The sequence below is a fragment of the Polyodon spathula genome, chromosome 3 (assembly GCF_017654505.1).
Source record: "Polyodon spathula isolate WHYD16114869_AA chromosome 3, ASM1765450v1, whole genome shotgun sequence".
Classification (NCBI taxonomy): Eukaryota; Metazoa; Chordata; class Actinopteri; order Acipenseriformes; family Polyodontidae; genus Polyodon; species Polyodon spathula.
This window is the reverse complement of record NC_054536.1, coordinates 77159254-77231342: the sequence shown is the minus strand read 5'-3', so window position 1 is coordinate 77231342 and position 72089 is coordinate 77159254.

The following is a 72089-nucleotide window of genomic DNA, read 5'->3' as shown; positions in this document are numbered from 1 at the left end:
ATTAAGATAAATGTTTGCCAGTTTAGTTTTGGACATGTGGATGTGATGAAGGATTTTGAATTGAATCAGAGCGTGATGTGCGCAAATAGAAAAGGAGTGCACTCTTAAAATAATAGAGTCTCAAATGTCGTCTGTAAAATTAAATTAGAGGTCCTGCTCTTAAGCTAAGCAGCAATATATTCTGATCATTTTCTGTTTTGTTTTTGTAGACTATGCTGAACTGGTCAACAGGATTTTAATTAAAGCACTGGTTTCAGTGGCTGTTATTTAAATGTCTTTTTTTCCCCCTTTCTTTTATTGCACTTGCCAACCTGACATTGGCGTCTCTTGCGATTCTCAACGGGGATGCCAGCTTCAGCTGTGGGAACACGCTTGGCAGTATCCCTCTGTTCCAAATTCTTCTTGTGAAGTTACTGTGCTAACTGTAAAACATATTCTCTCCTGGTAAATTCTTCTCTGTGCATTCTTAGTAAAGAACCCAGGAGTTGATGGCTTCTAGGTCCAATACGTTGTAAAACACCTGTAGAATAGTAAAACTCCATGGTCCTGGTATTTATTTTCACTAGTCCCAATGCTAATCAACTGGCCAAAGCAGCGCAGCTGGCAAGCAGGCACCAGCCTTCAAAATGCTGATTGAAAACAATAGACTGTCAATCATTCACTCAGGCAGAGTAGAAACTAATCTAATTACAAATAAACACATTGCGGACTGGTAAGTAAAAATAATAAAGTAGAATACCTTTCTGTATAATCAAAATACAATTGTTTTCTGTGTGGCCGTCAATGTGACTATAATGTGATATATCTCCTTTATTTCTGCACTCTCGTGTTTCATGCTTTGTGAGAATATTTAATACATACGGACAGAAAGGTACATGAATGCGCAGCCCCGTATGTGTTACACAACTGGAGAAAATTACATTTTAAAACTAAAAACCGCCAAAATAACCGTCGCGGGGCTTCTAGTGTTAAAAGCTGCATGGCTTCTGACGACCTCTGAGCTAAGGTCTGGAAAAATAAAGACCTTTTGCTCCTGAAAGGCGAGGGTTCCCCGCTCCCTCGCCAATTGGAGGACAAGCTCCTTGCTTTGATAACGATGGAAATGGACGATCACGGGTCTGGGCCTTAGGAGAGGAGCCAGCTTCGGTGCTAGAGAGCGATGGGCCTGATCCAGTTCCATTTCCCAGTGCCTCACCCCCAAGTAGCTCCGTAAAGAAATCAGACATAAACTTAGTAGGCTGTGAGCACTCAGCCTCCTATGGCAGACTGATGATTCAGAGATTCTGATGCCTACTACGATTTTCCAGATCTGACAAATCCCTGCCCCTGAGACTGGAGAGGCTGGGACAGCAACGACTGTACTTGAGGCTGGAGGTGAGGACAGAAAAAGGCTGCCCCTGAGACTGGAGAGGTGGGGACAGCAACAACTGTACCTGAGGCTGGAGGTGGGGACAAATTTGAAGATTAGTGCTGAGGGCAGTTATTCTTCATGTTGTATGGATTTGTCCCTCTAGAAAGATCCTATAAGAATAATGCAGGTTTTTAGGCAATCTCATGCCTTGTGTGCATTGCGTATCATTACATTGAAACCATTGCTCATCTTTTCACACCCATGCAACAGTGACCATGGCTGATGGTTTTCCCTTTGTGGAACACAACTGCCAGAGTTTAAATGTTTTCTTATCAATTCCTCCTATCAACTCTGTCATGCTTGAAATTGGCAAGTGCTGTACTAATTGCAAATACATATCATTTTAATAAACTAATAAACAATATGAGAGGTAATTAATTCTGTGTTTGACTTTTAAAATGGTGTTATATAAATCTGGTGATATGTAGAATGTGCTATAATCCAACAAATATAATACAGATATTAATATACAAATAATATATAAATATAATAAATAATATACACAAATAACATAGAAGAGCAATATCATATCATTTTAATAAACAAAATTAAATCAGTGTTTGAATGGTACATAAATCTAGTGATCCGGAGCAGTACGTTTATTTTCTAACTCAGCACAAGTGACACTCCAAATAAGTAATATTTGGTAGGAAGAAATGTATAAAATGCAACGATTTGATAACGATTTCTGGTAAGTTTTCAAGTAGCCTAAAATGGTGTCTCAGGAAGAAGCCAACTACGAGACAGGTCTATACCCTTCCCCCACCGCTCCTGCTCCCACTACTACTGAACCTATCTGTCTCATCTGTCCTGCTATGGCTGTCTCTCACATCCCTGTTATTCTGACCACTCACTCCTGTCAAGGAAATTCATGGTTAAATTCATTTTAATATAAGCATTTTCCAGATATTTCAGACTCTTGTATCTGTGTCATGCTGTGGGGAATGGGTTGTTACTTCAAAGCTGATTAGATAAGGCACAGAGCACAAACTGTTAACTCTTTGAAGCTCGCCTTCCAAAATGCTATCTGATTGATTGTCTCCTGAGGTGTCATAAAACTTGCCAAGTGACAATGCAATTGTACCATTATTGTGTTAAAAGTTAGCTAAAATGCTTTAAGAATCATTTTTAATTGCCTAACTTGTGGACACAAGCTTAATAGTTATTTTACTAACTTTCTCAATAAACCTGGAGTGTTTATTGTGTTTTAAATGATTATTATAAACTAATAACAGAATGAAACAGAAATGTGTATGCTTCTCCAATGAATGCAACTAAAGTTTTATTGAATAGGAGGTATAAATGATAAATGTAAAATTCTTTGATAACAAAATAGGTGGATACATTCCATTTCTAACACACCCTTTTGTGTGACACGCAACTGTCTATCAAATACTATGAACCAATGGAAGGACCGCAAAGACGTGTTTACAGTATAAGGGAACACCTATGCATTGTGTGATTTAAAGTCAAAACAATGATTTTCACTTTCTTGGCTGGTCTCTCTACTCTCTGGGCTCTCTCTAGATTCTCGCTGAATTCGCTCTTTCTTCAAAATGTCTCATCGCTCTCAACTCATCAAACTCCGAAGTTCTTCAACGAAGACGCAATGATGGAATCTTCAAAGCTGTCCCAGAGAAAATAGGCTCTCTCCGGAACAACAAAAGCTTTTGCCTACAGCCTTCACAGAGATACTGCACTGGTGCATAACTAACTTCTACAGAGAGGGCGACCGTGTTAAGAAGACTTTGTTTTAAACATCGCACCAACAAAATAAGTATCAAACTTATATTGTGTGTTTACAAGTAACTGAACTGAAACCATGACATCAATATCGTCACGTGCGTACTCAGCCATGTGGAAGTAGGCGCATAGTATATGTAATGTGTGACTGAACCGAACAATGCGTGATGAACTATTAAGACTGCTTCACTAATGCAGAACTCTATGACCAGAGAGCACATCAATGATTTATTATGAACATTTAAAAATGAATTACTTTTCCTTGAATGTTTTAATTTGTTTCTTCTTTATACAAATGTTTTTAACTATGAAGCCTAGCCTTTATATTTCTTCCTTTGAGAATATGAATAAATGTAATAATAATTGGGATTGTTAGGTTTATTTGTCTTACAACAGATACACATTTATGATTGATTTGAAATACTTAAACATACATAATATTAATTGTTAATCTCTTTTCATCATGAATCTAGGGATAATTAATCCAGAATTGCTAGTTCTTATTGAGGTATTGTGTTTATTATGGTTAATACTTACATTATGAGCTATAATGGGTATTTTCTTTAATGGTAATTGGCGAGGACACAGTTATACAACATAACTCCAGATATACAATGTAAATATGCATGACACTCCTGCCCTCTGTCCTCACTCTGATGCTGCTCCCCTAGCCTCTCTAACCTCATCCCTCTGTTTCTCTCCCCTCCCACTTTCTCCCCCCTGCACTCTCTCTGGTGCCCTCTAGAACTGTCACTCTTCTGCTAACAAAGCTGATTTCATCTCTTCCTTTGCCTCCCACCTCTCTCTCTCTCGATTAATTTGCTCTCACTGAAACCTGTTTCTCTCCTGATAACACTGTAACTCCTGCTGCCCTGTCTTCTCTACGTCCTGTCCCATACTCCACTTCTTACTGTACGGGGAGGTGGGACTGGTCTTCTCTCCCTCCTTACTCTTTTCTATCCCCTCTGACCTCTCCTCACTCTATATTAACACCTTTGAAATTCACGCTGTCCAACTAACCTCTCCCTGTCAACTCCTGCTAATTGTACTCTACCACCCCCCTGTACCTCTCACTCACTTTCTCGATGAACTGGACTATCTCCTCTCCTCCCTCCCCTCTGTCTACCCCAATTGTCCTGCTGGGTGATCTCAATATCCATCTCTCCAACCCCACCCACTCTCCTTCACTCCTTCAACTTCTCTCTCTCTCCATTCCATCCTACCCACAAAGTTGGCCATCAACTGGACCTCAGCTTTTCCAGGGCCTGCCGCCCCTCCACCCTCTCTATCACCCCTGTAGACCTCTCTGATCACTGTTTCATCTCTTTGTATCTGTCTCTCCCCTCTATCCCTACTCCACCTACCCTCACTGTCACCTCCTGCTGTAACCTTCGCTTGGAAGAGGGGAAAGCCCAGTGTCCGAGATTCCTGGAGCTGGGACCCATCTCAAAGGTTAGCTCTTGGATATCTCTTCCCTCCTCACTCTGAGGGAAGGAGCTACCATCCCAGGAGACCACGATTGAGAATTGCTATATTTCGATAAACTCAACTTTATACAATATATTTTTAACCTGTCATGTATAGTGAGATTACTGTGTGATTAGTCTCAACATTTCGAATAATTTCAGTTCAGATATGATATGACACCCTGCATAGATCATGTTCAATATTCCATATCTTTTTATCTTTAGAGGTTGTTATATATTAGCAAAATTCCTGCAGGCTGTTGTGATGACAGTCCCAGGCAAAGTGGTATTTTTGGAACTATTTACTATTAAAGTATCTCCCTGAAATCAGCTAACGCTCTGGTGGTCGATTCACCAAGTTTTGCAATCCATTTTGGTGGAACACAATGAACTCCACCAGTGATAAAGTGAACAAAAAGTACAGTAAAGTGAACAAGAGTACAATTTTTTTTTTACCAATTATTATTATCTGGTTTAAGCCAGTGGTGGCCAATATGTTAAGGTTGCAATGACAAAAACATAATAAAATGGAAACTTACACGCATTTATTTTCTGAGGAAATGGAAGTCTTGAAAGCTGGTGTATATTTTGTGAACTGTTTGTCCAATAAAAATCATTCATAAAAGTAGCATTAAACATCTGAATTAATTTAGACCAATGCGTCCTCTTTTTGCATTCTTCAAAATTTGAATATGGAGGTATAACAAAAGCACAAATGCAAAATTAACAGTGAAAGGACATCAGGGATGTCTTTTGGTATTTCTGAAAGGAGAATCCTGCCATTAATCAAGTACATAGGGCCTCATTTACAAAAGGGCGCTAAACTTTATGGTGCATGATAATTGCAATTACTGGGCATGTTAATGATTTCCGCATTTACTTATGCAATTGTATTTATTATTAGCCAAAATAGTTGGCATATTATGGCTAATTTTATTGTGTCATACTATGGTAATCAGAATGAATATGTGATTTGTATGGTAATGCATGATTATGTATTTAAATAAAGCACCTTGCTCTGAATAAATAATGAGATAAGCTTCATTCATTTAGTCTCACTACTTTACGTGCACGCTGACTCCAAATTTAGTGCCCTTTCGTAAATGAAGCCCATAATCTGCTGTTAACAGGATGCATTAGTCTGACGGATGTCTTCTTCTTCTTCTTCTTCTTCTTCTTCTTCTTCTTCTTCTTCTTCTTCTTCTTCTTCTTCTTCCTCCAATAAAACAGCCATACTTAGGTTTGTATATTCAGTTTTGCATACATTGTACAGTGGGTTACTATTGAATCTCACTGAATAATCTTGAATTTATTTATTTTTTTTAAACTTGTCTGGTAAAATATTTCATAGTTTGTGCATTATACTGAATTTCCTGACGAGGGCTGAATCTATGATGAACAAATGTGTGGCTCACTAGAATCAATCAGAAAGGTTTGCAGTGAATTGATCAATACAATTACACCATTATTTTATCAAAATCTGGTTCATTATTATATATCTATCTTCAAATGTAACCTGTACTACAATACTAATATCCCCAGTGGATTACAACATCGAAAGTGTGATAAAATCCAGAGATTATCTTCTGCAGTCAGATAAATTACACCCTGGTCTCAAAAGTCCGGTGCTCCTGATTTACATTAGTAAACAGCTATGTTTAGGGGTATGTGTCTCTCTTTTGACCGTCATCATTTAGTACTCTGAACAGCTGTAACATCCTGATACATGAACATTAGTTTTCCCTGCTTCAGTAAGACGAGAGGATAATGACTATTCCAGTCATCCTGCGTATTAACTGCTTTTAGTTGATTTACATTTGATTTCAGAAACAGATGGCAGCATTAACAGGTTATACAAGCATGTCAATACATTCATGTTGGTTGCAGTACACTGAGAGCAGTGAAAAGGACAATATAGCTACTTACTAGCTAAGATCATTGCCATTTTAATGGTTAAGTTGAATTAACCTTTTAAGTTCGAAGAATTTAACAATGTATATATTCTGCTAGTCAGTGTAACTAAGAGTTGACAACCAAAACAACTGAACTTCAAAACAATGCTTATAGTTCTGACATTTATTGCCTTTGAATGGTATCTAACTTTAAAGAATCACACAATCCCGTTGATTGTGTTAGGATTGCAAATGTTTGTCCACAACTTAAAGAGTAAATAGCAGGGTTCTGAAAGATATAGTGTTACACATCCCTACATGTTGCTACAACTGTTTAAATGACATACCTGTAGTTTTCTTTTCATTGTTAACATCCTGACAACTTTTTACAATTATAACTTTAAAGTTTGTTCCAAAGCTCTTTTCAAAATGTCAGAGCGCTTGTTATGTTTTTATTTTTGTTTATTTGTTTGTTTGTTTGTTTTTTGACTGGTCTTCCTGCAGTGATTTAGAGGACAGATCTCAAACACCAGTGCACTAGAGCTGCCATTTTTATAAGAGCTTTGAGACAGACTTTAAAGTTATAAGTGTAAAAAGTTGTCAGGAGGTTAACGATGAAAAGAAACATTTCAGGTACATTATTTAAACAGTTGTAGCAGCACATGGGAACGTATTAACGCTATGTTTTTCAGAAACCCGCTACTTACTATTTAAAAAGTCTAAAATATTAGTTTTAGGATAGAAACTTTGTTTCTTGCCAAAGCATATGCCCTGTGCTTCAGGTTTAATTGTTTTTAAATCTAGCTAGGAATGAACAGACTACCAGCACTGCAGTCCTCCAGGAAAAAAGACCACAGACACATAGAACACATGCTTATTTCTGAGAAGAATAATCAAAACAGAAACAAGCTACAATGGCTTTTGGGAGTAGAGTTCTTCTTAAAGGAAAAACAGTTCTTGTTTTTTTTTTTTTTTTTTTTTTATAGAATCACAATGTAAAAAAAAAAAAATTTGAAAAAAATTCTAAATTGATGTCTGTTAAGCTTCTTTCTCTTCAACAATCACAGCTGTTCCAGTGATTCATGTGCAGTCAATATCTCTGCTGTCCTTAACGTGACCTCTTGAATTAGGAAGGCTTAAAGCTGAGGTGTCGGGTGGAAATGTGTTTTTCACATAGAAAAATACAGAAATACCTTTAGAGTTTTATTTCTTTTTAAGTCATTTAAACATTAAGTTTTCTGTCCTTGAATACCTGGCTCAGCTCTTTAAAACACCTTAGTGGAGTGCAGTGGATCTATTCAAGTTGTAAATAGTATTTATTATTTGAATGCACAATTGAACAGCCTTTTGAAAACAAATTGACTTACAGAATACCAGGTTTGAAAGGGTGAAGGCATACATCCATAAATGTGTGATCCAATATTAATGTTTAAACTAAACCATGCAAAACAGTAAATATTTAGTGTAGATTTAGATCGCTCTTTTCGGCGTTAAACGGTGTCGCTAGGCACATAAGTTATTTTCTGCCCCTCAGCTGAACTGTGCTGTAGGCACAGAAGGAACAGGTATGTTCATCATTAATCCTGGCCACAGCTGTAAAAACTATCAATATCATAAAATGAAAAACTAGATCACCATTACTTACATTTACTGTATAGTATGTACAGCTATGGCCAAGTATGGCCAAGTGGTGTGCACTTCAATATGTTAACATAACACTACTCAGCAAGTTTAATTTGACTTTATGAAGCAAAACTAGTTAATTCTATAGGGTGGCCATAGCTGTACATGTAAGTGTGACATATTGTATGTAAAGACAGATGGACAAGAATCTCTATATATCCCCAGATTGTAAGAATATTGTAACCAAAGTTCATAACAGCGGTCTCTAGATATATGGAAAAATATACAAACATGAAGAAAGACGGTCCAACATCTGGCGTTACACTAGGTTAAAGAAAATTCAAAGTTTGTTTGCCTTCCGGGAAGTCTGTTACTGCCTTTCTTCTTTGGTCATTTCATACAAGCACTGTCTTCTGGGTAAAAATATGTTACTGGATGAAAACATATTAGTCAATATGGGAAGCAGATGATCAGAAAGAAGCCAGTGAAGGAGTGGGGACAATTTCACCCTCCAGGTAAAATTACCCAAGAGGTAGAAGACAGTCTAAAAGCATAGCTTACAATGATTCCTTTAACCAGGTATCATGTTTTGTTACAAAAATATAAGTTTTCTAAATAGTGTGTTTATTTCAAAACTGAACATATATCTAATTGAAATGTGAATTTAAAAAAAAAAAAAAAAAAAGTAAAGTAGGCTTGAAGTAGGATTTCTTTGCATGCAAAGATACTTTCATGTGGGACATTGTTAAAGCTATCAAGCTGAAAAGATGTATGTTTTGTATGTTTAAGCAAAGTTCCTGCTCCTTTAGACAGAGCATGTACAATGGGAAAAATCTGTTTTACCACAAGGTTGTTCCCTAAGCCGAAGTGTTCTCTTAGGAGGTGTTCCTATACGTGGAGCCTAGTGTATTTTGTATCTTACAAGATGTGCTCATATGTGTCGGGTCTATCTCATTGGAATCCACTTGCCCATACCAGCTACCTTTGCCAGTGAATGCTTTTAGTTCATTTAATGCTACTGTTCAGTGTACAAGGCTTTACTTGGTCCACTGTTTTGCTAGTGGTTCACATTAATTCACATAGTTCTTTAGATTCAAAGACTTTCTTTATAGGGCAAAGCCAAATGGGTGCTGTAACTAATTTCCAGTTCTATTATTGTACGACCACCATTAGTAGAATGTTTCACCGGGTACATTTCCATCCCACGAGGAGTATTTACATACAGAGGACACCTCTACATCAAAATAGACCACTAACCCCCCCTGAACAAACATTCCCTTTGAGATTGGGCTTAATACATGTCATTGTTTTAAAGTGTAGGATTAAAATGTATACATTTCAATATCATATGAGAGGAGAATGCATGAATACCAACATCATATGAGAGTAAAATGTATAAATGTCAAAATCACATAAGAGTAAATACTACTAAAGGTGAACTTGGCTTTGGAATGACTGGAGATGTAAAGCATGTGCAAACATGCATGCTAGACAAACCTTGTAAAAGAGGTTGGTTGATGGTCGGTTGCACTTGAATGGAGCAACAGCTAAAGGGCTACATTCATTTAATAGTAACAAAAACGGACTGTATTCACGTATGTCCTAGCCATTCAAAAACCTGGCATGGAGGTGACAGACACAGAAGCTCCAATAACTCCAGGAATCATAGTGAACCATCGGTGAATCAATGAGGGTACCTCTCCAGGGGTTCAGGGTTTCCAATCAATTATCTGTTAATGCTACTGTGACATATTGTACCTAAACAGTACTGTTCAATGTAGAATGTGGGTATTTGGAACTAATAAACGGTAAACCTTGTTTAAATCTGAAACATAGCCTGGTCTCATCCATACAGTGCAACAAAGTAGTTAATGCCGTGTTTATCTTAATTCATAAACCTTATTACAGTTATCTTCCATACCAATTATCTTCTCCTCAGCTTGAATGTCATCACATCACTGGGGCATGCTGAGTAACATTTATAAAAAAGAACCCGTAACAAGTATGACGATTTTTGCCAAGTATCTGAAATACACAAGTAAAAAGTGCATCATTCATTCACATTTTTAACTACACTTCCAGTTTAAGCATCAGAGGGCCGTTCCTCTCCCATCCTTGAGGGAGGGTTAGTCCATAGTCCGGCGCCTTCCTGGCAGGACTGAGACCTGGTGACAGGGAACCCAGGCGTAGTGGATGGGGCATCAGGAGCACAGGCAGTCGAGCAGTCAGCTGCAGCCCCAGGCAGAGGTACGAGTCCAGGCGATTGTGGGGCGACATCTGGGAAACCAGGGGAAGCGGAGCGGGAGACCAGGCGACCTCCTGTGCCTCGTGTTGCCGCAACCAGGGAGTCAGGCCCAGCGACCAGAGGTCCAGACATGCAGCCTGGGTGTCTGGGAGCCCAGGTTTTGGGAACCAATCCCTAGGCGCCGGGCTATGGCACAGGAGTGGTGGTCGAGGCTGTGGTGGAGGTGGTCTCCTCACCTCCCCCCCTTCTTCATAGCCGATAGCTCCCTTTGTGCAGCTCCGGCCACAGTATTCCCTGCTGCCATGAAGCCAAGCAAAGCGAAGCCTGCAGTGACCCCAGGCAACGGCGGCAGCAGACCCTCGGGAGGCAAACTCAGGAGGGGAGCCTCTGGCCATGAAGACGGTAGCAGGAGCTCCACTTCTCCTTCGTACCCTGTAACCGGTGGCTCCCCAGGCGCTGCGGAGCAGAAGGCAACCCCAGGAGATGCAGAGCAGCAGGCATCCCCAGGCAAAGCAGGACCTTCAGCAACCCTAGGAGACAAAAAGGACACACCAGCAGCCCCAGGCGATGCGGAGCAGCAGACAACCCCAGGCGATGCGGAGCAGCAGACAACCCCAGGCGATGCGGAGCAGCAGGCAACCCCAGGCGATGCGGAGCAACAGGCAACCCCAGGCGATGCGGAGCAGCAGGCAACACCAGGCGATCCAAATGTGGCATCCCTGAGCGGAGTGAGCATGGCACCCCTGGGCGGTGCAAAGCAGGCATCCTTGGACAGTGCAAGCGTGGCCAACAGCGCAGGAACCTCTGGCCAGGGTGGCAGAGGCCAGACTTCCTCCTCACTGTCGGCCAGTGGAGGCAGTTCCAGCTGCGGTGGTGTATGCGGGTATAAAAACCTGTTTTCCTCTAGCAGCAGGGCTGGGGCTGAGGTTGCTGCAGGCTCTTCCAAAAGCAGGGGTAGGGCAGGTGGCACTGCCGGCTCCTCCGACAGCAGGGCCCGTGGTCGGCATCTCCGCAGGGTTCCCTTCAGCAGTAATTAAAGGGGCTGCTGTGCAGCACCAGCTTCATGGCCTTGTCCCCCCCAAAAAAAATCTGGGGGTTGGGCCTCCCGTTCCTCCCTCTCCAGCTCACAGGACTGTAGCTCCTCTCCTCCCCTCCCGGCTATTTGGACGACAGTGACGGCTCCTCCCCTTCTGGCTCTTGGGACGGCAGTGACGGCTCCTCCCCTTCCGGCTCTTGGGACGGCAGTGATGGCTCCTCCCCTTCCGGCTCTTGGGACGGCAGTGACGGCTCCTCCCCTCCCGGCTCTTGGGACGGCAGTGACGGCTCCTCCCCTCCCGGCTCTTGGGACGGCAGTGACGGCTCCTCCCCTTCCGGCTCTTGGGACGGCAGTGACGGCTCCTCCCCTTCCGGCTCTTGGGACGGCAGCGACGGCTCCTCCCCCTCGTATTGCGTGGGGCAGATGGCCACCGTGTGCCCATATTCCCCACAACCGGGGCACAACTCTTCCGCGTGGCTCTATAATTTTTTTTTTTTTTTTTTAAGCTGCAGTCTCTAGGGGGCACTGTCCCACTTCTAACACCACATGTGACAGGATAGCTGGGTGGACAGAGACTCGGAGACAGTAAAACTGCAGTTAAAGCTCTGCTGCACTGTTTAATAAACAAAAGTAAATCAAAAAGTTGAACCAAACACTGCTCACAGAGCAAAATAAAAGGTTTAACAAAAACAAGTCACGAACACAGTAATCAGAAACAAAAATAACCAGCTCAAGGGCCAAAACAAAAGTTTTAAACAGAACTGTTCAGGCTGGGCAGCGCCTTCACCGAGTCTTCTCCAAAACACAGAGTAACAAAACTTTTTCACTCCCAAATTCCCTCCCCCAAACAAAGGATTTTCTCCTTTTTTATAGCATGTGGCTGGAACCTAATTATCAATTATTCAATTAGCTCCAGCCACATTCGCACATGTATTTTGGCAGGGATAGGAAATTAACCCCATCCCTGCCAACCACCACCAAATCACCACACAACAATATTATAATTTACAGACAGGGCCCTGCCCTGCCACAGGGACAAACAGGGACGTGAAAATACCCATCCTTTTAGTCCACGGGAGTAAACCAGTCACCTGGTCAGACAGACTGCAGAATGTGACAGTGTGTGACCATCCAGAACCTCCTTTCCCTCAAGAACCCGTTGAGATGTCTCAGTTCCAGGATGGTGCGTAGGCCGCCATCCTTCTTCGGCACCACAAAATACCTGGAATAGAACACATCCTCTTGGGAGGTGGGTTGTACGAGGGAGATGGCTTGTTTGAGAAGTAATGCAGCTACTTCTTGCTTGAGGGCTGAAACCTGGAGAGGGTCACAGATGTAGGGGTGATCCCTCAAAAGGGAGAAGGACCCATGCGGAACTGAAGCATGTAACCGGTGTGTACGGTAGCGAGCATCCAAGTGTTCGAGGTTCAATTGGGCCACTAGTTGCAGCTAGTTTTTTATGAAAAGGTGGGTCTGAGCTCTGTTGTGTTGGGGCCCCATGTCTGGCATTCCTGCATCCTTGCGGGTAGGCCAAGCTGTTAGCTGTCATGGAAGCCTGAAGGTGATGCCTCAGGTCGTCATGCGGGGCAGTGGGGATTGGGACTGTCCGATGCTGACGAAGCATCAAGGGCACCTAACACCTGAGTACTGAAGTGCAAGGGTGTCGAAGCATAGAGGCACAGAGCTTCTAAGCATCGAGGGTGCCGAAGCACCAAGGGTGCAAGCTCTGAGGGTACTGGGAACAGGCACCTAGCCTTAACCGCGTGCAGTCACACAACCCGGAGTGGCATGTACCATACCCCGGGGTGGATACACAGGCTCGAATGGCTGCAATTAGGCAACGGGAGAGCAATATGAAGAAGCGCACGGTGCTGCTCAAGGGTAGCGCGCAGGATACACAGGAGTGGAGCATATGCTCAAAGAGCTATGGTAGGCATGTACTGAACTGCTAAGAGAGGGTACTCCAGTTTCCAAGCTGTTGGGGGTAGAACAGTCACCACGCCAGGCGGGTGGACTGTGAAAAGAGTTTTTTTTTTTTAGGCCAAGCACACTGAGTGGGCAGGCCGAGACGACCAGCAAGTTCGACTCAACAGCGGGATGCAGCAGAGTCGGGCCCCGGTGGAGGAAATCACACATCTTTTTAAAATTTTTTTTTACTACAGATAGCAAGAGAAATACACACACAACAGCAGATGCAGCAGGGTTAGAAAGCAGTCTACGATGCAAAGCGGTGCAGACTGGTAAAAAGAGAGAAGATTTAACAAAGTTTAGTTGCACAATAATTATAGCTCAGATCACAGAAGTTGAGTTGCTGATTTCACAGAAGTGGCAAGCCGACTTCTAGCAATATTTTCTTAAAAATAAAGCAGGGGAACTCCAGTAAACTCGAGTGAGAGCTCTTTTATACAGACTCAATCACAGCAATTGTTCAGGTTAGCTTACCGCTGTGAGAAGCAAAAGAGTAAGTGAGCTCTGACATTATATGCTCAGTGAATACCTGACCTGTGGCAGACATATCCCAAAAGTATTGTTGGTGGTCGTCTTTGAGTTGAAAGGGAACCACATGCTCCACTTTCTGAAATACCGAAACAAAATATGGCATGTCTGAGTAATATGGGCTTTTTAGGCCAAGGACCACAATTTGCTGAACTTGTGAGGGAAAGGTGGCTGCACTTTTATTTGGAGCTATATTTCTAATGCTAAATAATCACATCACAACATTTCACTCTCTGGCAACGCTATAAACCAAGTCTGTTTTCGACAATACTAGAGTGCTGCATGGATATGCAACGCTGCACTGTTGTCATGCTGGAATTAATCTGACAGATTCAAAACAAAGTAGACAAGGGTGCTTTTGTGAACAAAAACAAAGCATACCAGGGATATAATGAATTGTGAACCGTAAGTAAAATAAATATCTGCAATATGTGGAAAAATTAGTAGTGGTTTTAAAGTACAATATTAAATACAGTGCACCCTTGATAAATCACTTATTTGGTTAATTCATTCATTTGCTTAATTCACTGTTGGGCCATATTGACAGTCAACTGTAAACGTCCTATATTTTTTAGGCCTTCAACAGAACAATATTGAACTTTATTAAGTTGATATAATCAGTAAATTGTGTGGATTATAAATAAATTCCTAAATATATTTACAAAATGTATCGATACAAGATACAGCTTTACCGTTGGACGATTAACTTTTGAACATCATGAGTATCTTTTGGCAAACTGAGTTAATTAACACAAGTTGAACACGTTGATATTTGTAGAATAACTGAAAACCTTTCAAACATGTGGTGACATTCATTCCCATTCATGGCCACAGGCAGTACCATCACATATGTGCTACAAGTCATGTTCAGAGCTGTGACAATGCTAGTAACGCATTTGGTTAATATGAATTGTTAAGGTAAGGATTACAAATCTAAATCCTCATGCTGATTATGTTCCGTGCTTTGCATATTCTATGAATTTGGTCGGTCCCTGTGCTGCACAATACTAATTGACAATGGTTATAATGTTGGCTTTATTCAAAGTCTATACAACTTGTTTTCTAAATTAACTCATAGTTCAGAACTGCCTTGACAAATGTGGAATACGTTTTACTCTGAAAAAAAACTTGATGGTAGGCAAGAGCTAATGCAGTGAGTTGGCTACAAAACCATTCAAGATGGTCTGTCTGAATTAAACATTGCTAATCAACGGCCAAAGGCTGTTCTACATGAAGATTTCCAAATAAAACCTCAGATGTTCAAATTGGAAACTGCTGTTATTAGTTTTGAGTGGGATGTCTCCAAAACTCTGTGTTACCAGTAAAGCACTGCAGCAGATTTACACAGATATTGATTTAGTTTAACAAGTTAGAAATGACTTTGAGTAGTACTAAGCTGATGCAAAGACACTTGCAGATATTGATGTGTATATCATAAAAAGAGCGTTCAATGACGCAGCAACTCCAGAGGTCAAACTTTCAGAACAGTAAATATGTATTGTTCAAACTGTGCTATAAGTGACTGCACTTCTGAGCAGACAATACAAATTACAGCATTTTTGTTTGTCTAATCTTATTTCATGCAGTACACAAGGCTGCAACAAATATAGAAAGCACTATCCCCAAATAATATTTTCATTTTTTTCCTGCCCCTTTTTAACAAGACTGATTCTTATTCTGATTTTGACTTGTGTCATTTTATGCTGCGCCACTGAAGCCAGTTTAAGTTCAACATGTTATAAGGAATTCCCAATCTTTTCTGTCTCCAAGCTTAAACTATAACTATTTTGTAAATGATAGTAATACTAGTATTTGTTATAAACTATTAACACAGTACATGTTATACACTACAGTGGCCTAAATGTTTTGCTTAATGGAATATAACGTTATTTTTTATGTTGTAAACTCATCATTTGAAGTGAATAATCATTACAAAGAACGGTAGAAACATCAAAGCAACACAAATACTAAATATTTCAATTTGACTGTTATGATATGTAATCATCATTAAATAAATCAAATTTGTATTGTCAGTAGTAGACACACTCCATGTCACTGTAGCAATCTCTGTACTAGTACACTAAAATAACAGCCCAGCTATTTGAAAGCTATTTTTTGCGATTTCTTTGTCTGACAGCTAGAGAATTGAGCAATTACAAAACAGCTTCAATGCACGGTGACCACCAACGTGAAGCAGTATCCAAAATGAGGGAGTAAAAGAAATAATACTTGCCATTGAAAAATACCCACATTTTATGACGAAGATCATTGCAATTATAAAGACAGAGAGATGAAGGTTAATATGTGGGAGTCCATGTCGAAGGCACTGGATAAGCCTGGTATGCGTGCCATATATGTTGAAATACCGTCAAAGACGACATCATTTCCACATCATGTTGACGAGTCTGTACCAGTCTTGATCATAGATTTGTCAATAGCAATTTTTTTTTTTTATATAGTTTTATAGATCTGTCAATTTTCCTATCTGTATCATCTCATCTGAGTCGTTTCAGGAGTGTATGGTCATGTCGCTGTGAAAGTATCTGGTCACCAGATGAAAAATCGCATCATGTCTGGTGTGCAGAAGCCTTTACTCATACTGAAGTAAATTGTTCACTTCAAGTATTTTTATTTATTTAATTGTTTTACTGTAAAATAACAATAAAACATATAGTCAAACATATAAGGTTGAATGAAACTTAAATCAACTGGGAAAATACTTATTGCAGTTTAAGTGCCTTAGTTAATACATACTCAAATTACCATTAGAAGTATGTATTTAAAGAAGTACTCGTGATTCCAAGGTTGTGTTATAGTTGAGTTACCCAAGAATAAGTTACTAACAGTCTCAATTTAGTTTTATTTTAAATATTATCATCTATTATTTTTGGAGGATGACGCGTGCGTTTCCAACACCTCCTCTCTCCTCCTGCAGCACCGCCCTTAGAAAAGTTTACCACAGTAAAAGCACAACAAAGTGCAATAAAGCATAGCCAGAGAATGGTAAAGCACAAGTATACATTGTGAAGAAGTGAGGCTTGGTAAAGCACATTAATAAGCATGGAAAACCAGGGTAAACTGTGGTAATTACATAGTATAACTATAGGAAAACCATGGTAAAGCTGAAAAAATACTGTGGTGAACTCCTATAAGGTGGTCTCTTTCTTTTGTTCAGAATCATTGTAGCCACTTTTGTGTTACGTTACCTAAATATCTACAGCCAAAAAAAGTTGCATCCTCTAAAAATCTGGCACAAGCAAGTCAGGCAGGCGATCACATCTCCAGAATAAATATTAAGTTTCAAAGATTTTAACATTCAAGTAAAATACTGTGTTTGTATAGGAAATATCTACATGCAAAAAGCTTAATACAGCGTAACACTTTGCTAAGATTAAAAATACAAACAATTATACTTTGATGAACAATTATAACAAGATAAGACTTTGACTAAACTGCTGATATTGTGTGCTTTTGAAACTGGATGACCGAAGAGGAAGGAGGATCAGAGAGGCTACCAAGAGGCCAATGGCAACTTTGCAAGAGCTACAGGCTTTTATGGCCAAGACTGGTCAAAGTGTGCATGTGACAACAATATCCCAAGCACTCCACAAATCTGGCCTGTATGGTAGGGTAGCAAGAAGGAAGACATTACTCAAGAAAGCCCACCTTGAATCCCATTTGAAGTATGCTAAAAAAAACACTCAGGAGCTTCTGTAGCCATGTGGCAAAAAGTTTTGTGGTCTGACGAAACTAAAATTGAACTTTTTGGCCTAAATGCAAAGTGTTTCGTTTGGCGCAAACCCAACACAGCGCATCACCCAAAGAACACCGTCCCTACTGTGAAGCATGGTAGTGGCAGTCTTACATCTGGTTAATCATTGTCACTTTCTCCAGTGTAATTGTGGCAGGCTGAATTCCTTTGGGTAACTGCTGATATCTACAATAACCTGAGTGAATATAAAAATAGATCACAGGAGATACCTTCTCACATGACAAACAGTTGATTCTACAAAAGGCTGATTTGAATTACGATAGACACCGTAGATTATAAGAAACAATGTGTGTAAGTGCTGCAGACTGATCTAATCACAACTCAATACATCACCGGCACGGTCCTGACTTTTTTTCTATTGTTTTCTATGTAGCAGTCACTTTGTCTGGTCTGGTAGTTCTAGGTATGAGGGTATTATATCACCCTTATTATTGCAACCCCGCTTGTCATACTTGGTCAGGATAATTAATACACATATTTAGGAAAAGTCATAAATGCACAGCCCTGTATCTGCCAGACAGGCAGAGTAAATTCCATTTAAAAACACAAACGGTCAAATTGACTGCCTTGGTAGTTCTAAGCAGTATAAGTATATATTGTTTTCCAATATTACCATTCATGTATAGAAAAGCCAAAAATGTAGTTAATTTAGCTTTTACATCTCAAAAAATGTAACTTAATATTAGCTAAATAGTATGACCTGGAAGGATTTCTTTAAATTGCAGATCCATATTATTGCATAAATCCAAACAGCACAGTGACACATGTTAATTTAACAACAACAAAATATATTTTACTGCATTTTTTTTTTAATTTCTAAATGACAAAGTTTAATACTTGCATTCAAGTGAAACTGAGGTCACTGAGTAAACTATTCATCCTCTGAGCACAAATCCATTATATCATTTTCAAATGTCTGCAAGCTCTTATTTAACTCTTTGTGGTTCATTTATTGAGCGCCTGTCAGATGTGTCAGGTCTAATTTATTTTCACACACACTGTTTATTTTACATGCACTGTTTAAAAGTTATTTTTTTTCATAGTAAAACAGGTTTAAAAGGCACTGCATATCAACAGGACACTCAGTACTGCATCTCCAGCCCTGCCCCACTCCTTGTTCGCTGTATTTATCACATATTTCTTCATGGTAATGCATATGATAAATTGTCTCCTGATCACTCAATTTATCACCAAACTCCTCAATAATGCAATCCAAGTTATTATTTTATTACTATAACATCTCAAAAAGCTTGGCAAATGTCGGCGATTTTCTTTGAGTGCTGGATGCGGAAGCAGCTGTCTTGTTTGTTTATGTCTGCTATGTCTGTAGTGAAGGGACTATGCGTATTGCTCAGATCCGCCTCAGCTTTTTACGGAGAAAAAACCACTAGGGATCTGTGAATGACGCCTTTTTGATGATGTCAGACAGGCTCCGACATAGGACTGGAAAGGAAAAATTTTAATGTCGGATCTGGTCCAACAAAGGGTTAAACTATTTACTTATCTGAGGTGCACAACACTTTTGGCTGTTTGCCACGTCGACTTACAAAAGTATGGTGAGTCTATTAACCCTTAGCGGTCCATTTACTCAGCGCTTGTCATGCGCGTCAGGTCCAATTTATTTTTACACGCACTGTTTATTTGACATGTGCTGTTTAAAACTATTTTTTTCAGAGTAAAACAGGTTGAAAAGGCTCTGAATTGAAAAAAGACACTCAGTACTGCATCTCCAGCAAGTCCCACTCCTTGTTCACATACCTCTTTATAGACGTGCATACTGATAAATCCTCTTCTGATCACAAGTTTTATCACCAAACACCTCGATAATTCATTCCAAGTTATTATTTTATTACTATAACATCTCAAAAAGCTCTGCAAATGTCCATGATATTCTTTGAGTGCTGGATGCAGAAGCAGCTGTCTCCTTTGTTTATGTCTGTTATCTCTGTGGTGCATGGGGCTATCAGATACGCCCTTTTTTCAGGCTTCATTCGGCTCCCATCGGTCTCACTCGGCCATTGAAAGGTTTTCTTGACTTTTTCCGGAGAAAAACAACTAGAGACCTGTGCTTACATCATTATGTCGGACCTGGTCTGACATAGGATCGCAAAGGGTTAAAATTCCTTCAGGCTCCCTGATACCATTATTTTATTTATTAATGGAAAGAAGGGAAAAAAAAGAAACCTTGTTTATATGAACTACTGCACAACGCAAGCGACACAAACTATATATCTTCCTTCTGTAGATAGCCCTTTTTAATTCCTTCGCTGTCCTTCGCTGCATTACACTTAAGCAAAAGACAAACAAACAAAAAACATCCATAAATAACATTTACAAAAAAAATTCTCCAAAGTGGTTAACGTTCTTGTCTACTATTCAAATGACAACAAAGTTTTAATCAGCCTATCAGTGCGCCTGTACTGCTTTTCTGTGACCTGGTATTCGATGATTACAATGTAGCACTGACTTTGTCCCACCCCCTACTGGTATTTGTTGAATTTTCAGTGATAGTAATAGTTCCCTTTTTGAAAAAAATTATGTTTGTAGATGTGATAATTGCAGTGAAAGGTAATTGCAAAGGAATGGTTTCATTTTTTTTTTTTTTTTTTAGTCGAGGAAAAAAAGGTGGATTAAAACCTAAAAACCCTGGGTTTGAAAAAATAATAGCAAACTTTTACCTCAACTATTTTTGATTATCGTTATCTTGGAAAAAGCTTTAATCCAATAGAACTTATTTCACGAAATAGGATTTTTATAAATGTGTACCTAAAAATATTTACATCGGGTGGGGAGAGGGAGGGGAGGGGGAAGGGAGATAGGGAGGGAGAGGAGAACCCCCTCCCCCTTTCCATCTCCCTCCCTGCCCCCTACAGATAACTGGGGACACAGGTATATAGTAAAGCAGTGATAGTGCCGCAAATAACATGATTGGTTGTCACTAGGTTACTGAAATGCCCCAGAATGTACTGTATACAAACAGCTTTAAAAATATGTGATACAATTAAAAAGCTGTATTACTTTAATCTATTTGTTAATTCAGTAATTATTCATAGAACATAATGTGTCATCTATGCACAATTAAATCAGTAAAGCAACTGTCAGCATGTCAACTCTTGCAAAGAGTTATAATTGACAATTCCAGTACAAACATCTGCTTCTACAATCTTTATGAGTCTGACACTTGTTCAGTCTTTCACAGATCACTATATTCATCTTGGAAACAAACACATAATCATCAACTTATTTTACTGATGATTGAGTGACTGAGAACACCGCATTCAAATATCACCCAATGAGCGCAAAGCAGTTAAAGAAAAAAGGGTGTTTTGGAGAACACTTTGCAATCTAACTTTGTAAGTTAACAACTTTAATAATTATTGATTAGGTTATTCTACTAATTAAAAATATACAAATAACGAGATTCAATGAGATTTTGTTTTTAATTGTCAACAGTCAAGTAAATGTCAACCTTTTAATAACATGTTAATTGAATAATGGCTAAGTCAAAAACAAAAATAAAAAACAAAAATAATACAAGAACCTTGGAGATGTTTACCAAAAGTAGGTGTTTCAGTTTGTCCTACAATATTGCTCTCTGAGTGCTACTTCTAGCAGAGTGATCAAACTTCTTTTTAGATTTAAACAGAACAAAATAAAAATGAATTGTATTAATCAGTTTTAATCTGACAATAATATCTGAAACCAAAACTGTTTTTCAAAAATCAGCTCATTATTTAACTTTAAAGCCTTCCACAGCCCCTTTCACAGTTGCATGCTCTCTATCTGGATCAAAACCTACATGGGTCAGGACAGTTGATGTGCCATCAGGACCTTTAGGGTATTCTCTGCTGACCAGACAGTGCCAAGTAAACCATTAGTATTTTTTTTTTTTTTTTAAATGCTTTTATTAACAAAGTATTATTATATATATATATATATATATATATATATATATATATATATATATATAATATATATATACAGCGTACAGTGTGCTTCAGGAGTGAGCAGAGGCGGGTCATATCGGCTCCCGTGACTTTGTAAATGTTCATGTTTTTGAGCTGACTTCGTTAGATCTCCCAGGGAATTCTCCGTTTCAGTTGAAAGTCTTGAGTAAGTTAAACCAATAGGCGAGTCGAAGAATGTCCTTTTATTTAGGCAGGTGACCAATCAGGACTGAGCAGAGGCGGGCAATAAATCTTGCTGGGGATTCTCTGCCTCTCTTGAAGGCCCTGCATTAGCAGAAGATGGGAACATCAAAACTCTGACAGCTGCTGTCCGAAAACAGGAATATTCTATGGTAACTATTTCACACGATATTGAAAATAGGCCTACAAATACCTTTACAACATAATTCAAATTATTATTAATTATTTATTTTACTTTAAAAAATAAAATGTCATCTGGCAACAGAGACATGGGCACAATGAAGGCACACATTCCTCAAATAGAGGTAATTATGTGGAATTACTTTCTTTGATTTCTGACTATGACAGCGTGTTAAGTAATCACTTGTCAGCAGCCACAGTATTCATGGGTACGTCTAACAAGATACAGAACTATATTATCTAGGCTGTGTTTCAAGTTGTGCAAGATGAAATATAAGCAGAAGTAAAGGAAGCCAAGTATGTAGCTGTAATGGTTGATGAAACAACTGACATTGGAAACACTGCTCAGCTGTATTGTGTTCTCAAGTGTGTGACTACCCTTGGTCCAAAAGAACGTTTTCTGAATTTGTGAATGTGATGGAAAATAAATGTGCATCTGATATCTCAGATTTAGTGCTCTGTTTACTGGAGGAATTTGGATGTTCCAACAAGTTATTTGCACTGTGCTACGATGGGGCTTCAGTTATTGCATCTGAGCTTAATGGTTTGCAAGCACGTGTGAAATGATATTGTTTTGCAATCTTGGAGGATTGACAACATTTTTTTTTAAGATCCTCAAAGCACACACAATTACTTGATGAAATCTGCCAAAGACGACTGCCACGGGTGGTACCTACCCGCTGGAATTTCTCTTCTCGGCTAGTGTGTATAGTATATGAAAAAAAGCACGAGCTGAACGAGCTTTTTGAGCACATTTTGGAGAATCAGCATTTAGAGAATCAGCCAGTGGGTTTATTTCACACCTGCACAATTTTGAGTTCTGTTTTCTGCTGGAAGCATTTAATGCAGTTTTTACATTCTCTGATGTGCTTTTCTAAATACTGCAAAAAAAAATGCTTCGATGTAATTTTCTGTCTGAACAGATTATCAGAATTTTGCCAGAAAATTGCTTCAGAGAAGGAGAATTTTGATCGTGTATATGAGTGTACGGGCCCTCCTCTAAAAGACCACGGCTAGATGGAGGTGAACATTTGAAATCTTGTTACAAGAGGCTGTACTTTGAAATCATGGACAATATTCAATATCAGTTAGCTGTCTGTTTCAAAGATTACCAGAGGTTACCCTTTCTCTCATTGCTCGACCCACAAAGGTTTTGTGCTTACAAGAAGAATTTCCCTGAAACAGCCCTTTTAAATGTACAGCAAACATTTGGGGAGCATTTTGACGCAGTGAAGCTCAAAAACAAACTGATTGTCAGTGACGGATTTCCAGGGAAAGCATCCTGGCGATCTACTTCAATTTCTCCATATCAATGAACTCAAAGACAGCATGCCAGAATTGTATGCCCTGACCTGCCTGATACTGACCATTCCTGTTTCTGTGGCTTCAGTAGAAAAATCTTTTTCTGCCCTCAAACAGATCAAAAGTTATTCCAGAAACACCACTGCAAAAGATTGACTGACATCCTTGGCGACTCTTTCTATCGAAAGTGAACTTCTTCTGCAGTGAGTAACGTTTTACATTTGTGTAATTCGCAAGTGCAAAATACGTAAATCAAAGTTAAACAATGTTTGTGTCTATCTTATAAACAAAAAACATGGTTGTGCTTGGGGGGGGGGGGTTTGCGACGACTCTGCTTCCCCAATCAATTTTGTCCCGGCACGCCACTGGTCAGGACCGGGTGTCATGCAAGGTTGACCTGGGTGACAGATGCAAGTGCACAATGTGTGTTTCAATGACCCAGAAGCAGCTTGTTACTGATGCTTCCATCCAAGCTTCTCTGGCCCAAATGATGATTAGAGTAAATGTTTCTACATCCTGTTGCAATCTGGCCTATGCTGTGTCTCCATCAATACAAATATGGCTACAGAAATGTTCCTTGTGGAAGTGAAACCTTCATTCAGACCCCGCTGTTTGTTATTACATCGGCTCACAGACGGCTGTCATGCATTTTCTCGCTCAACCCGGGTCAAAGCGTGTCGACCCACATCCTGAGGTGGGTTGTTGGGACCTGGGACAACCTAGGTCTGGACCCGGGTAGAAGTGCCAGTGTGAAAGGGGCTTTGGATTTACTGTACACACAGAAGTAACTTTGAGTTTCAATAGTTAAAATTATTTGAATGATTACCAGTATATTAAAATAACATACAAATTCTAATAAAAAAAACTGCTGCATTGTTTTGTTACAATAACAAATCGCTGACCATTGTATAATAGAATGTGCCTCGTATATAGAATGTGCCTCTAAAAAACACCATCTCACTTCCGTGGTTAGATATAAGTGGAGCACCAAAGATATATATATATATATAAATATATATATATATATATTACTATATATATTATATATATATATATATATATTAATTGTCGTGTGATAAAAGTCATATTTTTCATATTAAAAAAATACATTTTATTGACAAAATTATAAAATAAAGTAAAAACAAGCTTAACACTATCTAAATTGATTAATAAAACATAGGTTTATAACGTTTTGTATATCCTGCAGTGGTGATTCGTGTAGTGTGTCAGTGTGTCACCCTCCTCGGGGTGTACCCAAGTGAGGAGAGTGGGGCTGAAACTGCACCCTGAAAAGTGCCAGCTGATGCGCCAGGAGGTCTCATTCCTTGGAAACCAAGTGGGAGCAGAGGGAATCCAGACAAGATCACCGCAGTGAGGGACTGGTCTGTCCCTATCCCTGCTGTCTTGTCCCAGCCGGGTCCTGAAAGGGAGCATGTGGTGGTGTATTTCAGCTGGTCGCTCAGCAAGGCAGAGCGTCGGTATTACATCACCCGACGGGAGCTGCTTGCAGTAGAGGAGGGGATCCGCCACTTCTGCCACTATCTCTGCGGCCTTCCCTGGACCATTCGAACGGACCACGCTGCCCTGCAGGAGCTCCTGACGTTCTGGGAGCCAGAGGGACAGGTCTCCCACTTGATCGAGTAGCTCCAGGCGTTCCAGTACCGGATCCAACACGGGCTGTTGAAAAGCATGCCAATGCGGACGCTGTCTCATTGGCCATGTACCCGAGAGGGATGCGCCCATTGTAGCAGAAAGGAGGAGATGGAAGCAGAGCTGACCAGCCGGGGTGAACGGCAATGCCGTGTGGGAGGGAGAGGGTGGAATGGAGGGCCCACCAAGACTGAGACCCGCACCTCTGCCCTGTGCTACAATGGCTAGAGGAGCAGCAAAGGCCTCCCTGGGAAGAGGTGGCCCCTCTTTCCACCACCACTGAGGGGTTGTGGGCTCAGTGGGCCGGGCTGGCCCTGTGAGATGGAGTCCTTCAGCGGCAGTGGAAGGTGCCCACAACGGGACAGGTGAGGTGGCAGGTGGTAGTCCCTGGGGTGATGCGCCACGAGGTACTAGAGGCCCACCATGGGACCCCAGGCACTGGCCATTTCGGAGTGACAAAGACCCTGAGGCGGCTCCGCCAGTCGTTCTACTGGGGGCAGTGCAGGGGAGACTTGGAGGACTACTGCCGACGCTACGACATCTGCACTGCCCGGAAGGGACCCCAGGGCCGGTCGCACGCCCCGCTCCAGCAGTACCTGGTTGGGGGGCCTATGGAGAGGGTTGCCGTGGACGTACTAGGGCCTTTTCCATGCTCCGAGAAGGGGAACCGCTTTACTTCACTAAATGACCAGAGGTATATGCCTTACCAGACCAGGAGGCAGAGAAGGTCGTTGAAGCACTGCTGGAGGGGTTCTTCAGCAGGTTTGGGGACCCTCAGGAGCTACATTTCGACCAGGGATGCAACTTTGAGTCCCGGGTCTATGCCGGGATGTACTGGAGCCTGGGCATTAAGAAGACATGGACCACCCCACTGCACTCTCAGAGAGTTTCAATCACATGCTGGCTGTGCAGCTGGCCGTCATCACTGCCGCCATCCAGGACATTGTGTTTGTCTTGTTTGTTACATCCTGTTTTAATGTTTTGTGTATTGTGAGGGTACAGGGCACACCATAGGGTGTGTGTGTGTGGGCGTGTAGTAGGCGGGTCCCCTGGAGGTTATAAATAAGGAATTGCTGCGAGCGGGAGAGTGCGTGTGACTGCTGAGTCGAGTGAGTTGACTGTGGGAGACGAAGCAATAGATTGAGTGAGTGTAGGCCTGTGAACCTGTTTATTATTTTGGAACCCTGGCCCAAACAAGGATTCGTTATTGTCTGTTTTTATTGAGGAGGAATAAAAGCAGAGTTAGAATTACATCTGGTCTCCCCTGAGTCTGTCTCACCTTCATAGCGCATAATAATAATGAAAAAACAAAAACAAACATTAATTATTATTAAGTATTAAGCACTGATCTTCATTTGAACTATATGTATAACACATTTACATTTACAGTACAATTAATTAATAAATTGCAGCATTTCAATGATTGATTAAGTTTCACTTCACCCTCTGGAAAAGCAAAACCAAACCCCCCCCCCCCCCAAAAAAAAAAAACAAAAAACCTTGGATTTTAGTTTATGCGCCAATAGGAGCTTTCCGCTATTGTGATATCAAATCCTACGACAGTACTGAAAGTTGGGGTGGGAAAATGTGTACTGTGGGAAATATTGTATATGACACTTGGGCTACGATGCCCTGAAGGTAGGCCACTTATAGTGTGAGAGGGGTCTCCTGCATAGGTTTCGTTATGAGTCAATTAAATTAATTTAGCAGTCAGACAGAAGGGGGTTATATTGTTGGAAAGCTTAGAATCTCAGCTTTCGAGCAATACCAAGTGTTCCCGTATACATACAGAATGCAATAGTACAGTCCTGTGAGACGTGTCAGATCGGTGGGTATATTTCAGTGCTGCAAATGAAAAAAATACAAAGCCCAGTCAATCGGATTAGATATCTTCTGAAAGGGCAGGCTTAAGCGTTGCCATTTGCCTAGTTAGGTTGTTAGAAAAGCTATAGACAGAGCGAGAGAGATAGAGATATAGTTGCAATGGCAGTGAAGTTTTTTTTTTGTTTTGTTTTTTGGAGCAATCTATGATTACAAAATACAATATAGCAGTGACCAAACATGATTTTTTTGGAAAAGCTTTTTTTTTTGTTTGTTTGTTTTTTTTACATATATTCTCATCTCTACCACATATAGCATGCCTGAACCTGCTGCAACTTGTAAAATATGAAAGGAAATTGTGTGACCTTTCGTTTGATTTAAGTTACATGCATGCAGCACATCCAGTCGTTACACATACATAAATGAAAACAGTGAAAAACATGTGGAAATAGTTTTTAATACTTTTGTTCTTGCCTTATTTGTTATTTATTGTACAGCTATTAATATTCACAGCAAATAAGTCACAAAAAAACCCATCAACACCCTGCTAAATCAAAAATTCTATCGCCTTTTAAATGTGCATTTATACAGGTATGTATTTGCAAAACAACTAAAGAATTATAGAATCGCACAGTCTCATTTAGACTGTAGAAATTACTTTTAATATCAATAAAAAATTAATAAATTGCAGCATTAAAAAATCAATATCAATATCAATAAAAAATACATTTCCAGCACCTTGTTTAATAAAGTAATCCTCGGTCAAGAATTCAAACCAATAAACATCTCAGTATTCAGCCAACAGGACTATCCGAGTGAATTGTATCTTGACAGTTGAATGCAAAGTAGCTAATTAAAAAAAATATACAAATCTAAATATCCTACCTTAAATCAATCAGGTTATGCTAGGTGAAGAGAAACCAATGAAGAGTACAAGAATCAGATACAAGAATGCACAGTACAGTCTTACCATGAAGATGTTTAAGCTCCACAAGCTATACTTGAAGGGTCTTGTTTTTTTTTAAATTGTTGCAAATGAAAAATCATGTCTTAAAATCTTCTAATTGCACCTCATGGGATCTTTTTTTTTTTAAACACTCACTAAGATTCAATTTTAATAATGATATATAGTAGTGTTGATAAATATAGTGTTGGTGTTGAAATGAGACATTTAACATTTCACCTGTTAAAAGCTTATGTTTCTAACTTTGCGGTAGTCTATTGAGCCTAGCAAGCAGACGTAGACTCCATACTGCAGTATGTAATAAAGAAAGACCAATCAGCTTGAATAAACCCAAAGACGATCTGCGAGTTTTATTCCTTCAAAATTATTAAATCCATAAACAAGCATGTCAGTGACATGTATCCCTATGATTTATTGTATATTTACTATGTAAGTTTGACATACAGACAGGTATATGCCAGATATTATGATACTCTCCATAATTTGTGCAACAGTATGTCCAAACAGAATGTCCATTGTAGGTGAGCAGGAGAGTTTTGAAAATAATCCTGAACTTTACAGGTAGCCAGTGCAGCTGGGCAAGAAGGGGGTTGATGTGATCACGTTTTTACATCTTGAAAGGATCCTGGCAGCAGCTCCTGCAGTCGATTTATGGTGCGTGCCGGGAGACCACCATATAGAGAGTTGCCGTAGTCGAGTCGAGAGGAGACAAATGCATGACAAAGTATCCCGCATCTGGGAGGGAAAGGTAGGGACGGATTTTGGAGATGTTTCAAAGATGGTAGAAGGAAGATTTAACCACGGAGGAGATGTGGGCATCAAAGGAGAGGTTGTTGTCAAGAAATACATCAAGGTTTCATACAGTGGGGGAATCTATATTGAGATTGTTAAGTTGAGTTTTAGATCCTGCTAGAAGGATTTCAAATTTGTGAGTGTTCAGTTGAAGAAAATTGGCAGACATCCAGGCCTCGATGTCTTGAATGCAAGCCGAGAGTCGGACCATGGCAGGGGTCAAGTTTTAAGTAGAGCTGGGTGTCGTCAGCATAGGAATGAAACATGAGCCTGTGTTGGCAGATGAGGTGACCCAAGGGAAGCATGTAGAAATTGAAGAGAAGGGGCCCAAGAACAGATCCTTGGGGGACACCACAAGTGACTGGGTTTGCAACACCAGCACAGAATACAGACTGCAGAGACAGGTTCCAGAGATTCCGGCATACTTCTGAAGGCAGTCAAGAAGAATGCCATGATCAATGGTGTCAACATATGTTGTTAGGTGAAGGAGAACAAGCACACAGGTAGCACCAGCATCAGCATTGAGCATTAGATCATTAACAGTCTGCAGCAGAGCAGTTTCAGTACTGTGATGCAGTCGGAAACCAGACTGTAGCGTTTCAAGCAGATTGTTGTCCATGAGATACTTCATCAGCTGACTGGCTACAGCCCTGATGAGGGCAGCAGTAACCGAGCCAGAGAATCCAGGGACAGGGTGAGAGTATGCATAATGGAGGGAGCAAGATCAGAAGCACAGAGAGGGCCAGGGGTCCAGAGGGTATGTGGCAGAAGTTTATTTCAACAGTAAGCCTGAAACATCAGCAATATAGAGAGGAGAGAAGGAGGAGAGGGCAGGAGGGGCAACCAGAGGGGCAACCGGAGGAGCGTCAAGATGGTCAAGTAGTAAACTGGGTTTGTGGTGGGTGATTTTAGAGTAGATGTTATTGATTTTGTTCCAAAAGAAAGAGGAACAATCATGACAGGTAAGACAGGAGGATGGACGAGAGTTGGATCTGTCAGTGGCTGGATGTAGGATTTGCTTAATGGTCTTAACGAGGACATTGGGTTTACCATGACCCATAGTGATTTCAGAGAAGTATTTCACCCTGGCCGGGGCATGTGCGCACCTGTAGCTCGCAAGATGGTCGGCCCATCTTGTCCATACATAACATAGTTAATAATGTATGTGTACAAATGTAAGTGTGACAGATTTCCCCTGATGGAGATATGAAAAGTAAGGTAATCCATTAATTATGTAATAATTTAAACTAGTATTTTTTTATTAAAATTTTTGCGATTTAACACTAGAACTACCAATGTTATGCATGTAGCGGGTGTTTAGGTGGGGCTATGTAGTTTTCTTCTTCTTACACTAGAATTGCCATTTTATCGCCATGTGGAATCAAGGGCCAGTTTGCCTGGCAGGTGCTGATACCATGGATTTCTGCAACACTGTTCATTGTCTAGTCCAGCCTTGCAATCTGCTTCCGTGTTGTGTGCCTGTGCTTGATTAACCTGCGTACCTGTCGCCTCGGCAACCGCTGATACTGCTCTGCTATTGGCTCAACTGCAGGAAGCCTACTGAAGCTCTGCCTTTAGAAATGGAGAAAAATAATAGCAATAGACAGGGGGAAGTCATTGTGAAAGGTCTGGGCAGATCTGAGAGCGAGCATAGTATTTTTTTTTTTTACTTTGTGTTTGTTTTTTTGTGCTGAAAGAATGTTACTCTAGGTATGCTGGCATCCAGCTGATTAGCGTCTTGTGAGCAGCTGCACCACATCCGAGATTTTGCTGTTTGGTTACCGGTAGTGGTAAGCCCTGTCTTGTAAGATGAGTATTTACCCTTTTGAGGATAAATACTCGACATCAGACAATACAGGTCCGACATTACATTATGTTCAGGTGGCTGGGGTTGATTAGTTGATTAGGTTAAATTAACGATCAATCAGCGCCCAGCCATGATATAAAAGGAGGCCTCAGCTTCTCATTTGGGGAGAGGGAGCTGAGGAAGCAGGTTGGTTTTTTTGGTTGTGTAGAAAACTTGAATCCAGTGAAGGCATTGCCCAGCCTGGAAACTGTTATTTTTGTGAGTTTTGTTTTTTGCTTTATTTGTGTTTGAGTATTTTTATTTTGCCCTTGTGCACTTTATTTTTGTTTATTTATAATAAAAAGTTATTTTTTTGAACTGCAGTCTGTCTCTGGGCCTCTATCCACTCGCCAGCCTGCCACATTTGGTGTCAGAAGTGGGATAGCGCCACCTAGAGGCTCAGAGCAGTATTTATTTATTTATTTTTTTTTTTTTTTGGAAAAAAAAAAATGGGAAAGAAGAGCAGACAGCGGCAAAGGCAGGAAAAGCAGCTGAAGAAATGTAAGCTGCTGCAGCCACCGCTGGAGGACCCGGCCAGCCTCTTCCCCTGGTGTTCCTGGTGCGGTAAGGAGGACCATCGTTGGCGGTCCTGCCCAGACGTGCCACCGGCAAACTGGTGTGGCCGGTGTGAGGAGGACGGCCACAACTGGGCAGGATGCCCCTACAACCAGGCCCAGGAAGAGGTGCAGTGTTCACCCCGGGCATCAGGGGCCACCCCACTACCTCCAGCACCACCACCTTCACCACCGTCCCAGGAGATCTGGGACTGGTTGATGCACCCTGAGGCAGACCTCGTCCACGATCTCCCCATAGTTATCAACACGCTGTGGCGTCGAGATGGGGAGAGGTGGGAACAGTGGGAGGAACAGCACCACCCGGCCTCCTTCCCAGAGGTTGCCCTCATGGTGGTTAATTACCTGGCGGTAGACATGGGAGATCCACCGGTCACTCCAATAAAGAGAGGTGAGCCGCCTTCCCGAGAGCCAGAGAGGGGTGAGCCGCCTTCCCGAGAGCCAGAGAGGGGTGAGGAGCTGCCGTCGTCCCCAGAGCCAGAGAGGGAGTGAGGAGCTGCCGTCGTCCCCAGAGCCAGAGAGGGGTGAGGAGCTGCCGTCGTCCCCAGAGCCAGAGAGGGGTGAGGATCCGCCGTCGCTCCCAGAGCCAGAGAGGGAGGAGGAGCTGCCGTCGCTCCCAGAGCCAGAGAGGGGTGAGGAGCTGCCGTCGCTCCCAGAGCCAGAGAGGGGGGAGGAGCTGCCGTCGCTCCCAGAGCCAGAGAGGGGTGAGGAGCTGCCGTCGCTCCCAGAGCCAGAGAGGGGTGAGGGAGCTGCCGTCGCTCCCAGAGCCAGAGAGGGGTGAGGAGCAGCCGTCGCTCCCAGAGCCAGAGAGGGGTGAGGAGCCTCCGTCGCTCCCAGAGCCAGAGAGGGGTGAGGAGCCGCCGTCGCTCCCAGAGCCAGAGAGGGGTGAGGAGCTGCTGTCGCTCCCAGAGCCAGAGAGGGAGGAGGAGCCTCCGTCGCTCCCAGAGCCAGAGAGGGAGGAGGATCTGCTGTCGCTCCCAGAGCCAGAGAGGGAGGAGGATCTGCTGTCGCTCCCAGAGCCAGAGAGGGAGGAGGATCTGCTGTCGCTCCCAGAGAGAGAGAGGGAGGAGGATCTGCTGTCGCTCCCAGAGCCAGAGAGGGAGGAGGAGCCTGCCGTCGCTCCCAGAGCCAGAGAGGGAGGAGGATCTGCTGTCGCTCCCAGAGCCAGAGAGGGAGGAGGATCTGCTGTCGCTCCCAGAGCCAGAGAGGGAGGAGGATCTGCCGTCGCTCCCAGAGCCAGAGAGGGAGGAGGATCTGCCGTCGCTCCCAGAGCCAGAGAGGGAGGAGGATCCGCCGTCGCTCCCAGAGCCAGAGAGGGAGGAGGATCTGCTGTCGCTCCCAGAGACAGAGAGGGAGGAGCCGCCGCCTCTCCCAGAGCCAGAGGGAGCCGCCTCCGCCACCAGAGGGAGCCGGCCCGCCGCCGCCGCCGCCACCAGAGGGAGCCGGGGCCGCCGCCGCCTCCGCCACCAGAGGGAGCCGGGCCGCCGTCGCCGCCTCCGCCACCAGAGGGAGCCAGAGGGAGGTTGAGAAGTCGTTCAGTCACGGCGCGAGCCCTCCTCCACCAGAGGGAGCCGGGCCGCCGCCCAGCCCGCCTCCGGCCAGCCAAGGGATCCGGGGCGCCGCCGCCTCCGCCACAGACAATACTGGCCTCCGCCACCAGCCTAGCCGGTTGCCGGCTCGTCCGCCACCATAGGAAGTCTTGTCCGCCGCCCTCTTCGCCACCAAGGTTAGCTCCCCGCCGCCGCCGCCTCCGCCGGTCCTCTGGTCCGCCGTCGCCGCCTCCGCCACCAGAGGGAGCCGGGCCGCCGCCGCCGCCTCCCGCCACCAGAGGGAGCCGGGCCGCCGTCGCCGCCTCCGCCACCAGAGGGAGCCGGGCCGCCGTCGCCGCCTCCGCCACCAGAGGGAGCCGGGCCGCCGTCGCCATGCTACCTTGGACATTCGGGGCCCCCTCAACCAAAGAAGGCTTGGGGGCTCCGACATCAACCCCGCCCACCACCACCCACCATAACAGCCCACCCAAGGGACATAATTGGACTCTTGGGGGGAGGAGGGTGGGGGGGGGGGGGACGGGGGGAGTTGGCCGATTGCGGCCTGTGTACGTTGTACATGGGGGGAGGTGTGTGGCAGAGCAAAGCTCTGCCCTTTTAAATTGGCAGGGATGGGGTTAACTTCCCCTACCTGCCTGGGTTTATTATGTTCAGGTGGCTGGGGTTGATTAGTTGATTAGGTTGATTAACGATCAATCAGCGCCCAGCCACCTGATATAAAAGGAGGCCTCTGCTTCTCATTTGGGGAGAGGGAGCTGAGGAAGCAGGTTGTTTTTTTTTTGGTTGTGTAGAAAACTTGAATCCAGTGAAGGCATTGCCCAGCCTGGAAACTGTTATTTTTGTGAGTTTTTGTTTTTGCTTTAGTATTTGTTATTTTGCCCTTGTGCACTTTATTTTTGGTTATTTATAATAAAACAGTTATTTTTTTGAACTGCAGTCTGTCTCTGGGCCTCTATCCAGCCAGCCTGCATGGACAGAAGAACTGTCCGACATCATTGGACCCTGTCCGACATCATCAAAAAGATGTAAAGCACAGGTCTCTAGTCTTTTTTTCTCTGTAAAAAGCTGAGAAAACCTTTCTATGGCCAAGTGAGACCGATAGGAGCTGAACGAAGCTGAAAAAGGGGGCATATCTGAGCAATACAGATAGCCCCTGCACCACAGAGATAACATGGACACAAACAAAGCAGATAGCTGCTTCCCTATCCAGCGCTCAAAGAATATCACAGACATTTGCAAAGCGTTTTGAGATATTATAGTAATAAAATAATGACTTGGATCACATTATTGAGGAGTTTGGTGATAAAACAAGTGATCAGGAGAGGATTTATCAATATGCACATCTATAAAGAGGTGTGTGAAAAATACAGCAAACAAGGGGTGGGGCTTGGCTGGAGATGCAGTACTGATGTCCTTTTGCCATGCAGTGCCTTTTAAACATGTTTTACTCTGAAAAAAACATATATTTTAAACAGTGCTGTGAAAGAAATACAATGAGTTTTGGTTGTAAATCTCCCTCTCAATCTGTGAGGGTGCTAAATAGTGAAAGGAAAAGTATCTGGACGGGCTGGCCTGACAGTTCGTTTCTGAGGTTGAGAAGTCGGTCAGCCTGGATGGAAGCGAGACTCTGTTGCACGTATTGACCCAGAAGGTAAACAAGGTAGCAACTGCAAGCTATAGACGCAGCTGGAATCGTTTACCAAGGGATCATGCAGGGTAGCATAAAAGGGGCCAGAGAAACGCTAATCTTTTCCTTCGCTTGGGTTTGTGCTTTAACCTGGAAGGACCGAGAGAGCTGCAGTGGTGACTGCCGGAGAACTAAAAAAAAAAACGTAAAAGAATATTCGTGAGCGTTGTGTTTGTTTGTATTGTCTGTTAGTAACTGTCTGTGTTTATTGAACCACCAGACAGCTAACATGTATCCGGAGCTGTTGCCTTGGGCCAGCACACAGAATCATCACTGCACAAATACAGTCACCAAATAACATTATTTATCACCCACCACGAGCATGACCACATGCACCCAGGACTGGTGACTGTGTGCCGTATTATTGTTGGGCAGATACGTCTGTGATTATTGTTTGGGACTGTAACCCTGTTGTTTTCTCTGTGCTGGGATTTATTATTTGGTCGCCAGACCCGGATTATAATTAAAACCCCTTTCCTACCAGAATACAATTGTTTGTGATTTCCTTTGCACTGCATCACCTCTACACCTGTTCACAATCACCGGCCAAATTACCAATGGTATCAGAACACGGGATGGATCGCAACACACTGGCGGAGCTGCTGGAGGCTCTGGAACACAGACGGGACATAGAGGAGAGGAGGGAGGAGCAGTATACTGCGCTCATTGAGCGGGTATGGCTGGCAATGTCCACAGCGCCAGCTCCTACCGCAACACCAGTTAAGTCAGCACTGAAGGCTCGGGCGATGAAGATGTCGGCGGAGGACAACCCGGAGGCGTACTTGGTGGCATGGCTGGCTACCACTGTGGCTTGGCCGAGGGAGTTCTGGGTGAGCCAGCTGGGACCCTGCCTGATTGTGGAAGCTCAGACAGCCTACCAGGCTATGAGTGATCTCAACACCGCCAACTACGACCTGGTTAAACAGGCCATCCTTCGCCGCCTCAACATAACGGCAGAAACCCATCAGGCACGCTTTAGGGAGTACAGAAGATCCCCAGAAACATGCCCCAGGGTGGTCGCAGAGCGGTTGTGTGACCACATTGTGCACTGGCTGACCCCAAAAAATAAGACCATGGCACAGATGGGGGAGGCAATAGTGGTGGAGCAGTTTTGCTATGTGGTTGGCAAAGATACCCAGGCGTGGATACAGCACCACAACCCCGACACCCTGGCGGAAAACTTCAAGTACTCCCTAGCTTCTGCCCGGGTTGAGATACTGTTGGACCCTGTCCTTCGGAGCAGCCGACCCCTACCTCTCTCTCCATCTGTCCCCACACCCAGACCTCCAAGACCGCCAACCCCAATGGGCCCCCTTGCCTCCCCCCCCCAATGGAGACCAAGGTTAGCCCCCAGCTGGGGTAGAGTTGCTGCCACTGCCCCGTTGCCATACCAGCAGCATACCATGATCAATGTGGTTTTAGGTAATGTGAAAACCCTCGCATTAGTGGACATGGGATGTGAGGAAACCTTAATTCGAACAGTTCACCTGGGTGGTGTGTCGTAGCGGGCACGAGGTCAGGTGGCCATCTCCTGTATCCATGGAGACACGGTGGCATACCCCACCCTAAAAGTATACTTATCGGTGGGACCGATAAAATGTCACCTTGTAGTAGGGGTGGCGGAAAGGTTGCCACACCCAGTTATTCTGGGCCAAGACTGGCCAAAATTCAAAGAATTGATGCAAATAATGGCAGTCTCAGCCATACATGTAAACATGGCAGGAAGAAAGAAAAGGGCATGAATTGGTGATGTGTTTCCTTTTCACCCTGAAATATTTTCCCTTACTTTGTGTCCTAGAAAAACGAATAAGGAGAGACAGACTGCAAAATGGGAGGGAGCATCTTTGAGAAAAGGCTGGGGTCTGGTGGAAAAGTGCTTGAATGGTAACAAACACCAGTCAAAGGGAGTCGGAACGCAATGTGACCAAGAGGGCGAGGTTACTGGGCTAACCAGAGCAGATGTTGCTCCAGCCCCTCTATAATGTACTGGACATGTGGTACTCAAGAGCGGCCATAGTATGGGGCCAACACAATGGTCCGTCACTAGTGCACTCTTGGGGGCAGGTCCGGTCTATTGAAGGTGAGGACGTTGATGGCGCTGGGGCACTAGTATATCCACATTTCAGTATCAAGGGGTGATTACTGTATAGAGTAAATTTAGCTGCAGGCATAGGACAGCCTGTAATATTGGTTCCCCCAACTTGTCGGACCGAGGTCATGAGGCTGGCGCATTATATCCTTTTTGCGGGGCATCTTGGAGCTGAGAAGATGAGGGAGCCGATATTGGCTCAATTCTATTGATTAGGTCTTCATACTGATATGTCGAGATATGTAGTCACATGCCCAGACTGCCAGCGAGTAGCGACAAGTCGAGTGCACCCCACCCCTTTGGTTCCACTGCCAATTATTTCCACCCCCTTTGAACGCATTGCAATGGACGTAGTGGGCCCTTTGTTACCTTCTGACTCTGGGTCTATGGATATATTAGTAGTGGTAGATTATGCAATGCGATACCCAGAGGCAGTTCCATTGAGATCCACTAGCGCCGCTGCAATAGCCAACAAATTAGTACAGATTATGACCAGAGTAGGGATCCCCAAAGAGATTTTGACTGGTTATGGAACTAATCTTCTGTCTAACACACTACAGCAGGTGTATAAAATATTAAAAATACGTCCCATCAGGATGTTTGTTTATTATCCACAGACGGACGGTTTGGTGGAACGCTTTAATCAGACCTTGAAGTTGATGCTGAGACGATTTGTGCAAAAACATTGGGCATCACTTCTTCCCTACCTCCTTTTCGCAGTGAGAGAGGTTCCGCAGAGTTCAACAGGGTTCTCCCCCTTTGAGCTCCTGTAAGGCCGATGGCCTCGCAGCATCCTCGATCTGTTGAGAGAGGGATGGGAGGAGCACAAAGGCTCATCCAAAAATGTAGTGAAGCATTTTTAAGAGATCGTCTAGATTTGGTTGGTCGTTTGGCCCAGGACAACCTCAGATCGGCTCAACACCGACAACAGCTGCATTACAACAAAAATGCACTAATTTGAACCTTTCGACCAGGAGACAAGGTAATGCTGCTACTTCCTGCATCAGAATCAAAATTGTGTGCTAAATGGCAGGGGTCATATGAAGTGACTGGGGCTATAGGAAAAGTGAATTATGAAATTAGACAGCCCGATCACCGTAATGAACGTGAAATTTATCATGTAAATTTATTAAAGCCTTGGCAGGCAAGGGAGGTCTTGTTCATAGCCCAAGGCAATATAGAGGATTATTTAGGCCCCTATCCAAAAACTCCTAGCACAAAAATCATTTCGATGGGGGAACAGTTGGTTCCAGATCAGCAACAGGAGCTGAGTAAGCTTATTTAGGAGTTCAGCAATGTTTTTTCTGACTTGCCCAGCAGAACTAATTTGGTTGAATATGACATTATCTCTCCACCAGGTGTCATCAGGTGAGAGAGACCATACCGGATCCCAGAAAGTCGACAAAGTGGCGTTTGTAAAGAGGTATGGGACATGATCGATCTTGGGGTGATTGAGCTTTCCAGGATCGAGTAGTGCAGTCCTATTGTCATAGTGGCAAGAAGGACAGCACCAACCACTTCTGTGTAGATTTCAGAAAGATAAATGCTATTGCCAAGTTCGATGCATACCCCATGCCTCGGGTCGATGAACTTCTAGATAGACTGGGAAACACGAGACTTATCTTCACTCTGGTCCTGACGAGGGGATACTGGCAGATCCCCTTATCCTGCAGCTCTATAGAGAAAACCACATTTTCAACACCAGAAGGACTGTTTCACTTTAAAACCATGCCTTTTGGGCTACATGGTGCGCCCGCTTCCTTTCAGAGACTGATGGACCAGATTTTACAGCCCATATCATGAATATGCAGCAGCGTATATTGATGACATGGTTATTTACAGCTCCACCTGGTGAGAGCATTTAGCTAGGATTGCAGCTGTCCTTCAGTTTCTAGGGGCAGCCCGGCTGACAGCTAACTTGAGGAAATGTGTGTTTGCCAAAAAAAGAAACTCAATATTTGGGATATTTAATGGGGAATGGAAGGGTGAGACCCGTAGTCACCAAAATCCAGTCTTTGGTTGACTCAGCGATCCCCAAAACCAAGACTCAGGTGTGGTCACTACTGGGATTAGCCGGTTATTATCGCCAATTCATCCCTGAGTACGCCGCAGTGGTCAATCCCCTGGTAGACCACACCAAAAAGAGTACTCCAAATGTAATTAAGTGGTCAGCTGAGTGTCAGGGGGCGTTTGATGCGATTAAGCATAGACCAGGTTTCACCAAGAGATTCATCCTCCACACTGGCGCATCGGATGTAGGATGGGGTGCTGTCTTGTCCCAAAAGGTAGCTGGAGTAGAACACCTGATACTATACATCAGCAAAAAGATGCTACCTCAGGAACGAAACTACTCTGTAGTCGAAAAGGAGTGTTTGGCCATTAAATGGGCAACTCACTCTTTAATCCAGACCCGGATTACAATTAAAACCCCTTTCCTACCGGATTACAATTGTTTGTGATTTGTTTTGCACTACATCACCTCTACAACTGTTCACAATCACCGGCCAAATTGGCACAAGAGCGTGTAAAATAAATAGTGCATGTGAAAATAAATTGCACCTGCAGTGCCTGACAAGTGCTGAATAAATGGACTGCAAAGGGTTAATGTTTGTTTGTTTATTCTTTTTATAGTACTGCTTGCTCTCCGCTCTGCAGAGTCCTTACTAGGTTTGCACTGCATTGTACTGTATTGTTTGGCTTTAAATTGTTTTAGTCTGTATGGTAGACAGTTTATAAAATACTACCTCCTTGGTATACTATGTGCAACTGTCCTTTGTATTTTAAACTGTGATATATCCAGAAGATGTGTATTTTATTGTGGATATTGTGCAATAGACCTTATACAGACATTCAACTTTAAAAAATACATTTTCTAGATAAATGCTATATCTAAACTAGTGGCTTGCTTATATATATATAATATAGGTCCTTATACAGACATATATATCGATATAAATTCTATATCTAATATATATATAATATATATATATATAACTAGCGATTTGTAAATGATTGGCGAAATGAGAGTGGTAGATTGCACGTTTGGATTTTGATTTATATTTTACTTTTGATTTGAGTATTATTTCAGAGATTTGTGTGCAAATTGTTATTTTGATTTTACAATGTGTTGGATTGCTATATTTTATTTTATTTTGATTTGTGTAGCATAGTTGTATTGAATTTCACATTATTATTATTATTATTATTATTATTATTATTTATTATTATTATTATTATTATTATTATTATTATTAATGTGGATTTATTTCTATTTAGTTGATCTTAGAAATTTCTCCACTCCTGTACAACTTTCGATGTTTAGTGACTGCAAATACAATATTGATACACAGATTAACTGTAAATCCACTAAGAACTCTCTGTTAAATGGCTAACTCCTGAGTGTTTGATAGTATTGCTGTGTTTGAAACCTGGAAATCCCTTCTAACTCTAGAAACCATTTACTGATTGTTATTGCTGAATTTTGCACAATAATTATACTCCAGTATTTTTTTATTTTTTTTTAATTTTTTTTTTTTTAATTTCTATTTTGTCTCCGCCTCCTTGTATGGTACACTGTAAACATGAGTGGAGTAGTGGGTTTTTGGTAATAGGACCATTTGAACAATTTTACCCTTTTAAGCCATGTTGCAACCTGTTACAATAAGCATACCTAGAACTACCATGAGCGGACAACATAAATATTATAAAGAAAGGAAAAACAATCAAATTTAACTTGTCATTTTATTCAAGCTTGAAAATGTGAACACAAATGGGTTTAAATACCAACATTATATAAAGCAGAACTGTAGAAAATGATAACAAATTTAAAAAACAAACATTTGAAAATAAATGTTTATTTGCTTATTTCACAGACGCCTTTATCTAAGGCGACTTAGAGACTATATACAGGTGTGTTATTTATAAACAAAACCGTACAATGAAACAATGTAAATAAATCACAAAAAAATAAAAAAAATAAATGGGTTTATATATAGACAAAGTGCAAATACACAATTGAAACTATGTAAATAAAAAACTAACATTTGAACATAAATGGGTTTTATATACAATTGCAACAGCACAACATGTTATCAAAGAAGCCTAAGTGTTTGCACTATCCACAATGTTGCACGTCTCCACATATACAGTGCACTTTCCACACACTGCCTTTGTGCATTAGGCACAGCTATCAAGCGTCTTGTTTCCATTGCATTTGGCAACCTGGCATTGCCGTTGCTTGCGGCTGGCACCAGGGTCGCCACCTTCAGCTGCGGGTATCTGCTTTGCACTTTTTCTGTTCAAAATGTTTCTGGAAAAGTTCTTTGGCTAGCTGCAATATACAATTTGCTATCTTCTTGCCCATGCATTCCTTGTAGAGAATGAAATAGTTGATGGCTGAGAGATCCAATAAATTGTACAACACATAAACAGGCCACCTGCGAGACCCAGAGTATTTCCATGCCATCTGGTCTAAAATTTCAACTTCATACTTCGTTGTATTGTAAAACTCCCCAGTCTCTCTTTTTTTTTCACCAGTCCCAACGGACTGGTAACGGACTGATGAAGGGAGCTGAGCATAATTACATTCTTTCTCGGCTTGCACTTATTAAATGTTAAAGTGCAGTCAGAGTGCTTCAGAATTGCAATGGATTACAGCTGTGTTTGCAGGTCTCCTGAAGATAGTGGAAGTTTTCTCCTGGGTTTATTTACAGTTCCAACCAGGCTTGTTTTTTTCTTCTTCAACTCTTTTTCCAATTGCAGTGAGGTAAAAAAAAAAATAGTTGGTGGCAACATTTCTGACCACACTATCACCCAGCCTTTTGTTAGTTGATTGACCAGATATTTGGACTGAATACCCACTGCCAGCCAAAACTTGATCCCAAATTTGTCAGGTTTCTTAGACAGATATTGAGTTCACCGATATCATGCTTTTCTTAGAAAAAGCTGTTCATCCACTGTAATGACCTCTCTCCCAGTTTGTAGCAGAGAATGCTGCTATCCATGAAATGGTTCCAAACTTTGGATGCCAGGTCAAATTTATCATTTTAAAGGGGCATGCTTCTGGTTGTCTTCAAATCGAAATGCAAACATTTTATAATTTCATAAAAGCAATTCTGTGCCATTGTCTCTGGGGGAAAAACAAAAGAAGATCCCCACTTCCTGGGCCACAAGCTGTCTAATGACAGGCTATTGGCCCCATATCCTCCACAAACAAAAAATAGTGCAATAAATGCTTTCAATTCTTCCAAGGGCATTAACCAGGAATCATCATTTAATTGTAGGTGGGCTTCTGCTTCAGTGCAGCTTTGTATGTGGTGAAGCATAAGCTCATTTATCAATAAATGAAAAGCACTCATATGGAGTGTGTCCTGAAACCTCCTTCAAAACACTTGTTGACTCCTTCTTTCTGCTGTGTGGAGACCAGGATTTATAGTGCCCAAAACAGTGCTATCATGACCAACATCTTGAACACCTGGTGGTGCTGGCGCTACCGCTGGAGAAGTGACTGGTACAGGTGCAGGCGATGTCACAGGAGCGGGTCTTCTTCCACATCTTCTTCTGCGTCCCCTTGAGAGTCTGGTTCTGTGTCCAGGTGATCCCAATGGAGTGCTGGGGCAATCTCTTTGCGTACTTGGCCTTGGTACTTCCCTGGCAATGTTCTCACTTTGGAAGTTTGGAATTTTCTCTGCACCAGTCGGTTTCATCACTGTCGGTGGCAACAATTTTTTCATCTCTAGATTCAGTTTGAGATCAATTCTGTAGTAACTCTAAGCATTGCTCAGCAATGTTATGTTTTTGGCAACTCATTGCCACTTTCTCCTGTGTAATTGTGGAAGACTGGATTCCTTTTGGTCTAAAAATAGATCACAGGAGATACCTGCTCATATGACAGACAGTAGACACTACAAAATGCTGATTGAAATACAATAGACACCTCAGATTACATGAAGCCATTCATGTAAGGGCTGCAGACTGATCTAATCAAGTACAGTTCAATACATCATCAGCACAGTCTTGACTGATAAATACAAATACTAAAATTGAATACTGTACTATATGAGCAATATGCTATTTTTTTCTATGTAGTAGACAGCTTGAGAGGTCTGGTAGTTCTAGGTATGAGTTATTATATTGCCCTTATTTTTGGAAAAGCATCTCATACTATGTCAGAATAATTAATACAATTTTTTAGGAAAAGTCCTAAACACACAGCCCTGTATCAGCCAAACAGGCAGAGTAAATAAAATTTAAAAACTGAAAACAACCAAACTGACCTCCTTGGTAGTTCTAGTGTTAATTGGAAAATCTAAGGAAATAATCCAAGAAACAACAACGTAATACCATTATTTAAAGGGGAAATTAATAATGTTAATTGAGTAGAAATGTATATTACATTTTGCATATAGGTGAATGGAAAGTCATTTAAGTCTTCTCATGGGAGATAATACATTTGCTGAACTGCAAAAATTCTCACATTTACTTTTAAAAACAGAAGATGCCTGGAGCGCACATAAACCTATTATAAAAGTGACTTTGAAAATGTCCTTTCCTACATAGCTTTATATACATTACAGTAAAAGTCAGAATATTGTCAAATCTTCAAAGATTTACTGGTAAATGATGACATATACCAAGCAAAGCAATAATTATTGAAAATAAACATGATAACTTTTTACTTCGGACATTTACAGATAAATCTCAAGAATAACCAAGTGTCTTATTTTGAATAACAGAAGTCCTGTGTAACTTTAAGTGCCACAAAATGCTGCAATAAGTAAGTGTGTGTGTGTGTGTGTGTGTGTGTGTGTGTGTGTGTGTATATATATATATATATATATATATATATATATATATATATATAACATATCACTGCCTGTCTTTGTGGTGTTTTGTGTCATAACCAAACTGTGATTTTCTATTAAAAAAAAACAAAAAAACAACTAAGGTCCTAAATGATTTAATTTAACAGAATGTTATAATTCATCATGTGGTGATAATTTAATGAGCCCCGAATTATGAGAACTGAGAAATTAATTTTATGATAAGCAAGTAATTGTAGCATTAAACTTTAAGATATCTCGAGAGAAGTAAATATGTATTTGTATACTCTTTCAAAGCACACCTTTAGCTAGGTATAAACAATATTTTACTATAAATTATCTAGGCTGTTACCACAATGCCTTCTACCATCAAAATTACATTCATATTCAGGTGTAATCAAAAGTTACATATACATTACAGTAATCCTCGAATGCTGGCTATAAATATGATTGATTCATTTGGCATATGATTTAAATTTTAAACAATATTCAACTTTCATTCAATTCAGTGTCATCATATATCAGTGCTTGTTTCAATATACAACAACAAAACGACAATAAAAATACAACAAAAAATTTTAATTAGATTATAGTAATTTGTTTTCAATGTGCATAATCAAGTATACTAAGTATGTTCAAGACAAATTAACCATATATTCAGTTGTAATTAAGATTCTAAATACAGTGCCCTCCGTTTATAAGAATCAAATCCATCCCGGATGATTTGATTCTTTTAAGAGGACCGACACGATTACTGTGGTGCAGAATCAGTATGTTAGTTTGAGAATGGAAGCGTTGTTCCCTGCAGTGTAATGGGTTGACTACTAGATGTCATGAGTTCCCAAATGTATGCACAGGGACCACAAGTTTGGTTAGCGCGCCAACTGAAAGCTAGGTTTACCATATCACATTACAATTAGCAGAAGCGCCTCTGCGCATCAGCAGTTTAAATACAGCATACAGCACAGCACAAATGTCAGTGGTGCTCAATCACTGAGGACAATACATCAAAACAAGTCCTTGTGTATAAGCAATTTTTCACATGATCACAATTAAGTTTACTCAAGGCTGCAGTCCCATTTTAATACAGTATCTATGAGGGTCCCTAGTTTAACTGCTGTGCGGTGTTACATGTAATTGCCTTTGAATTAAAATAACATTACAGTACAGTATTTTACTGTCAGGACTACCACTGCATTTAAACACCTGTGGCTTACTTATTTTCTGTTGCAATGTAAATCTCACAGTTTTTCATTAAGCGGAAATGCAAAGCTCCGCAATCACCCCCCCCATCCCCCTCTCCTCCTCCTCACCACACTGCACCACAATCCTCCTCCCTCTACATGCATATTACACAATAACAGTGCTATATTCAGATTGTATTCAATCAATGTGTAGTCACTTTATTGAAACACATGTTCACTTACAAGAGAACACAAAAATATACCTGCACAATGCAGTGGTGCACTCACTGTCTGATTACAAACAATGCAGTGTTTCCTGCATCATTGCACAATCCACACTGCATATGTGCCTAATCACGCGAGATGTGACCAAATACAAAAACAGCTCATTGGCTGTACACGTCATTGCACTTGATAGAGAACCATATTACATGTAGCCAGTGTGCCCCAAAATGATTCTTATAAGAGGATTGCTTGATTCTTACAATCAGATTATTTTACATTGGTTAGTAAAGGAATGATTTTGTCCCAGTGGTTTTCATCACTATATGCTGTTGATTCTTATATCAGCGATTCTTATAAACGGAATGTACTGTTTATTCAACATTCAACAATACATTCATAGTGTATCATGTAATTCAACATAGGTTAATAGTACTTCATACTCAATTTAAACAGAATTAATCATACAATCGATTTATGCACCACGGAAATTCACAAGTTGTTTAATGACACTTCCTTAAAAGTGAAGAAAGTTGAAAAATTCTTGCAAGGAAGAATTATATAGCTTTTTCAGCACGGTTAAAACAAAACTATTTAGAAACTTAAGATCTGAAGTGTAGTCCTCTCCATTCTAGGTTTTTAAGATGGCTTTTTCTTCCGGACTCCACATCTCACAATGCAATGAAACCACGCAACAAATGGTTTCCTTTTCCTGTGTGCTTGCAATACGGTTTGTTCCCAGTGATGCAACACCAAAGTGAACAGTTTTAAAAAGCACTTTAGTATTCTTCTGTTTTAATTTATGTATTTTAGCATACGTTTAGACTTAGTAGCAACAAAGTCTTTTTATTCATACATTTCTTGTTGTCCATTAGCTAGGTTTGTTTTTGTTCCTTGAAGTTAGAATGTTACAGCAATGTTTCCTTAGTTATTAATTTTTATTTGATAATCACATTTCTATTGTCCTGATGTGTTTTCACACAATGAGGTACCAAAATAAGTCATATAATTTCCATAATTATCATTCTAATGAATTAATTAGATTTTGATCAATTTCCTGAATTATAAATTACTTAATTTATAGTGATTTAAGTAAGGCATTTAATAAACTACATTTTCTATATTTCAAACTTTACAAGTTCATAAGAATACCGTTTTTAACACTTAGCATATATATTTCTATTTAAAACCATGTTAATTTAATTACAAATTGAACCATCTCCATCGTCCACCAGATAGTGGTATGACACCATTTTGACCAGATTTTATATGGCATGCACATTCCATCAGACACCAAGTCTGGCAACAGGAATATATTATGAAAAACATGGTTTGAAGCTTGGTACTTAAATCTGATAAAGATCTGAATTTGTTTAACATCACATCTGATTGCTCGTTACAGCAGGAGTCTTTTTGGAAAACACACAAACTCAATTTATAATCCACTTAATTCTGACTGGCCAGCAGAGCAGGGATTCTCGCTAAACAAATGTATCTGGTATGAGATGAGGTTGTCTTAGGAATACATTCAATGGTCACAGTCTTATTTAAGCAAATATAAATTGAACTTTTTACATCGCAATTAAACTACTGTGTACTTGGAGTACAATATCTGTCAACACCATTGTGAATTATTTTGTACAGCAAACTGACCAAAATGTTGACTGTTCTACATAAGTATTATGTACACAATATTTTTCAGAACCATGTTGAATTAGTTTAAACTGCTCAATTGCACATTATTATAGCTCATTAATGATAGTTTTGTAAATGGAAAATGTGTATCTAAAAATACATATATTGTTCGACAATAATGTTTTGGTTTTTTTTTTTTTTGTTTTGTTAAGCATTGGTGTCATTTCTTATCTAATGATACCAGCCATAATCATCAAGCCACAATATCTTGAAAGTAATGGAATTCACAAAATAATTTATTCATGTCAGTCAGTTTAGTTATTTTGACATATCCAGTAGGCTATTACTCATACTAAAAACTATTATTAAAATTTTAGTTTTACCCCCCTGGCACTAGATATAAACACTTTGTATCTTCTTCAAAAGGCACAATAAATAAGGTTTGATCTGTTTTTTGTTTGTTAGTGTTTGCCTGTTATTATTTTATTATTAAGTAGAGCAAGTGAAACAACCCTTTTCAGATTTTAGTATAGCACTGTACATTTACATAAAGTGTAATTCCCTGCGGATTGTTCAAGTGGAAACAGATTTGTCTTGTCCAGTGTTTAAGTTTCTGACTTGATCCAACATAACCTGATTGCGACCAGAGCTGATTTTTTGCAGATGTTGTCATTCAAAGAAAAACCAAGAGACTGTTTGGATGGACTCATCACTGCAGTCACTGTGTACATGGTTGTATTTTAAACTTGCATTAAACACCACCTGTATGAAAGAGACAATATTTATAGAGACTACTTTAATGAAACACACTTTCAGATGGTCACTTGAGTAGTCATTATAAAATGGTGTGGTTGCTTATTTAAAACCTTACATTTGCCTTTTGGATTGTTGAGGCATTTTTTGGACAGCAGTGTTGTATTGGGATATTTTGACTGAAGTGTATTTTGCTTGCAAAACTAGTACACAGTATGGTAGTGGAATATGTACATTCAATATTTATATGTATTATCCAAACCTTACTTACTACTGCTAAAGACCATGCTCTTCCAACAATTTCAATTACTTATGAAACATACTCTTGATTGGTTCTAGTTTTTTAACCAACATTGGCCCTACATAATGTTTTTTCTATTTATCCATGTGGCAAGGGATGGTCTGTGATGTTACATTTCTGCATGCTTATGTCTAAGGTAAATCAACCTAAGTTTTGGTTTACACACTAGCTGTAATGAAAGCATTTATATATATATATATATATATATATATATATATATATATATATATATATATATATATATATATATATATATATCTACTAATAATATTGCTTGGGCAAATCGAGCACTGTTGGCTAAGAGGCATGTTGGCTACAATTTATAGCAGAAGAGCAAGGTCTGGAGGGGGTACTTAAACTAAAGGAGATCAAAGAGCTGTGGAAACTGCAGCGGGCTTCATCTTGCTTTCTCAATACTGATATTTTGGGCTTTGCTTAGTTATTTATTCATGTGATATTATTTAACTCTTTAGGGTCAGCCCAATGTTAAATATCCCGCCGGCGACCAGGCTCTGTAACTCTTTTTGCTCAGGCACTGTGAGAGACAGACCTGCTTGCCATTGGATAAGTCAATGGAAACTCCAGATTCAAACCTTTCAAACAAGGTCCTACTTGTGTATTTCTGGTTGTTGACCATATTAGGAGACAGGCTTGAATGCGAGTGTTTTGGAATGTTGCTGTGGCGCTGAAGACAGACCTACCCCATACAGTAAACAAACATTTTCACACAAAATCTTTACAAAATAAAATAAATGACAACATGTTTTTTGGAGCAGAGGCACGAGACAAATGCTGTTAGGTATATGTTGCCCTGGTCACCACCTTGATGGCCACTCAAGCCACAGTGAACAGACCCATTTTGTGCTGCATGATCATGGTGCCTGGGACAAATAATTTGAATGAATTTTAGTTTCTTTTCGCACATTTTTCAATGAAGATTTTATTTATTTATTTATTTATTTTGGCTGCTTTTGTATATATAATAATTCCCTTATGTATTATCTAATTTGTTCCCTAAATATTGAAGTTTTCATTGTACACATTGTCAGATTTGAGCTGGCCATGCTAAAATATTTTTTACAAACAATAAATGTTTGTTTTATTTTTCTAAACAGCATCTCTCTTTTTCTGTGTTTTTTGTTAGCTGTATTGAACAGGCTATTTCACTTTTACTATGAAAGCCTAGTGTGTGCACATTCATTTCATGTATAACATGTACCTGCAACCTTTATAGCTAAAGAGTTATAGGCACATATCTAATGAAAGTAAAAAACAGGAGAAAATGGCTCGGACCCTAAATGCACTAATAGATAATTAACAAAATCATATTTTATTACAATCAATGATTACTGTAATCAATTCCGTCGGCATTAATAAAGGTTAATTGTAGGTCTGTGCCAGGTTTACTTCTGTATTAACTGAGACACAAACCACATATAACCATAAGTAGACAATTTTGTCTTTCACTTGACCTAATCTTGACCTAATTACCATATCATTATTTACTAGCTAAATTTTTCAATCCAATGCAGAAATAACGTTTCACAATGGGCCTGCTTGAGGATGCATTTTTTTACTGTCAGTGTCTGTAGGGGAATGACTATCCAGTGGCTGACAGTTAATGCAGTTTATGTATTTACACTGCATAAATAAACAGTGTAATACATGTAAAATATGTACGTTGAAATGCATTACTACCATTCATTTGATTCGCTACCACCTCTTCATGACCATACATTGTTTAGGTTGCATGAATAGGGAAGCTGTTTGTGTCTGTCCACTCTGTTGATGGATCCTATATCTTTTACAACACCTGACATAGTTTTCATTTATTTCTTAATGCATGAATAGTCAAGACACTGCTGTTGTTTCTAGGTTTTGATGTGCATGATGTTTTCTTAAGATATGATGTAATGTATTACCTGTTTTATCCTGTTAAAGAAGTAACTTTTCAGATGTAACACACGCAAGTAATCAGTTCTAATTCATAATTGATAACTGCAGTTACAAAGATGGCTTCCTTATTCTCCCCTTTATGAAACTCTAGTCGTACTTTAGGAAAACTTCTTACAGATTTAATATTTAAGTTCTACACATTAGCCAAGGAATATTTATATACATTTTATGTGTAGTAGTCTATTTTATAATTAAAAGAGAGCTGTAAGGTGTTAGCGCCAGGAAGGAATGCTTCTGATAAGGCTACACAGAAAGCTGTATACAGTGAGATTTTACAAAAAATTTGATCCCATGCAAATGAACTGTAAAAAGTAAATTTAAGACCAAATTAAAACAATGATTTTATATTGGTCATCCATCATTTTATTTGGTATTGCGCCTTTGTAATTTACCAATGTATTGTAAATACAACCAATGTGATACATATAATCAATATGTTCCTGTGTTAAAATACTGAACAAACTGTTTATAGAATTTAGATTGGCACTAAATTAAAACAGAATTAAATGTGGAGCACTGGGGAAGGCATTACAATAAATGTTGGTATACGTCCCTGAGACAGGAAATTGTGTTGCGGTACCCTCAGGCCACAAGACGGAACAAAAACACAGAGGCAGGTACTGCAGTTCAAAAAGACCCGGCGTGCGCCGTTTATTAAATACACAAAAATAAATAAAATGTTCAAACAAAAATAAACACTTGCTCACTGAGCACAGAAAATAAATATTTAAACAAAAATAAATCACAAACACAAAATAGACCTAAAGGTCCGGCTGAGCAGTAGCCTTCACAGATCCATTAAGTTTCGGTTTCTTTCTTTTTCGTTTATCAATGACACCTCTTTCCTCTCATTTTCCAATTCCTCCTTCGAACACCTAACCGGATTGCAGAGAGCTGCAGGTATTTATGCAGGTGACCATCTCCCAATTAGCAACTAATTAATCACTTAATTAATTTGGGAGATGGCCGCCTTCTGCACAAGGTTTCTAATCATTCCTGGCAGAGCACGAGTTACTCTCTCACCTCTGCCGGAACACATCTAAATAAACACAAATCAATAACAAAGCTAACACGGCTACGCAGTTATTTAAAAATACACACATTTCCAAAATATTAAGAAACACACGGCGCTTCGCTGTCACATATAAATAAACATACAATAAATATATATATATATATATATATATATATATATATATAAAATAACACTTTGTGTTTCCCGCCTCCCCCTTCGGGGTAAGGTTTTTATTTATGACATGTCCCAAAATAAATACTGTACAGGGGGGGCTCCTACAATTTATTTCCCCCCCCCCCTTTGTAGCCGGCAGCCCCCTTTTCTGAGACGCCGGCCCCGGTGCTTCCTGCGGTCCTGCAGGACTAGTAGCGGCCCCAGGCGAAGCAGAGCCAGGCAGCGGCCCCAGGCAGCGCAAGCCAGGCAGCGGCCCCAGGCGAAGCAGAGCCAGGCAGCGGCCCCAGGCAGCGGCCCCAGGCAGCGCAGAGCCAGGCAGCGGCCCCAGGTGAAGCAGAGCCAGGCTGCGGTCCCAGGCGAGCGGCCCCGGTGAAGCAGAGTCCAGGCAGCGGCCCCAGGCGAAGTCGCCGGCTGCGGTCCCAGGAAGAGACCCCGGTCCGAAGCAGAGCTAGGCAGCGGCTTGCAGACCCCAGGCGAAGCAGAGCCAGGCAGCGGCCCCAGGCGAAGCAGAGCCAGGCTGCGGTCCCAGGAAGAGACCCCGGGCGAAGCAGAGCCAGGCAGCGGCCCAAGGCGAAGCAGAGCCAAGCAGAGACCCCAGGCGAAGCAGAGCCAGGCAGAGACCCCAGGCGAAGCAGAGCCAGGCAGAGACCCCAGGCGAAGCAGAGCCCTCAGCGACCCTAGGTGAAGCAGAGCCCTCAGCAACCCTAGGGGATACAAGAGAGACACAGGCAGCCCCAGGCGATGCGGAGCAACAGGCATTCAACCCTCCACGCTCCGGTCGTAAGGCATCCTTGCTCCGGCCGTCCCGTCAGGGAGTCTTCGCCATGCGCTCGTCTCAGCAGACCCTCGGGAGGCGACAGCAGGAGGAGAGCTAGGCCTAGCTGTGGTGCGGGGTTTGACCCTCTTCACAGCCACTGCGTCCAGGTGTTTTCCTCAGTGCTCCCCTCAGCAACATATGGAGGGGCTGCTGAGGTCCGTCCAATGCTGCAGGTAACTCCTGCTTCTCAACCTCTAGCAGGGGTGAAGACAGAGGCAGCTCCTGCTGCTCTGCTGCTGGTGGTGGAGACAGAGGCAGCTCCTGCTCCTCATCTCCAGATGGTGATGGTGGTGGAGACAGAGGCAGCTCCTGCTGCTCTGCTCCTGGTGGTGGCTGAGGGGGAAACCCTGTTCTAAAAATAAATACTGTACAGGGCTGCTCGCCCTGTTACAGTCCCAAATTGCAATATTCCTTAGGCATCTTGTAACTTTTTAACGGCTAGCACGGTTTATACATAAAGTGTTAATTGATGTAGCATCAGATAACTTTTTTTTAATATATATTCAGTGGTCCTGAGTCCTTTCGTGTGTGTGTTGTTGTTTTACTGGATCACATTTCGGAATTTGTCTTGCATTCACCCAAATCCAATTAAAGAATTACCGGGAGGAATGCATCTAAGGAAAGTAATTCTCAAAATAAGCATACTTTAATTTCCATAATTAACCTTCAGATATACATTTCCATAATTGTCCTTGTTCTATAAAAGAATATCCCATGAATATTTATAGAGTGCCTTTGAGGGCTCGTGGGTTTTTCTGCAACCCTCATTTGTGAAATAAGTACAGCACTCAATGAACTTTCATATCTTCTATGTGTACACCTTAATTAGACATCTTAATTACAAAGGATTAGTCATACCATACAGTACTGATAGCCTTTCTTTAGTACTTCATTGATCTGAAGTTTGGAATTGTAAATCTATTTACTGAAATGTTTTGTTTCAAGAAGTATATATTACACATTTTGACTGCTTTATGCTGCAAACAGCAAAAATTTTTAGTATTATATAGTTCCATATACAGTATGAATAGTGTTTTTTCATATACAGTCATATATGATGCAAATCACAGAAATGTTAACCTTACATTAAAACAGATAGTTGCAAGTATGTCTTATTTCCATACATGAACTTATTTAAAAATATGTATCTGCTTATGTGCTGTGGTGTGCAAAGATTCCAAGACATTTGTTAAAATGAATTGCTTGTTTTCTTACATTTTTTTAAGCAATTACACAACAGTCCGAAAAAGGCCCAAAAGTGTCCATAAACAATCTTTAATAAGAAATCTTTGGAATGATATTGATGAAAGCAGCCTATTGGCATGCAAGGGTGTCCTACTTCAATACAGTTCTTAATATTTTTCAATAGCTCACGTATGCTCTTATTGTATATAACTCTATAACTGAATACCCTCCACATGTCCCAAGTAGTATTCAAAACACTAGTCAATTCCAATCACCATTACATTAATTTTGCCTTCTGTCTATTGCCATTTACATTTATTGTATTTTAAATGTAATGGAATCAATATTCTCAACAAATCAAGCTTACTTTATTATACCTAGCTAGTTTCCAAGGATTATTTCCTGAACAGGAATCTGACCAAGCAATAAAGCAATTCCTGCGCTACCCATGGGATCTGCGCCAATACCAAATACTTCAGTAAACATTGAGTTATTAACCCCCCTCCCCACTGTGCTCCCACATGACACTCTTTATCTGCAAAAACATACCGTGCCCTCTTCACCTCTCAGGGATGTTAAAAACTGACGTCCCATGTTTTTCTTTTATCTGTAGTCTGAAATGAGTTTAACACCTTGACTTCCAAGGACAAACCTAATCTTTAGTCTGTAATAGATGTATTGTCAACTCCATATTATGAAAACATTCTCCATTTTTTGTTTTGTATTTTTTGTCACTTATTGCTTATGTTTTCTTTACTCCCTTAGAACCATCACACATCCTATAAGTAACCACAAGCTGACTCATTCATGATTATAAAGCAATGTACAGTATTGTCATTTGAGTGATTTCAGCACCCAGTGGTCCTGTCACACCTCAGTTCATTCTCTATCCTGCCAGAGAGAATGTGTTGATAAAACAAGGAATGTGGTCAAGTCAAATTGGATAATTAATTGCCAATTTGACAGAACCACATATAAGGTGGAGCTTGGAGGCAGCTCCTCAGCTAATGCCGTCTCAACTCATTTATATAGTACAGCAGAGCAGCAGGTTGCACTCCGGGCTAGTACACCATGATAGCCTTAGCACAAATAACAGGTTGGTTTATACATACTAAACTGTATGAACTATATTACATTGTTTCAATGCCTAGCTCTCTTGGAGATCCTGAAGTAACTGTCTTGGGGCAATTGCTTTTTTTTTTTTATTACTTATTAATGACCTCCCAAATCACTGTAGAGGGTCATATATAATCCTTTATGAGATGACATTGTGATTTAATATGAATGTAAAGCAGCAGATTATGGCCCAAGGGGCCTCATTTACGAAAGGTCACTAAATATTATGGTGCATCATAATTGCAATTAGTGTGCATGTTCATGATTTCTGTATTTACTATTGCAATTGTATTAATTATCACGTGAAATAGCACACTGATTTTATTGTGCCACAGTACGGTAATCAGATGGAATATGTGATTTGTATGGTAATGCATGATAATGTATTTAAATGAGGCACGTCGCTCTGAATAATGATTTATCCACACCGTATTTACTAAAGGACGATAATCGTAGTGTGCACCTTAAAGTGGGTGATAATTAGTTTGTTTGGAAGCCAGGCTTTAACCACTGATAGGCGCACTATATAAATCGATTTTTCTAGGCTGAAATCTGTCTGGCATCATGGAGGTATTACTTTCATTCAAGTTTTCATATAGGGCAGTGAAAATTGCCTGTAAGCAACAGGTTATATTAGGAGTAAATTAATACTATAATTTATTTGATTTTATTTTAGAGTTCATTACATTGGTGCAAATAATAAAGTGGTTAAATAAAACACTGGACCAAACAAGATATTATAACTTAAAACAACCTCCTGCACTGGAATTTCTAACTCCTCTGCGTGCAGTTTTAGTTTGCATTGCCTCTGCCTTTCCCTTGCGGAGGGCTGCGTCTGTTGATCACTCATTTTTGGTCATTGTAAGCTACCTCCACCTTTCACAATAAGCCACTGAGCAAAATATACACCTGGACTGTTGGGGCTTTTTATATCATGGTGGTCATGGGTAAGGCTTGCACATTATCGTGCACATTACATTATCGCTCACAATACACGTAGCGTGCATGCTATGGTATGTAAATTAGCCAAATAGTGTGTGAGGAAATTAATGTGTTCTCTGTTAGTAAATGGGACAGTAAATATAGATTTATGGTGCACGTTAGGCTTACTATTTAATGTGCATGTTACAGCTACATTTAGTGCCCTTTTGTAAATGAGGCCCCGAGTCTTTAAAAATTGATCCCTTTAACAATTTCAGCTAATCTTAACAGTAAAATAAATTATCTTTTAGCCACTAGCAAACAAAGACTAAACAGAACAGAACTTGAAACCCCCACTGAGATAGTTTACCCTTTTAGAAACAGTTTTGAAATTAGAAATACAAAATAATATTTCTGCTGTTTGAAACAGTGTTTATTCTAGCTGTAGGAACTAAATTGTCTCATTAATGATAATCCTAGTTTTCAATTACAGGGGTATCCATTCCATGAATAGCGGTGCAGTAAATCTTTTTTAAATAGACAGACTGTATTATAATTGATGAAATGTGTAACCCCTTTACAATCAAATACAACTACATCATTGTGTATTTTTTGCTGGTTTAAATGAGTTTACTCTTAATCTGAGACAGGATTTATCTAAAAAAGAAAAAACTTAAATGTCTCTCTGAAATTGCATAATAACATCTGCCTGTAATTAAAACATTACCACAAATTTTCTGACTGACAGTTGAAATGATGTTTCTGAGAGTAGGCTGGAATGCCATTCTTGAAAGCATTGTTTCTATACTTGGTTTGTAACTAAAACAAAATATCAGACCATCACCAAAGTCAACAAACACAATATCACATATTTTCTCAATTTTTCATGATAACATCAAACAGACCTTCAAGCAAGTTGGCATCCTGTTAGATCAAAAAGACAACATTATTTGGAACCATTTGGAATGATTTCAAGATTCATATAAAGGTCTCTGGTACATTGTTTGGACACATGAAACCCACAATAATATAGAAGCCCAATCTTTCACTGGCATGACATGAATTACATCCTGTGAGGTGCCCACAGAAGCCAGGGTTGAGTAGCTTGGTAAACAACAAAAGCTTGATGAATGCAAAAAGGATTGGCTTGATAGCAGGAATGGTACATCACATTTGGCATATCAAATTAGGTAGAAAAATAGAAAAACTGATTAGAAAAAAAATTTAAAAAATTAATTACTTTGAATTATTTTAAAAACACTTACAGCATAATTTTTTGTAACAGGGAACATATCTTTTTTTAGGATAGATAGCTCTTGACTGAAGTCTTAGGATATTATCCACTTGGGAGTCGGTTATTTCCTTGTACACTCAATCAGCCCAAGAGTCATAGCTCAGTTGAAACAAACAAGTTCATTAATAACTGGAGTACATGCTTTTTAAATATGCCTTTATAACTTCTTAGAACTGGAATACATTTGTACATAAAGGCACTATCATCATGTTTTATCTGATACACACTTACACATAAAGTATTTATTTTCTATTTCAAATCGTTTTAGCTTTTCAGAACATTACTGTCTTTGAAAAAAAAAATCACAAGCTTTTGCAAACAAATATTTCTTGCCATTTTATGACTTGTCAGCCTTGCAGCAAAAACGAAATAACTTATGAGCCTGGTTCAATGTAAGCCTGAAACTGCAGTGACAGGTAAACTCTAGCCCTTCAAAAATAATCATCCCTACGTTTTATCTTTTTAGCACAATGTGGATTGAATGCTTTGCCTGTTGTCTGCACAAAATAAAATAACATGAATGTTTCAGAACAGAAACATTGCTAATGTTCTTGGGGTATTGAGAGGAAAAACATTTTGTTATAAAGCGGTGATAACCAGAGATTTTGCATTTTGTTAGCACTAGCAACCTCATAATGATATTCATTCCACATATCTACCTGTTTTAATGCTTTAATATAAGACATGCACATATTTCCTCTGTGTGTGTGTGTGTGTCTGTGTAAATTCACAATGTAAAACAGTGCTGCTCCATAATTGTGTACATGTAAGTGACATAGTTAACTTTTAAAATACATGACATTTCTAGTGTTTATTATCAAAGTTAAAATTATACGGTTTTATTTTAGCCAGAGCAATTCTCCTTCCAAATGCAAATAATATAATTAATATTAAAATATGTGAGGGTATATTTAATTGTTTCTGCCTGAGTTCCAATTTGGGCTTGGGCAACTACTTATATCATACAGCTTTCTTAAACTGCGTTTCCACAAAAGTGTTACTGTGGCAGGGTGAAAAGCCGCACAAGCAAATAGTGTGGGGTGTGTTTGTTATTTGTTTGGCAGGGATGGGGTTAATTCCACCCCTGCACAATACACGCGTGGAATGTGGCTGGGTCATGATTGAATGACTGTTCATCAATCAAGTCTCTGCCACATTGTAGAAAAGCAAGGACAAATCCTTTTCTAGGGAGGTAAAGGCTGTGAGCAGAAGGGTGAACTACTCACAAGTGGTTTTTAGAAATGACCACTAGGACTGTGCAACTTACATTTCTGCCCACTTTGTAACTGAGTAAATGACAAATCTCTACAAAATCACAATGCATTATCTTATGTGGAATTCATCTGGTTCCCTTGCTGTCCATTGTCACAACTGTAGAGGCAACACAGGCTCCCACGGGAATACTTCAATGTGATTGATGAACAGCAACAAGTCTTTATTATCAAGCTCATTTAAGAAATATAATACAAATAAGTTATTTTCTAAAAAATAATCCATGTCTTAAGGGGGTCCAAAGGCCTCACATGTGGCACTTCGGTTAGCTCTCCTTGTTTATCACTCATTAAAACAACTCTTAATAGGCTGTAAAATGGTTTTGGTTCACTTTAGAACAGTTTGTTGCTATACCATATTTGTCTATCTGTCACAACAAAGTTGGCAACCGCCACATGAAAGACAAACAAGTACAATAATACAGCAAAGTTCCCCGCCTTGGTGGTGCTAGCCAAACCTTGCTTAAGTTTACTGCCAGTTAAATAGACTCATTCCTTAAGGCCAGCTCCATATATAGATAAGTGCACCCTTATGACCAATGTCTGTCAGACCTTTTAAATTTGAAAACAGTCTGAAGATCTCCCTCTATTAGGACCAGCTTTCAATGAAGACCATTTGGTGGTGTAATAGATGTATTTGGCTTATAATTAGATAATGCATACACTAGTTCACACATTAACGGCAAACATTTATAACATGTTGTATTATATATAGTATCATAGCCATAATATATATATATATATATATATATATATATATATATATATATATATATATATATATATATATATATATATATATATATATATAATGTTATATACTTTTGCCTCTAAATAAACAGACTACAACAGGTAAATAGATCATCATTTAATTAGCCTTAATGTGTTATTCTTCAGACAAACCAAAGCAAAAGTATAGCTCCTAAAAGTTCATATATGTAGGATTAATGATGATAGACACCGCAGAGTCTAGAAAAGATAAATTGGCATGTAATCTAATTTTTCAACCTGGAGATTTGCTTAACAGCAATAAAAAGGTTATTGTTTATGACAGGTAGGATTGCCGAATATTTTTTAACCAAAGATATGCTATAAGTATAATGATAGTTAAACATCTACCACATTGCTTGTATGTAAAATGTGGTCTCTTTAATGTGAATATTGATATATAGCCTACTGTACTGTACAATACACAACATCTACCTGCAAACGATCTCAAGCGTAGAATTACAAATACGTCTGGTTACCTTATTAAGGAAAGTATATTGTAAACACACCATAGCTATTCAAGTTGCACCAGATTAAACTTTTTCCCCCACTTCTAAGAGCTATATCGACCAGTGTTTCAGCGTTCATAGTGCTTTCTTCGGATTTGAATCTCTTCTGGTATTCTGTGAGCAGTAAACTAATTCGCAGGTAAGAAACCATTCATGCTGCCAGGTTTAAATGTACAGTATGTGTCCATACACATGTTTTAATATCTAACCAACAGTGTTGTTTATTATCAGTGGTGGAGGGTTTACATACATACATATATATATATATATATATATATATATATATATATATATATATATATATATATATATATATATATATATATATATATATGCCGATAAAGATCATCATGGTCCTTTCAAAATAACGCTTTTTAAAATAGTTACTTTTTTCATAAATGGAAGGCACAAGGTTACCGTATATTAAACACATTTCTAGGCTCAAACGCTTTGCCTGGAACGTATCATTTAAGCTCTTTGAAAATCGTTTGAGTCCTTATCAAATTCTTATTTTGCGGAATATGTGAATTTACTGCATTGTTACGATGTTGATCCTCCAACTCTGAAGCTGAAATGAAATGCTTTTTGTTGAATCTTTATCTTCCATCCACATGCCCGTGGGTTATTAACAACCCTAAACTTAATGTTACATTAAACACACTGGATTTACATTATTACATTGAGAATACTGAGGTGTTCTAAGAAAAGCCTTGCAACTTTGCTCAGATTATGTATTTGGACTGAGATCTATTCAATCTAGTCATATATCCATACAGTATGTACGTTTCTGAAACTAAGCCCAAAGTACTGTGACTAAAGATATTTCACTAAGATTTATACACCGGTGAAGGTAATAAACACACATTGACTAACATAACATTTTATTTTCGGTTAGTTTATGCAAAATATATAAATAGATGGGATTCCCTGCTCAGTCCATTCAATATTCTGTTTTCTAAATTGATGGTCGATAGATCAATATCAAAAGTATGCATTATAAGCGAAAAATAAAAGGCTTACCTTATTTTTGTAACAGGTGTTTTTTTGTTTGTTTGTTTTGTTTTCGTCTTTATTATAATTCACAAATCATGCCAATCCAGCTTCCTGGCTCCCTTGCTTATTTTTCTCCTGATCGCTTGTATATCGCCTCAGATGAGGAAGTCCGTATTTTCAATACAGCAGCAGCAGCAGAAACTGTCTGGGTCGAACACGAAAAGTAACATTTCCATTACAAAAATGTAAAGCTAAACACAAATTTTATTTTCTCTTATGATACGGTGCTGTGTGCTTTCGTTAGCGTAGATTTCCAGTAAAATCCAATTGAAATACAGGCTACACACTTTTCAGGCTCCCAGAGCAATAGTCGCTGTCTGTTGTTGGCGATGCTGAAATGATTGAATGAACACCCAGCACATAGATAATACTAACGGGATGGAATTTGTAAGTGATTTCTCTCTACCACACGTAACCAAATAATCTGATTTAAATGTTTTAGTCTTAATTTACTGATTAACTTTACTTCCACTCTTAGCTTTTTAACATCCCGCTAATCAAATGTAACCAAAGAATATTACAAAACGATGTGACAGCGTAACTGTGCCTGCCGGTTTTTACTGCAGCGAGAGTTCATATTTGGAACGTGAACCATTATCAGTAGATAAATGATGCAGTTGGAAGCAAAGCAAATCTTACTTAAATGGGGCGATTGGGTCCTGTCAATTAACACAAACATGATTTTACAAATTGAACATGGGACATTAAACACGACTTGTGTATTTATGAAATGCGTTTACATTGTTTGTTATCTAATCCGCTATTTTAGCATATGCAAAAAAAGAACATGACTTGTGGGATCCAAGCTACCCTTAAGACCTCGAAATATCGGACACCTAAGAGATGTGTGCACTGTGAGTCATCGGTTCATTGTTATATAATGTCTTTTTTTAAACAACATTATGTTTAAAATTATGCATCATGTCTTAATGGATAATGATTCAGAGGTTGTTCGCTAGAAAGAAAAGTGCGTATATATGCACTAATAATATAAATAGATGCAGTAGATTACTTTGTAAATGCATAACCATATTTCATTTTGAATAGTTTTTAACAGCACTTTAATAAGTATTAAAGTGTTCACAAGTATTCAAAAATAATTGTGTGCTCAAACAAACTGGCTGAAATGATTCAAGAAAAAGTACGTCTGGTTTTGCAACACAGACGATCATATAAAATGCAGGTGGTCCCCTAACTTTCATTGTGGCTTTGCTTTTTTATACAGCAGCATCTATTCATTGACGCTCATGGATCTTAAGACATTAATGGCACTGTCAACACAATATTATATAATATTATAAAAGGCACAAGCTGCTAGCTGTAGTTCTTTCTAGATAGCGACTACATTTTTAAGATTTTTAAAAGTACTGTGGTCAGTTTTCTGAGAAATTGTTCAACTGTCACATGCTGTTCCACGTGGTTGGCAGCCAGATAAATCTGTCCAATTATTATAGTGAAATAGTTTTTAACTGATATTGTGCTTGTTTACACTACAGTGAAAATTTTCGATAGTGTTGGATAAATCACACCATATCATGTTACTTTGGAAGGTCTATCCATTTATTCAGCTATCCAGTTTCTCTCTTAATTTGTGTAAGGTAGATGAAATGGATGTATTTTCTATACACAGATTGCTCCAATGATAGAAAGGCAGCAATATGACCACTTAATCAACTTTAATATTACAAAAAATAAATCAACTGACCTCAATAATTTACTATAAGCAATCCAAAACACTGGGCTCAACCTGCATGCTGTGTGTTTAGAGAAACACTGGGCTCAACCTGCAAGCCATGTGTTTATAGAAACACTGGGCTCAACCTGCATGCCATGTGTTTACAGAAACACTGGGCTCAACCTGCATGCCATGTGTTTATAGAAACACTGGGCTCAACCTGCATGCCATGTGTTTAGTGGCTACTGTATATGTTACTGATTGAAACATTATATAAACAGTGATGGGGGTTGGGACTGGGTTGCTTCTTCATCAGGACCACTCTTCCAATATTTGTTTTCCCTAGCCAGTGTTTTGCCTTTGCTGATAATGATAATATGGCTATTCTATATTTCTTCAGGAATAATATTTTTGTTTTATAATGGTATTTTCATGCTTTTCTGTTAGGGTGAAACACAGTGTTTGCCTCATGCATGCACTTTCCCCAAGGTTACTGCAAGCTTGATCAAATCACATACTGTGACATTCTTTACGGCTGGCTGAATAAATAACAATACACCAGCTTTAATAAAAAACAGCTCAATACCATTTCAGAAACATCCAGCCAAATAAAAAGGAATTATATATGATAGTCTATATGTATATGTATATATATATATATATATATATATATATATATATATATATATATATATAATATATATATATATATATCTATATATATAATAGATATTCCCTGAATGTATATTTATTTTAATGTACCCCATTCAATGGCAGAAACTGCTGGAGTGAAACTTCTCAGTAATAAGAAACTCACATATTGTACTGTCAGACAACATAAAATATTTTATTTTTCCTGACCGATTTTGCTGTAATCATAGTTTCTTTATTTATGGATATCTGAAAAATATAGAAATAATAAAAACAAGTGTCAAGTTCATCCAAATTTAAAGAAAGATTGAAGTTAATAGGATGACACATTTTACAAAAGGTACCAGGTGTGTGTTTGTTTTTTTGTTTGCTTTCTTAAATGTATTTATTTACTTATTTATGTTCTTTGAACATTGGACTTAGATGTGGTGTTCTATACATGAGAAAACATCAGTACACAGGATAAGATGTACTAGTGTTGTGGCATATACTTCACTGTGATTGGTCTGATATGTAATATATAGTTAAAAAATTATTGTTATGTCCAGATGAAACTTCTTGTGGTTTTGAGTTGTATGGCAAAGTTTTATTTTCTAGCTGCTTTTTCTCATTGTTTTGTTTTTCTTTTTGTATGCCTTCATGCATACCTTTCAATTTGTCAGTGGACCCCCCCAAGCCCATTTCATGAGATCTATCAAACAAAACTATTACAAGTAACGAGGTCTCGTTTTTAAGTTTAAAAATCATTCCATAAAAAATTTCAAATATGAACACAACATTGAGCAAGATTGTGAAAATTACTTTTTCTGAGTTGTTTGCAGAGTACCTAAAATTGTGACCCTTTATTCCTCTCTATACTCTTTATAAACATTGTACTGTACTGTCACTATGGAAGACAGTCATTTTCTAATTAAATAACATGCCACAAAAAAAATTCAAATACATTAAGATAAATGTGTACAAAAATATACATTTTGCTGTGTGCCCACATAAACAGTCGAATGTGTGAAAAATACTTAGTCTGGGCTTTGATAAGGACACTGTTGCAGATTGGATATATTTACCTCACTACTAACTTGACTAACTGTGGGGGTTGCTAGTTGAAGGCAAAACCATTTTGACTTGTCAGGCAACTCTGTTAACCAAAACAGGATCTCCAGTGCAATTTGTAATCCTGTGTTGTGTGCAGCAGTATATCAGCAGGCACAGCTAAACATTGACCCTTTGCTGAACTCCACCAGAGCTCATTAAGTAAGTACAACTGTGAGTTATAATATGGTAAGACTGTAAAGTGCCAGGGTTCACAATAATGGCTGGAAGGGTGAATAAAAGACCTGGAAGCATCTGACATGAGCTGTGTCACAATACAGTGATAGGGGTTTATGCTGCTCTCTTGATAACATCACTGTACTCCATTCATACAACAACAGACACATTTAATTGCTTGGCAAGAAAAGTAAAAGGTTCCCTTTAATATGCTGCATTTTCTTTGGAAAGCAATGTAGTATGTAAGGTATGTTTGTATTTGGAATAGTTTAAGTTGCAACAACTAAACTAATGTAATACAGAAAGGAAGAATTAACTAAACAGTACAGAAAGGAAAATATAATCAACGACACCCCTCCTGATAGCTGATTAGCAGTCCAGCGATCTATGGCAGATTCCTTTAACTGTGATCTTCTCCAGGCTATATATGCAGCGAAGGACCTTAACACTAGTCGGGACCGGAATATACTAATTCCTGGAAGCCCCCGCATTTCCTCAAAACGATTGTGTCAGTATAAACTAAAGGAAACACATTCAATGTTTGTTAACTCTTTGTTATATAATATGATATATATATATATATTATATATATATATATATATATATATATATAAAATATTTTAAATCAAAACAAAAAATTTGGATTCATATGTTGTTTTTTTCTGACTTTATGTGAACGAAAAGACACACATTTGCCCGTTTTCCCTTTGGAAATAGTGATATTTTTAAATATCACTGTCCTGGTCACAAAAGCAAAGTTTGTGGGGAATAATAGCCATTTTCTATACTTTTGAGGCATAAGCAATTAGGAAATAACAATTACTACCCAGGAACAAAAATTGTGTTACATAGTGTTATCAGATGAGCAAAAGCAACTGAACAATGTAGATAAATAAACTTAGAAGAAAACGTTTGACAGAAGCAAACAGCTCAAGAAGTTATAAAAAGTTTAATTTATTTTTTTCAACAAAAGGGTATTCCTTTACCTTGAGTCTAAGGCTGTTCACAATCAGCACAGATGAAGTGGTTCTACATGCCACCTTTCTGCAGAGGGCACAGCTGTATGAAGTTTTATTTTTATTGCACTTGCCAACCTGACATTGGCATCTCTTGCAGATCTCAACGTAGTCTCCCCTTGTTCCAAATGCTTCTTGCGAAGTTTCTGTGCTAACTATAAAATATATTCTCTCCTTGGTAAATTCTTCTCCGTGCAGTCTTTGTAAAGTCCCCAGGAATTGATGGCTGCTAGGTACAATAAATTGTAAAACACCTGAACAGACCACTGCTGGGAGCCAGCTTTCACAGAATGCTTCCATGCCATTTGATCCAAAACATCAACTCCATATTTTCTGGTATTTATTTTCACTAGTCCCGATGACAATTGACTGACCAAATCAGTGCAGCTGGCAAGCAGACACCAGCCTTTGAAAAGGCTAATTGAAAACAATAGACTGCCAGTCATTCACTCAGACAGAGTGTAGAGACTAATTTAATTACAGCTGAACACATTGCAGACTGGTAAATAAAAATGATAAAATAGAATACCTTTCTGTATAATTAAAATACAATTGTTTTCTGTGTGGCTGTCAATGTGACTGCTCCCGGGGCTTTTAGGTACAATGTAATATATCTCCTTTATTTCTGCACTCCTGTGAGAATATTTAATACATACGGACAGAAAGGTACATGAACTCACAGCCCCATATGTGTTACACAACTGGAGCAAATGACATTTTAAAAACAAAAAAATACCAAAATGACTGCCACGGAGCTTCTGGTGTTAAAGATTATGACCACATTCCTCGTAAAATGTATGTTGCTTTTGCCCAGCTGTTTCTAAAGCAGGTTCTCTGAGCAGGTTCTCACCAGCATCCTGCATTAGATGATCTTGAGCCACAGAGGTGACCACATGCATGACCATCTCATTCTCATTGCTTAAATCTACCCTACACACTTCACTGTTGTGGAAAGCTTCAGTTGGGGTGACAGCTGTCTTTCCACTGGGGTAGATGAAGTATACCTGTTCCTTACCCCCCTTCCTCCACCAATGACCTGGGTAGTTGACCAACTACAGGAACGGTCAATTACAAAATCTTGGAAGGCACCATCCATTAGGAATCCCATGTATGTGTGGGCAGGGATCCTAACACCCCTCTTTGTTATGTTCTGCAGCAGTAGGTAAGCAGGACTTAAAAGAACTGTCAAGACAGTTGGAAGAAAGCCTGATTTGCACGTATTCTTTGCCCTTTCACAATGTTGAGTCGAACCGGGACCCCTGCTGTTAGAGCAGGCACAATTAGCTCAAATTCATTAATTACCTGGCAAACCTGAGGAATGGTTTACTCAGACCACATATGATCTGGATTGAATTCCAGGACATCGGCTCTTGGCTTTGCTTGTGCCCACAACAGGTTATTGACAGTGTCCAGCTGAACGTCATTGTGTGTCAATTGGGGTGCTAAATGCATGTAGTCTTTTTCCTATTGGGAGAGACACAGCACAGATCCCCATGCTTTATACTAGTAGATAGGGAAGGGGAGCTACTGTACATGCAACTTCTGAGCTTTGGTTACTATTACCATCTGGGGATTACAGCAAATCAGTTGCTTATACAATCATACACTAATCTCGGACTTCTCCGACTCAATAGTCAAAGCTACATCCTTAACATGTATTCCCTCGACCTGTATGCCCCCAACCAATACAGGGTGGTATGCCTGACTACCCGGAGGCTCTCCTGCACACAAATTAGTTTCCCTTTGACTAAGGCAGTGTATGGGAGGCCAATTGCCATCTGGAATGTGTGCTGGGTAAGTGGGTGTGTTACCTGTTTGGTCAGGCCACTGCCCAGAACAACTCTTCAGCAACTGTGGGGTGGGGGTGGTAGCAGCTTGGTTGGGGTCTACTGTTGTCATCACATTGTACCCTTGCTTCCTGTTGCTGCTTTGTTCAACAGGCTTAGGAAACCTGATCTGAACCCACAATTGTTTCCGCTTGCAGTCAGTAAGTGGTGCTAACCTATCCAGTAAATCCTGACCAATGAGTAACCCCTCAGTTTCAAACTTGGAAATACACACTGGATGCACTACTTCTATTGTTCCAAATGCGAACTCCAACCATGCTTTGAGAGTGATCTTTGCCTGATCCCGTGTATAACTGTTGATATTCAAACTACAACCTTGAGCCGCCTGTCGGCATGTTTCACCATTTGTTTAAGTTTTTCAAACGTGATGAAAGACATCATACAAATTTACGATCAAGTGTCTAACAGCACCCCACATTCCAGCACTCTCTCCACACTCAGATTAGTGTAAATGCGTTTCGTATTACCTTTCTGAAAAAGCTGTCCTATTAACTGTTTCCAGTGCATCCTCTTATGGCCAACACAGCGTGTTGGATTTGAAATGGGATACCATTGGTATGATGCCGCCAGAGTCTCCCTATCAAGCATTCCCTCAAGCATTCTTGTCAAACTTATTTTGCTTGTCCCACTTACTTTGTATTTGTGTTGTCCTTATGTTTTTACCTATCCCCTTTCTTTGGATACCTAAAACTTCCATCCTGCCTGGTGTAGAGCACTTGGTTGGACAGGATGTGGGAATCTTTGACTACAGGGATCTCTGTCTCTTCCAGACTCAACTGGGAGTTAGCTTGCATAGCCAGTACATGGTGCTCTCGTTCTTTTCGGTCAGAGGTCTCAGAGTATTTGCTTTCCCAAGCTCGCTGCACCATCTTCCTAATATGAGACATAGGCATGGTGTTTACATCCACAAGCAAAATGATAATTTCTCTCACTGAGGGGAACACAATTACGATTAAAGATTACAACCACATTCCTGACAGTTACTTAAGACGAAGGTTAGTCTTAATAGGGGTATCGTTAGTAACACAAATATTTACTTTCGTTAATATTTGATACTCAAATCATCATTAAATCAGTCTCATATAGATGTTTTGGTTCAGAAGACAATTCTCACTCTTGCAAGATAAAGATGCTCTTTGTGTCCAGACAATCTAACGAGAATGATCTAATATCAAAAACATGTCACTGACTATTAAGGTATTCCACTGAAACAGCAAATCCTCCACTAGGCGTGCACTCTTTGTCTGAGTATATCTGGGATATTCCACTGCAGACTGCAGCAGTGCTAGCTTAATAACAGACTGAATATATTTCATCTGTCGACTTCAAATGATATGTCCAGCCGTCTTCCTCCGGTGATCAATCAGGGCTAAGTTAGAGATTTTATTCCAAGAACATTTAGGATTTTTGATGTCCGAAAACGGTATCTCTGTCAAATTGTCAAAGTTCGGAGCCTTATTCTGTGTGTCAGGGAGTCCTAATTGAAAGTAGCACTCATTCTTTTCTCACCCCAGTGATTGGATAGTTTGTTTACCTAGGACTATCCCCGAGTCCACATGGAGTGTTTTCCCATTGGCTGTTCTCGTTCCAAGACAGCCCAATGTTCTCAATTGGTCCACGGTTTGGCCCCTGTTGGCTGGATTTTTGACGTGGACTGTTCTCTGTCCGTGGTGTCAAAGCATTGAAAAAGGTCTGGATTTTAACTCTTGGGAAGACACCCTTGGTGCCACATGATTTATTCAATGATAGTGAAGATAAACCCCTTGTCCAGCATGTAGTTTAAGAATCTTTTTAAAAGCATTCTTTGTCAGTGGGGGTGTTTGTGACAAGAAACCAAACAGACACAGAGAATGGCTTAGGACCTCCCTTCACTGTATATTCCATTTCTGTTAATTTCATAAAAAGAATGACATTGTGACCCAAGTAATAGCTACAATAAACATGATAGTATTACAATGCAGATATTACTGGAGACACATACAGGGCCAAAAGACTAGGCTAAAAGGCAAGGAAATTGTTCATCTTGTTCTTTGTAGCCTTTTCTACATTAGCATCAAATGACACATTTGGAGCTTTAGTCAGGTTCCATTACTTAGCATTAATATTTTGGGGAAACACCTACAGAACAATTTTGTGGCCATTTGTTTGGCTGACCATTTGGCACAATTTGTTGAAGTGCTCATTTACCACTAGAACAGTGGCATGATTAATTCAGAGACTGCAGATCAATAGAGGAATCTCTCAAAGGTATTGTGGTACTGATGGATTTTGAAGGGGGGGGGGGGGTCTTTTTCTTTTTCTAAAGGACATTTTTCTACACATCTGGGCATAATGTATGAATCTCTTTAAGAATATATCTGACCAAGAATAAAGAGCATGACTCGTTTTGATGTTGTTCATTTACTTAGATGCCACATGTAATTTTTTATTGCTTCATGTGTGAGACACAAGGATCAGAGACAAAAGTAATGTGGTGAACTTGATTTCAACTTCTAGATGTTGGTTTACTGCTAGGGCTTGAAAAAGATGTCAGACAGTACTGGATATAGAAATCCACAGAGCAGGTAAATTACTACACAGACAACACAATACAGCTGCTCCTTGCAATGTGTGTCAACCCTGCCTGAGAATTTGAGCTTATTCAATGCAACCCCTGGCCTGTCTTACAGACTGAAAAATAGTCCCATTTGATTTAATTGAAACACGAAGAATCAGTGCTGCAAAGATCAAATATAGGATTAAAGGGAAAGTTTTAAAAGGTAGTATTAAATATAGTATTCTAGACCACTTTAACAACTGGTCAAAACTGTGCAATATATATATATAATATATATATATATATATATATATATATATATATATATATATATATATATATATATATATATATATATTGTAATGGATTGGCCTACAGTCACACGTTTTCCTTCTTCAAATAAACACTTTAAACACAGGATGCCAAGAAACGCCTTAGTGTGTGTTTATTGTTTACAATATTATAAAGAAAAATATACAAAACCTAACCCATTCTCGGGCCCTAGCTAAACAGTTCTTTCTCTAACTAATAACGAGGCAGGCTAAACCTGTTCCCTCGTTGTCAAAACCAATTCACAATCCAAATCTTAATCCCAAAGACCTTTTTCAATAGTCCGTTTTTCCAGTCTCACTATAATCCTCCAACTCTCCAACTCTCCAACTCTCCAAACCAAACTCCTATTATCACCCACACCAAACACATGCTCACACCCTTTTAAACATTAATTAATCTGCTAATTAGTCAATTAAATAAACCTGGAGTTGATCCTGACTCCTATAACCACTACCAGGTCCTAATGCCCCCCCATGTATGGTCTCTGAACAATAAGTATTTTAAACCAGATTTAACTACTTTTTAATCTCCCTTATTTAACAAACCATTATCAATTAACAGTGTATTAATTAAACCATCTTTAGTTTTGATCCCAAACACTTTACATTAATTACTTGGTTTACCAACCAGTTTGTTTACATTGTATTTTACGTTACTATAGATCCCTTAGTCTCTCTCTCTCTCTCTCTCTCTCTCTCTCTCTCTCTCTCTCTCTCTATATATATATATATATATATATATATATATACATATATATATATTGCTCCACATGTTCTCATCACTTCTCAGCATTCTTTAAAAACAGGAATAAAACAGATGCTTTCCTGTACTGATATAAAAATCAAAACAGCTGAAGCACAGTTATCCAATAAGCTAAGAAAAAGCACTTTACAAAACCTCATTAGACCAGTATAAGAAAAGTTGCAATAAAATATTGCAAATCAAGGAAAAAAAAAAAAAAAAAAAACAGTACAAAAATAATTCATTTTTCTCACTGTATTTCCATCGGTCACAAACCTAAAATAAAGTTTGATACTCATTAATCTGTCTTTGCCTTTTTTTGGTTTCAACAACAGTTGAGAAAAATATTATGAATGCAATTTTTCACATAATCCATCAAAATTACAATATAGGGTAGATTAAACAAGGGATGTCCTGAAAAAACTTGATATCCCTCAAATTCAGATCCAAGTAATTTTGTTTAATACTACCATCAATGTATTTTGTATTTTGGAAAATTAAAAAAAAAAAAAAAAAAAAAAAAAACGTGGGGGACAAACCCACAAACATTTCAGTTTTCAGTGTTTTTTAATTTGATTTTTAAAATTAAGCAAGTATAAATTATCTAAAGAACACTTTAGTGTGGGTTATCAATTTTTTTCCAGGGGATCCCTGGGACAGAGACAGAATGATTCTTGGTGATAAATCTCTCTCCCAACCTGTGAGGGCACTATGTAGAGGGAACAGAGTTCCCTGGACTGGATGGCCAGGCAATGCACTCCCAGGGTTAGAAGAAAGTCAGTCATCTAAAAAGGGGGCGGAGTTACGATACACTAAATCATCGACCCGGAAGGGAAACGACGTGGCAACCACGGACTGGAGGAGCGGTTGCACCAGTTAACCAAGGGGTCATGATTGACGGTACAAAAGGGGACGTAGCGAATTGATTTGTTCCTTGTTATGGTTAAGCTGAACCGGAAGTAAAGACGTGAATTTTTATTTTGTTTTCTTGTTTATTGTAGAATCTAAAGAATATACTGTTTTTTATTATTAGCCGGCTGAACACGATCGCCAAAGGCCAGCACTTACCCAGGCATCACTGCACTTTGTGTTCTAGTTGTAAGCATTTTCATTTATCAGTAGAGCTAAACTAAGGCTGTGATTCAATTATAAATAAAGGAATTTTTCTGTGCTACCATTGTGTGCCACGATAGTCCTTCACCTTCTTCCAGAAGAATTCAAAATTACCTAATTACAAAGCAACAGCTTTTTCAATCAAACAATCACCAAAGATAAAAGATACTAAGCTCTTACTGATATGATTGATGTGAAAGTATTAACAAATGTTTTGTTAATACTTTGATGTAATTGACACAGATTTGTTCCAGTTGAAAATAATTGTGCCTATTATATTCCTTCGGACTGCATTATGAAAATCATTTTCAAGATATGAATATTTCCCTTACATTTTGCAGCTAGTGAGTGAATGTGATTATAATATAATTTGAGTTGCAAGTACAAGATTTATATCTTTATATGTAAGCAGATGATGAAAAATATTCTGTTGAGTCATGTTGGGGTGGTAAAATGTAATTAATTAATAAGAAATACATTGATTGTATTTGATATATGGTGAGATCCGACATGTAATGTGTGTAGTAATATGTTTTATTAAATAGTTAAAGATAATAGATACTTGGAAAGTATATTTGGTATTGGAGATTTGAGTAATTTACAGTTTGCTCAAAGTAAGCAATGGCACGCAATAGCACTACATCATTTGCATAGCTTGTATAATGTGGCTTTGAGCACATTTTATGTATAATACTAACTATTCTATGATGGAGTGCAGGAATTATATCTTATAATGCCTGTTTTTCACATACCACCGCAGTCTTTTTTAATCATTTTGAAATCTGTTCTGTTCTATTCAATCTGCAGCCAAGCAATATAGGGGCATATTAAACCTTGACTCCAATGGTACGAGATTGGCGAACCTGCGAAGAGAATTCGCTCAGACTCAGTCTGTCTGGTGGAGAAAGTGACACAACTAGCTTCTATATGCAAATACTCCATTGGCCCGATCTTCAAAAAGTTTGCTGAACGCACAAAGGGGTATGCGCGTCTCAAATGGCTGTTGTGCTGAAATTGAGCCAAGTTGCCATATTTGAAACGTCCTTTTGCGTGTCACAATCCATTCTGTGCTGTGCAGAAATAAAATGTATGCATCGCGCAATATGGGGGGAGTGGTCGACAATATGCATGATCCTGGTATATTCGAAGGTGTGAATCCAGGTTTGTGACGCGCAGAATAAGGATTGTAAAAGGACTGTGTTAACTCCGCGCACACTACCATTCCAGCACTGACTACAAATAGGCAACAATGAGAAACATGGGTAGCATGCAGCATGTCCGTCGACATGTGGATGTGAATAATGCAAGGCACACCCAGCAACAGCAACTCCGACATAGGCGAAGATATGCTGAAAGGGTGCACCGGCCTCGGCACACATATGAGGAGCTCATCAATGAACAAATCATGTCCCGGTATCATCTTGACTCATGTATGCCACATGCTGCATGATGACCTGGCCAGTACAAACCTGCGCAATCATGCCTTGTCTGAGCAATTGGTAGTGTCTGTCTGTATGTGTATCCTGGCTACCGGGACCTTTCAAAAGGTAGCAGGTAATACAATGGGGATCACCCAGTCAGCCGTGTCCCGCCACCTCGACCGGTTCATAACCGCATTGCTGCAACGTGCTGAG